Raw genomic sequence first — 72,089 nt, 5'->3', positions numbered from 1 at the left:
ATTGAACAACCTCCGAAAGGGGAGCCAAACCACACCCTAAGATGAACCATTTTGGCTCCGTGCCATTCTTCAGCAGAGTATGCGTGTACCGTCTGGGAGAGATTAAGCCCATACTATGAAACCATGACCCAGCCTTAAACAACATGCAGTTTGATCACTGGATGCTTGAAACCCACCAACACAAGTAATTTGCACCTCCTTGCTGGCATTTCCTCTTCGGATTTCCGAAGGAAAGTTGCCAGTCGAGCTAAGATGTCCAAATATTGATAAAGGACGAGTGTCGCCTCCTCCAGGGACGGCAATTAAGCTTCGGCACAAAAGGCTGAAGTCAAGAAAAGCTTCCTTGGTCCACTACTTCACAACATCCAGGGAAGTGGCAAGACTCCAACACTGGATGCAACGACTGGAAGCAAACGCCCACCGATTGTCATGGTTATACTATAACAACGGCGGAAAACCTCCCAACAGGAGCTACATCGACATGGGTTAAATGGAAAGCTATCAGCCGCTTGAGAACCAGGACTGGCCGATCACCGACGTACCCGCCTTAATCAAATGGAGCTACAAAAGTGGTTCAGCTGCATGTAGTTGTGGAGAGGCAGAGTTGTATCACATCCTGTAGTGCCTGAGATTTCTACCTGCCTAGATTCAAAGATAGCATTGACGCAGTAAACAGGACGGTATTGGGCAGATACCAGCTAATGATGGCTTTGTTGTGGCAGTACCATACAGTATGAACGGTACAAGACCAGAAGCGGGCAAATGCTGGCTCGATTGCGCCAAAACGGTTCCGTGTTCACGGTACAGACACCACAGAGTCAGAATTGGTGCAGTGCTTGCCCTATTAAGTGGCAAACTGTAATGGTAACACCGTTCAGAGCCTACATTGGACCAGTGCTGGTCTTTTTAAGGCAACAATAACAGCAAGACGGCGCCGGCAGCCTGAACCGGGCCATTGCAGGTCCTCTTACGATAAACCATGATATGCTGCTTCATCGTCTTGAGAATAGAATTGGTATCCATGGTGTGGCTCTGGACTGGTTAAAATCATACCTAACTGGAAGATCACAAGCAGTCTGCATTAATAAGGACATCTCTAATGCAGTTGCGTTGAATTATGGACTACCTCAAGGTTCATGTCTTGGACCTGGACTATTCCCAATCTATACTTCACCACTTGAGGACATCATTCGTCGGTATAATCTGAGCTACCGGTATCACTTATACGCAGACGACACTCAGATTTACGTATCAGTGAAACCTGTACAGGCAGACGTTAACTCCGCGCTTCGAAGAGTCGAAGAATGCATCGATGATATTGGAACATGGATGAATCAAAACTTTCTTAAGTTAAATAATGCAAAAACTGAATTCATGGTTCTGGGATCCACTCAGCCAATCAAGAAGGTGAATATTGATCATGTCAGAGTTGGTGATGCACACATTGAGCCTTCCACTAATGTTCGTAATTTGGGTGTGATGTTTGACTCTGCCATGAAAATGGACTGCCAGGTGACGGCTCTATCTAAGGCTGCATTCATGTCAATTAGGAATATTGGCAGAATACGGGACCATCTCACAAGGGAAGCTGCTGAAACTATTGTTGATGCATTTATTACATCTAGGATAGACTCATGCAACTCGCTTTTGTACGGAATCAACAATGCACACCTCTCTCGCCTTCAACGGATACAGAACATTGCAGCGAGGATGATCACCTACACTAGGAAATCAGACCACATCACACCTGTGTTAGCCAACTTGCACTGGCTCCCTATCCAACAACGAGTCAAAAATAAACTGTGCCTCATCATCTTTAAGACCTTACAAGGTGACGCTCCAGCATACTTAAGCGATCTTGTCCAGCTCTATGCCCCCGGGCATCGGGGCTTACGATCCTCACAACAAAAACTCCTTAAGGAAAACATGGCTAATTATCGATGGGGGAGAGAAGCTTTCAAACTGCTGCACCAAGCCTTTGAATTTCCTACCTGGAACTGTTAGACTTTCAAATTCACTTGGCACATTCAAGAACAGTTTAAAATCCTACCTGCATAGGGAAGCATTTGGTTGACTTTGGTGTTCTACCTGTTTGCTTGACAATGCCGTCTTGTTAGCGTGACGATGCATCTTGACGGGTGGATCAGGGTCGAGTCAACCGTGTGCTTCTTTTTTCTTTTTGTTTTCTGGTTGTTGTGCAGTGCAGCCCCATGAGCGCCGCAAGCGGCGGATACCGGCGCTATATATATTTCATTATTATTATAAAGTAGTATTTTTCATTATTATTATGATGAAAAGACGATAAAAGGCCTGAATCGGGCCAGTGTTGGTCCCTATATTGGAAACCGTAATGGCAAGATGTTACACAACCTGAATGGGACCGGTGCCGGCCGTTTCAAGTCAAACCATAATGGAAAAAAGGTACATAGCCTGAATCGGGCCAGTGTTGGTCCTTTTACGGCAAACAATATGGCCGCCGTATTAAGTATCTGGACAAACTGACCATTTGACACGATCCCAAATACATGTAGTACTAACTCAAATGGTTGAGTTGTGTTCCATGACCCTGAAAATATATGTTTAGACACCAAGATTTAGATCCTTAGTTCAGAGATTTAGGTTTTGAATGGCGGGCATGTTTCAAAAACAAGATGGCCACAATACTGTATTTGGACAAACTAACCACTTTGACACTATCCCAAATGATACAGTTGTATTCTGCGACCCTGAAAATGTATGTTTAGACACCAAAACTTTAATTCTAAGATATGGGTAAAAAATAGGTTTTCAATGGCCACCATTTTTAAAATCCAAGATGGCCGCCATAATGTCGTTGGATAAGTTGGTTCCTATCAAAAATTGAAAGCTAAGGCATTGAGGAGCATGTATGAAAAATTTGGCGCTTTTGTCCACATCCATTCACTAAGCTGCCTGACTAGAAATCATGGGTGTGAGATGCTATCGTCGAAAAGCGAGACATCTTGAACATATAATTTTCACACACTGAAAACCCTCGTGTCCTTAATTCCGTGTGATTCCTATGTGACCCAGAGACAGATCTACATGTTCACCCTAACTATTGGTACATGGACACCCAGCTGCGGTCCCGCCAGAATCGCTACTGATATAAAATCATTCGCTTTCTACCTTAGCAGCGATTCATATATTAGTATTAATACACAAAATCTAAAATGACGTCACGACAATGTCATCGGTTGATTTTTTACGGTTTTTATATATTTACAATTTTAGTCTGCTTACACAATACAATAATGAGCAATACAATAATGAGCACTGCCAAGTATTGGTACGATGACATCATCATGGGACATGTGATGTCATCGTAAACGTGCATGCTTTAAGCCAATATATCTCATGAACGGTAGTCTGATTTGGTTAAAACTTGGTATGGGAGTAGGCCGGGATGTGTTCTAGATAAAAATTGAGGTGATATCATCATGACGTCATCATGACGTCATCACATGATTTTATATATATTTCTGAAGTTTTGAAGACTTTTGCCATATCTCACTTTTGCCATATCTCACATATATAGGTTTACATGCACAACATTTTGCACAAAACAGAAAAACATGACTTCAATTAAGAAACATAATACTGAAAAGCCCTATGTTCTGTTGCAAACAGATATAGACCTCTAGTGGGCTTTTCTGCAAAGTTGCAAAAAAGCCTTCCTTTTTGTGCTGGTTTTTCTTTCTTTATTTTCTTCTTTTTGTCGCCTAAATCCCATAGACATTGTACACGTGTCTCTAGTTTCTCTTATATCAGCCGTGCGAAGCACGCTGATATACTGTGATCGTCCGATCTCTTTCTTTCTTTCTTCGGGCAAATGGTCACGTGACCAATGAAAAAATGGTCATAGGCCTAACTCCTAAACTAGTTGGCTGATTTCACACAAACTTGGCCAAATTAAACCATGACACATGCCCTACCTAGTCATGTTCGTAAAATCCGGCCACTGGTCATCCGATGGTCAGTAGAGGTCATTTAATGAATATTTACAAAATGCTTCTCCCACAGTCTTGACCCGATTAATGTAAAACTTGGTCAGTTGTATCTTTGGACCAAGCCTCACAAAATGTGTTCACAGAATTTGGCCAGTGGTCACCTATTGGTCAGTAGGGGTCATTTTAGGAAAGAAATTTAAAAGCTGTTTTTCGTTTTAAATCTTTGCAGCTCTGTTCAGTGTATTTTTTTATCTCTAATTCAAAAATTTCATATTCCTGACTCATTTGGTTGTCGAGTTATATCAAGTTTATTATTTTTTAAACGCATGTAAAAACAATATAAAAACATAGGAATTCTGGGAAGGTTTCAAACCACCATGCACGATACTGTGAATGTTGTGTGGCATGCAAAAACGATGTCACCCGCGCGGCGCGGCGGCATACGTTAACAGGCAATTGCACGCACAGTGCCGTACTCTCCATACACACAACTGCTGAAGTGGCGTCTCGATACTGCATTTTTTTCAGTTTGTTATATAGCGGCAGTGCCACCTGCGTAAAGGTAGCCGCATATTTGGCCAGATACTCCGCCATGGATTAAAAAGTACGGAGGCCAATACACAACACTATTGTTGTTAATAATTTTTGATGGTTTATGCGGATTAATCTACAGGCATTAACTACTGTTTCATGTACTGTCTTGGCGGCTATTTTATGTAATGTCAAATGTTCACAGTTATTTCTCTTACATTCGTTTGCCGATCTCAGCCACATGTAACAATGGTCACCTTGTGGGCAGTGCGAGTCAGTATTCAGACAAACTGTTAAAACGGCAATTTAGGCTGATATCCGTGCTTCGAAAAGCACATTAGCTCTAGTTTCTTCTTCTCCTTGTTCCACACCCAAAATCCCATAGACTTTGTGCATGATTTTCGTGTCCGTCATCTTAAATGTGCATATTTTAATTTAAAGTCCAATATCTAAAGAACGGTAAGTCCGATTGGGTTGAAACTTGGTACGTAGGTAGACCGGGATGTGTTATAGGCAAAAATTGAGGTGACGTTATCATGCATCATCATGACGTTATTGTGTGATTTTATATATACTTTTGAAAGTTTGAGACTAATTAGAACCATGTCCATTAAAACCAAATTCAAACTTCTTTGTGTATTACATTTATTACCGGTAGGTATTATACACAGAATTTTCCAAAACGTGTTACGTCATAATAATCATCAAAAATGCAATTTTCAAAACACATAAAAGGAAAGGTCCGATCATCATGAAACTTGGTGGATAAGTAGATAATGGTACTAGTATGCAAAATCTCAAATGATGTCATAATGACATCATCAGCTGATGTCTTATGAATTTGTGATTTGAAAAGATTTTTTTCTTATTACAAAATTTGACACTGTTTTTGTTCTGATCTGGGGGGGGGGGCCCTTGAGCCCCCCCAAAAAAATTTAGTCTAGCCCGCCCCCCCCCCAAAAAGAATTCCATTAAAAAAAAAAGCACTAGCAAAATGTAAGCATTTGACGTACATGGGAACGGTCTCCCCCTAAAATGAGAAGGGTGCATTTGAAGACTTTTAGTTAATATAGTGTGCCTGATTGTAGGATGTTATCAGTGCTCCCCATTGAAAATATGGCGTGAGCCCCCCCCCCCCCCTTAGGCCTTAGTGTCCGGAGAAAATAACCTGTCTACATTTCAGCACGCCTCCCTGCAAAAACTTCAGGATCCACCTTGCTAGCCCCCCACATATTGGCTCTAGAACCGCGCCTGAGTTGTAAAGTTTTCAAAGCCACATAGACTCTGTATACGAAGCAGTGTTTCTTCGCACTTCCCTGTGCCCCATATACAAGGCCTATGTATGTTTCGAACGTTATGTACATGTAATTACACATGTAAGTTTGAGTGTATTTATGTACGTGTATGTGTTGTGTTGGTGAAAGTGACGTGACTGATGTAGTTTTTTTTACAAGGCTAGGTTTGCAGTTTTCAGTGCACGCGTAGTGCCAAGTTTGCCAGTATGTCAAATACATAAATGATCTGCCTGTGTTACACGTAAATGTCGCATACAGTTGGGTCGAGTCACGATCTGGTGGCTTGTCTGTGTTGAAGGCTGATGAAGTTGAATTCTAGGCCAGTCCGTTGAGAGCATACAGCCAATTCGCATGTGAACTATTGGGTCACTGTTGGATTTATTACTCTTACAGCGCAGTCTTATTTCAAGTTAACTACAATTATCTAAGCTGTAGCACAAAGTGTTTATGTTTCATGAAATATTAAATTGAAATACGAATGAAACTTAATTCACACAATCATATTTATTCAATAAGTACGTGCTCAGATATTTTTATTTCAAGGCTTACCATTCTGCACTGCATTCAATTTGGTTATCAACGAAGTGAATTTGTTAAGGTAACACGGAACGTCACGTACATATATGTATGTATTGAAAGTTCAATACTAAATTTCAAATTTAGCAAACTTTGATATATTAATTTACACAATTTACATGTATATTTATAGAAACTCAAAAGCATCAAGTCATGCAAAATTATAATGCGGAAAAGCCTTATGTTCTGTTTCAAACAGACGAAGATCTCTAGTTTCTTCTCCTCCTTTTTGTCGCCACAAATCCTACAGACTTTGTACACGTCTTTTCTGTCCACAACTTTTGGCATTCATCTTTGTCACACATCCTTCAAAGTTACATAGGCATAGAAAGCAAAGTTGTGTGCCGAAGACTGACGTCATGTTTACGTCATTATGGGTCATATGACGTTATCCCAGTCCTATATCTACAAAACTGTAAGTCCGATTGGGTTGAAACTCGGTATGTAGGCAGACCAGGGTATTTTATAGGTAAAAATTGAGGTGACATCATGATGACATCATCGTGTGATTTTATAGGATTTTTTTAAGTTTTGGACCTTTAAGCCATATCTCACGAACGCAGCAAGCTAACTTCAAAATCCTTTTGTATTTGGTTTGTTAGGTAATAGCACAAATTTGTAATATTTTGGAAATTATCATGGCATAAAAAATGCGATTTTTGAAAACACATATAAGGGAAAGTCCGATTGTCATAAAACCTCATGGATAGCTAGATAATGGTACTAGTTGGAAAAATCGGAAATGACGCCACCATGACGTCATGTGTAGATTTTTAATGATTTTTTTTTAATATTAACATTTTCATTACGCTTCCAAAATTTAACACTTCCTTTCATCAGATTGACTTCAAACTTGGTACAAAACAAGGCCACAATGCAAAAATGTGCATTGACAAGTGTTCTCAAGATGACGACGTCATCGTAGGGCATGTGATGTCATCATACCGGTAGGTGCATTTTTCAAAGTCTCATATTGAGAAAACTATCAGTTGGAATGGGCCAAAATTACGTATGAACGAGGTCATGATAAAACATATTCATCTAATTTTACAATGTATATCATAAATTTGAACAAAAAGTTCAAATTTTTTACGCTTTTTAAGCCATGACAGTTTGCAGATAATATTCATTGTGAGAAATGGGTCATGACGTCATCAATACAGAATATTTCTGAAATGTATTTACAGACAATGCAAAAAAGCCGTGTATTCCGTTTTCGGCAGACATACACTTCTAGTTTTCTTTCGTCTTTTTTTTGCTCTATGCCAAATCCCATGGACTTTGTACATGTACATGTATGTCTTTTCTAGCCACGAATTTTGCCATTAATCTTTGTTGTACATCATTCAAAGTCAGCACAGGCATAGTTCTCATGGCATAGTTGTGACCCGAAGAGTCACTTGACAGTTATATATCTATAGAACTGTATGTTCGATTGGGTTGAAACTTAGTATGTAGGTAGACCGGGACAAGTCAACCATCCTCAAATACTCACAGGAACAAGATCATCACATACACTGGGACCAGACACAACACAGTAACCCAAGACATCGGATTCCACATCAACGACACGTATGGGCACAACTCATCTAGCATCATGCAACCTACACATTCAAGTGCACCAGCAACCAGCATCCTGCATCCAACACACCCCAGCGCATCCAGCATCTTTTATATAACTGAAAATACAGATCCTTGTCATTTGATTGGTGGAACTCACATCACATGCCAAATCCCATGGACTTTGTACATGTCTTTTCTGGCCACGACTTTTGGCATTAATCTTTGTTGTACATCATTCAAAGTCAGCACAGGCATAGTTCTCATGGCATACATGTAGTTGTGTCCCGAACAGTCACTTAACTTACACTAGTGGATTGCGCTACTACATCATCTGGCTGCTCTACAACTGGCTCTCAAAATTATGTAGTTTTTACCAGCTGTGGTGTTTTCTTTATCATTTTTCTTCATCTCCTCAACTACTGATCAAGCACTTCATATGCAAATGAACCACCTGATACAGTGTATGAGCTTCAGCACCTTCAAAGATAATGAAGCTTCTTATGCTGATCATCCAATTGTATCTTTCACTCCAGTCAACAATGCATACTGCTTCATCAGTATCTCCACAGCAGAGATATATACACCAACATTTCTACAATCTCTTAATGGTGGACCAGATTTATACAGTGCATGTCCTTTACCTGATCAAATCTGTCGTGAAATCGGATCCCTCAATCTACTACGGAGACCGTGTGCCACCCACTCTGTACCCCTTATAACTCCTGATGTCGGATCTAAGTCGCACATACGTCGTACCGGTCGTACTCATCGTGGATGCAAAGCCAAAAGACACAGGCGTAGGAAAAACATCTTTGCAATACCAGTTATTATTGGCCATCGTAATCGTGCCTAGGATGGACAAAATCACCCGGAATTCTTCTGCTATGACCCAGCAAAATCTTCCGCTTGTTCAAGACGAAATTTAGCTCAACCAAATTAACAATCATGTAAGCTTAACCAGGTCACTAATTTCTGCATGATCAATGCTCGCTCAATACAAAACTAGACGGCAGAACTAAACGATTCTTTTTCTGAAAACAAGCTTGATGTTATTGGTGTCTGAGAAACCTGGCTATCTCCTGATGACTCGGCAGTAATCACTGACTTGATGCAAACATGTACTAAGACCAAACAAAAGAGGTGGTGGCATCGGCTTGCTGTATCGCAAGAGCTTACATCTAAACTTTCATAAAACTACTCAGATCTTCACTTGCTACAAGTAGAAATCATCAACAATGCTGTCGCCAACCATCTGGTGATTTTATACCCCCCCCCCCCCCGTTCAAGATGCCCTTTCACCACATTCCTTGACAAATTTACATCTCTTGTTGACAGCTACATTTTCGAACCTTCTTCGCTGATAATAACAGGTGATTTCAACATTCATGTTGATGATTTATCCACTTCAGAATCCAAACAGTTCTGCAATCTATTGGTTACCCTTGGCCTCGTTCAACACATTGACACTCCCACTCATGAACGTGGTCATACACTGGACCTCTTCATCTTCCACTCAAATGATGACAGTATGTTCTCCAGCCTCAAGGTAATATGTGGCATTTCTTATCATTCAGCAGTTCTCTGCAGCCTTCTCATTCAGAAACCTAGACCTCTGACAAAGACTTTATCAACAAGGAATCTTCGTTCCATTGACCCAAAACTATTTTGTGTGGAGATCGACAATTGTCTTCTTGCTGACAATTACTGTGTAGACAATGCTAGTGAGGCAGTCAACAGTTACCACTCCTCGCTGGTCTAGGTCCTTGATAAATTTGCACCAGAAAAAAACTTGAACCCTAAAGATCCGTTGTAGAACAGGCTGGTTCAATGATGAAGTGTCTGAAGCAAAGCGTGTGAGACGTCAGTTTGAGCATAAATGGCGAGCTTCTAAACTCACCATTGATCGCCAGATGTACTGTCAACAGCGTCAACGAGTCATTTCACTCATCCAAAAAGCTAAACAACTCCACTACTCGAATGTAGTTTCAGGGTGCTCAGGAGATCAAAAGCAACTGTTTCACGTTGCTAACAAACTTCTGAACAGAAACCAGGAATCCCCACTTCCTCAACATGATTCTGTTGAATCACTCACCAACCGTTTCAGTAATTTCTTTGTGTCTAAGTTTGATTCAATTCACTCAGATCTACCTCCAGCTATCTCTGATGACACATGTACTCATGCCAATCCAGCATCCACTCTGACCGTTTTCCCCAATGCGTCTCCCGATGAGATTTGCTCTGAAATCTCGAAGCCACCTTCAAAATCGTGTGACCTAGACACCATATCAACTTGGCTCCTGAAATAATGCGCTGATTCAGTTGTGTCTGCAATCACTCATATCATCAACAACAGCCTGCAGTCCGCTGTTGTTCCCCCAGCCCTTAAACCTGCCCATGTACGACCTTTGTTGAAAAAGCCATCATTGGACCCAAACGATCTTCGCAACTACCGCCCGGTATTCAACTTGCCATTCCTCTCAAAACTACTTGAGTGGGTTGCATTCTCCAAGCTGTCCATGTTCCTCCAACTAAATAACCTCCTTCACAATTATCAGTCTGCCTATCATCCACACCAGTGTCGAAACACTACTCATTCACCTGCCCAATCATATTCTCCATCAAATGGACGTCGGGAAAGTTACAGCGCTTGTTCTTTTCGATCTATCCTCGGCCTTCGATACGATTGATCATGCCGTCCTGATCAATCGCTTACGCTCTCTAGGAGTATGTGGTTCATCTCTGGAATGGTGCAAATCATACCTATCTAATCGACATCAAACCATTTGCATCAAGGGAGTGAAGTCTGTCCCTACTGTCCTTGACTGTGGTGTTCCTCAAGGCTCTGTCGGAGGGCCTTTACTATTCACCATCTACATCCAACCACTTGGCAAAATCATCCAAAACTACAACCTACAGTACCACTGCTACGATGATGACATTCAACTGTATCAGTCATTTCAACCGTCCCAATGTAATGCTCTGTCCACTCTAAACAATCTTGAGGCATGCATCAATGAGATCAAGTCATGGACGGCGGCAAACTGTCTCAAGTTAAATGATGGGAAATCAGAATTCATAGTGAGTGGCTCTAAACAACAACTCGCGAAGATCAACATCCGCTGTATCCACATTGGTGATTCTGTCATCCTACCTTCCACAACATGTCGGAACCTCGGAGTTATTATTGACTGCAACATTTCACTCATCAACCACGTCGCATACGTATCAAAATCGGTCCGTTATCACCTCAGGAATCTCAGCTTCATCCGTAAATACCTCAATTGCACAGCCACAGAACAACTGGTACATATACTTTCATATCTTCCTGTCTGGACTTCTGCAACTCTCTCCAGTACAAGCTGCCACAATATCTAACTGACAAGCTTCAACGCCTTCAAAATGCCTCTGCCCATCTTGTCACACTGTCCAAACAATCAACCCACATAACCCCCATACTCAAGTCTCTTCACTGGCTCACAATCACCGATCGCATTGCGTTCAAAGTTCTCCTTCATGTTCTCCATTCACTACAAGGCGCTTCACCCGGTTACATCAATGACTTAATCACATTGTACCAGTCATTGTACCAACGGTCTTCCGCTCATGCTGCCCCGGAACTTTGGAACAATCTCCCACTTGAACTACGCCAAATGAAATCCCTGTCTACATTCAAATCTTACCTCAAAACCCATCTGTTTCTACGTTGTTTTGTAATAAATGTTTTTCTTTGTATGTATGCGCCATGAGCGTCATGCCTGGCGGATACTGGCGCTTTACCAAGTGTTCATTATTGAGTGGTCGGGCACAACCCGACCACTCTTTGGATCTGTTACGATTAATCTTTCTTTCTTTCTTACTTTCTTTCTTTCTTTTTTTTTCTGGACAATACTTCTCCGCGGGTTTTCTCTTAAACCGTATATGGTATGAACTTGTAACTTTCAATATATATCGACCCTCATCCGAAGTGGTGCATGTTACTCTGACGTCATGATTACGTCATCAGGTGTCAAATTACAAGTGATTTTAGGTGGAAAAGTGACCAATTACTTTCACTTATAACTCTTGAACTAAATAATCAATGATGTTTGTATTCTGTAATGAGATAGACCATTAATTGCTCAACATTTTTTGTCGTGTACGTTAACTCGCTTGACCTTTGCTTCCGGGTCTACTGGAAGGTCAAAGTTAGATGAATTCAAAATGAAGACGTTAGCCTGAAATAGAAACAAAGCAAAATTTCTTCTGAACGGTTTACAGTACAATCACAAAACCTTGTGTGAACTTGTACCATGTTACGAAGATGTTATACATTTTGTTACGTCAGCATGACGTCATCGGGTATCAAATTACAAGCGATTTAAGGGCAAATTTTGACAAAATAGTTTACGCTATATCTTTTGAACTAAATAGATTATCGTGTTCGTTTTTTCGTGAGGTTGTAGACTATGCCGTGAGTAACATTTCTTGTTCCCGGACACAAAACCGCTTGACCTTCACTTCCGGTGTTACCGGAAGTGCAATAAAAACCGAATATAATTCAAAAGCGGAATCATATTACTACACTCATATTAATTATGAAAGTGTTTAGTGAGGAATGCCAGACTCAAACGCAGTGTGATGACGTCATCTTTCGAAAGGGCGCCCCCTAGCGACACATAAAACAGTGTTTGCTTTCTTTAATTTGAAAACCATCCGTTCAAATTTTATCGAATCGCCCCTTGATATTCTTTGAATAACCACAGATAACTTAGCAAGGTTTCAAATTCATGACGTCATCAGACCGGAAGTTACTTCTATGAGAATTTGAAAACGACCCGCATTTTAAGTCTATTTATATTATTCGATCCATGTTGAATATCTTCGTAGCCCAAATAACGATATCCATTACAATGTCCACTTTTTGCATGCTTCCAAATACTGTGACGTTATCAAACTGGAAGTTAGATGTTATGAATACATACACTTACATTTTTCATACATTATTTAATTTCCGCACAATGAACATGTATCCACTCCGAACTAAATCAGTATTCACTTTCCGTTTTTGAATAATTACGTCATCAAGCCAGAAATAACTTAAATGTGTACATAGAATGTTTACTGAATTTTATCACAAAATAATTGATTGTACTGTAAAGGATTTAATTTTTGATCCTTCGTTCTTACATAAAAATATTCATAACTTAACTCGGCAGTGTTTAATGAAAAAAAATGCCTGCCCGACCACTCTACGTTTGTAACAACAAACGCGAACCTCTAGTTCTTTCTTCTTCTTTTTCGGACAATACTTCTCTGTGGGTTTTCTCCTAAATGGTAAATGTTATGAACTTGTAACTTTCCATATATATCAACCCTCATCCCTAGTGGTGCATATTACTCTGACGTCATGATGACGTCATCGGGTATCAAATTACAAGCGATTTCAGCTGAAAAAGTGATCAATTACTTTCACCTATAACTCTTGAACAAAATAATCAATGATGTTTGTATTCCATAATCGGATAGACCATGAATTGATAAACATTTTTTGTACGTGAACTCGCTTGACCTTTACTTCTTGGTCTACCGGAAGGTCAAAGTTAGGTGAATTTAAAATGAAGACTTTAGCCTGAAATCAAAACAAAGCAGAATTTCTTCCAAACGGTTTTCGGTATGACCCAGAAACCTAATGTGAACTTGCACCATGCTACGAAGATGTTATAAATTTTGTTACGTCATCATGACGTCATCAGGGATCAAATTACAAGCGATTTCAGGGTAAATTTTGACAAAATAGTTTGCGCTATATCTTTTGAACTAAATAGAGTATCGTGTTCGTTTTTTCGTGAGGTTGTAGACTATGCCGTGAGAAACATTTCTTGTTCCCGGACTAAAAACCGCTTGACCTTCACTTCCAGTATTACTGGAAGTGCAATAAAAACCGAATGTAATTCAAAAGCGGAAGCATTTCACTACACACATATAAATTATGATAGTGTTTAGTGAGGAATGCCAGACAAAAAAAAGGTGTGATGACGTCATCTTTCGAAAGGGCGCCCCTAGTGGCACATAACACAGTGTTTGCTTTTTCTAATTTGAAAACCATCTGTTCAAATTTTGCCAAATCGCCCCTTGATATTCTTGGTTTGACTACAAATAACTTGGCTAGCTTTTAAATTCATGACGTCATCAGACCGGAAGTTACTTCTATGAGAATTTGAAAACGACCATATTGTAAATTTACTTTATATCATATCACTTTATATCATTTATATCATTCGATTCATGTCGTATATCTTCGTATCCGAAGTAACGATATCCATTACAATGTTCACTTTTTGCTTCCAAATACTGTGACGTCATCTAACCGGAAGTTAGTTGTTATGAATAAATACACGTATATTTTCCATACTTTCATACATCATTTAACTTCACAATAAAAATTTATCCACTCCAAAATAAATCAGTATTCACTTCCCGTTTTTGAGTAATGACGTCATCAAGCCAGAAATAACTTGTGTACAATATTTACTGAAGTTTACCACAACAACATTGATTGTACCGGAAAGGATTTAATTTTGTGATCCTTTGTTCTTACATAAAAATATTCATAACTTAACACGGCAGTGTTTATTGACAAAAATGCCTGCCCGACCACTTTGCATTTGTAACAACAAACGCAAACCTCTAGTTATTATTATTATTATTGTTATGCCATGTGTTATTGCTCCTATTCATGCCAGGGCTCAAAAAGTCCCATTCGCCCACTGGGAATGGGAAATACTATTGAACCGTTAGGATCATTCTTGTTCCATGATGCAGTATTTGTGTGCAAATGCATGCTGGTGTGCGCGTTCAGCATTGCGCATATTGCTCCAAACAGCCAGCGCTGCAGAGTTCGGTTCAAACATTTGAGTGAAGGGGTGGTATGGAACAGAGAAATACATTTTCTACCAATTTGGAATTGAAATGAAAGTTCAAATATATCAAATGACAAGGATCTATATGTAAGTTATATAAAACAAATATTGAGTGGCTTTAAATTGTGAAATGGAAGGAATATTATCGCTCGGTAAAATCTGGACTTTTCCAGTTCACTTGACTTTGCCTTGTGAAATGGAAAAGTCCAGAATTTACCTTGCGATAATAATCCTCCCATTTCACTCTGAGCCACTCAATATTTGTATAACATCCAACACACCCCAGTGCATATCCTACATCCAGCAGTCACACCCAATTGCACACGCACATCCATAAAGCCTCCAGCATCCAGCAAAAGCTTCAAGTCATATATTTCTTTACAGTGTTTTTAGCTGTCGATAGTGAAGCTCAACAAATCATCATGACTCTCTGTTAGTTAGTTAGATAGATAGACAGTTACTTATTTAGTTTGTAACAAACGTTCACATTGTCTATTGCTGCTACATACTTTCTCAGTAGGCCCTACCTGATTAATGCAGTATCTGATATTTGTCCTCCTGTTGAAGTGTAAACTGTAGTAGCATCAACATCCAGAGCAGAACTTGCAGCATCTTTCACCCGTTCCATAGAGTCTTCACAACATATTACCTACATCAACATTTGAGTCAAGTCAAGGACTAATATTGGTAATGGAGGTCTAATATTGGTACTGGTATTTTTACATTTTCATAAGCAAAGGTATAAATACAGGTATAATACAAGTAATCCACAGATTGCCTTTTTCTGCAGTCGATCCCTGTCGTTTTGTGTTCTTAAAAAAGTACTTTTGAGCATTTTAAAATGACCTCAAATGACCCCTACATGACCTTGGACCTCCATTTTGGGAAGAGTTGTGATGAATCTCCCACCCAAGGATCACTCCATCTAAATGATGTTAAAATCCATCAAATTCTGTGGACAATGAAATATTAATCACATCAGAACAATGAACTCCAAATCAAAATTGATAAAAACATGTAAAACTTATAAATTTTTTCCTAACATCTGAACCGAAACTTTAACATACGGGTCTACGGTCATGTGGACATGTGGGGACTTGTGGGGTAGAAGCATTGTTGTCCTTTTTTTATCTTTTTCTAAAGATTTCACTTGTGTTGTACCGTTCCCTATGTACCAGTGCCCCACAAGTTGTCCTGGTCAGTACTGGTCTGCAGCCATACGGACATACAGCAGTTAGGACTGGTAAGTGTCTCCAAAAACTTTGTTTAGGCAACACAATAAATGTGGGAATAAAGAAACTCAGGTATTAGGCAGTGGACTCCCATGTGTGTGTATTTCATCCTCAAGAGACCAATGGTGGACACATCAAACTTATGCATCCTTTATTTGACACAAGCAGACCAGAATTTCTTTTCTATCTTGGCAAGAGAAACTGTGGAAACCACATTCCAACATTCCACTACACCAAACCCACCATTTGTTTATTAGCTAAGACAGGAAGTCTGGACTTAAATGTGCATCTATTAAGTGCTGCCCTAACGTCTAATTGAATTGTTCAAATAATTCTTTTGATGTGTATATCCCCCCAATGACTCTTACTCTTAAATAGCTTGTAGTTTGATATCTGATGACATCATGCTGATGTCACAAAATTTTTCATGTTCATACTAGGTTTTATTAACACCTGTCAACCGTTTGGAAGAAAACTTATTTAAGGCTCATTTCTATATTTTTTGTTATTTAGAGAACATTACAAAAACAATGTGGACCTGTTGTTACAAACAGAGTTTATCCATACGAATTAGGCTTGAGCGGTTGAATCTTCCTGGAGCCAGTTACGGTTCCCAAAAAAGAGCCAGTTCCAAGTCAGAATGGGCTCCCGGAAAATTCAATGAAAAACATAAGCTCTAGAAATCAAAGAATAACTGTGACACCTTGTGAGGCCATGCTTTGTGGATTTCGACGTACAATACCGTACACTGTACATGTTATTCTACTACGTATTTGTTTTCAAACAGTGTCTTTTTCCTGTGAAACTGCAAGATTTATTACTTTATTTTCTGTTCCTTTCCCATGATTTTATTTACCGTGGCGAAACCGTCATGCTGTCGAGAATAAACGATTCACTGAACAGCACAAGCACACGGACACGCTACTGGTACCTTGCTTTCAATGAACACGGAACTGGTCGAGTGCTGGAATCGGCTCCGACGGAGCCGGCCGGCCCTGTGTACAAATTTACCCCGGCTGATTCGAACGAGTCATGGGTGGTTCGCTTTATTATCTAGCAGGTATAGCAGCCTATTTTTTACCATGTGCGCCGATATCAGAGAGAAGTTTTAGAAATGAAGCATAAAAATAATTCATTTTCATGCAACGGTAGATTCAAGACTCGTATGGAGCCCGGGATTTTTTACGTAACCTGGCCCACAGCTCGCAAATCCAAATCTCAAAACTGTGTTGTACCCATTGGTGCACCAGTACACGAGTACGGGTCCGTGCGTAGAGCCGATTCCTGCGGCACTCATCGGAGCCGGGGCCATCAGAACCGATTCTATTGGGTTCAATGCACTGCATGCATGCATGCACGCCTCGTGGCCCGACCGCAAACATAGTAGGGTGATTTGTCTCCGATCTCCACGAAAGTGTTTGGAGTCTGTGGTTTTTCTTCGCCGTTGTTTTGACTAGCAAGATTGAATGATGTCCTAGTGTTGAATTCCTACACATGAAGCCAATTCTCGGCTCTGGGTTTTGTGCACAGAATGGGTTATTTAATCGGGAACCGATTCTTTTGGAGCTGAAACCGAGGATAACGGGTACCTGGTTTTCAAAAAAATTGGACTCGCGGTTCCGGTTCTCGTATTAGAACCGGGTAGAACCAGGGAACCTCATAATACTAGTACAGTTCCAGGTCGGAAGGTCAAAGTTAGATGAATTCAAAATGAAGACGTTAGCCTGAAATCAAAACAAAGCAAAATTTCTTCCGAGCGGTTTACGGTATGATCACAAAACCTTGTGTGAACTTGTACCATGTTACGAAGATGTTATAAATTTTGTTACGTCATCATGACGTTATCAGGTATCAAATTACAAGCGATTTAAGGGCAAATTTTGACAAAATAGTTTGTGTTATATCTTTTGAAATAAATAGAGTATCATGTTCGTTTTTTTCATGAGGTTGTAGACTATGCCGTGGGAAACATTTCGTGTTCCCAGACACAAAACCGCTTGACCTTTACTTCCTGTGTTTCCGGAAGTGCAATAAAAACTGAATATAACTCAAAAGCGGAAGCATTTTACTAAAGACGTATATTATGAGGGTGTTTAGTGAGGAATGCCAGATACAAAAAACAGTGTGATGACGTCATCATCCGAAAGGGCACCCCCTAGCAGCACATAAAATGGTGTTTCTTTTCTTTAATTTTAAAACCATAGGTTCAAATTTTACCAAATCGCCCCTTGATATTCTTTGATCCACCACAGATAACTTGGCAAGGTTTCAAATTCATGACGTCATCAGAACGGAAGTTACCTTTATGAGATTTTGCCAACGATCATATTTTAAATTTAATTCTATCATTTGATCCATGTCGTGTATCTGAGCCCAAAATTACAATGTTTAGCTTTTGCTTTTAAATACTGTGATGTCATCAAACCCGAAGTTCTGTTTTATGAATACATGCACATATTTTGAAGTTCAGTGTTATGAATACATGCACATATATTTTCCAAATTTTCATACGTTATTTAACTTCACAATGAACAACCACTCCGAAATATATTAGTATTCACTTCCTGTTTTTGACTAATGAAGTTATCAAGCCAGAAATAACTTGTATGTGTACATAAAATGTTTACTGAAATTTATCACACTGTTGAAGATGCATTTTTTTAACAAAATAATTGACTGTCCTTGAAAGGATTTAATTTCGTGATCCTTTGTTCTTATATAAAAATATTCATAACTTAACTGGACAGTGTTTCATAAAATAGTTGTCTACCCGACCACTCTGCATTCGTAAAACCAACGCGAATCTCTAGTTAACAATGATTTAGTCAAGTTTTAGTAAATAAAATCAAGTCAGAATTGGGAGAGCTCAGAGGTTTAAAAGTAGAATTAGTACTAAAAATAAGGTACCATAAAATCAAACCCAACGATATAATCGACACTATTGAAGTTATTCATTGTAGCAAGCAGAGGGTTGTTTTAAATCAAAGTCAAATAAAACAAATTTTATTTGAATTTGAAAGAAGCCATCGATGAGCTATTTAAACAGGATGAAAGGTATACGAATCAAGGATCAGGTTGGGTTTTAGACGAGATAATCGAGTTTTACATCAACAAGTTTAACCCCGCGAGAGGTACATGTAGTTCTGACATGTACATAAACTTACCAGAACATCTCAGATTAAAAAAGGTGATGATAAACGTACAAAATGAAGATAACGAGTGTTTAAGATGGAGTTTGAGAGCAGCCTTGGGGTTGTACAAGGATAAATAATCCTGAATATAAAATCCACACAGAAAAACCTGGGATTTACACAAAAGACGACAGACTGAAATTTAAAGGCATACACTGCTTCACAAGTTTAGTTGTCTCCAGTAAAATATATTGCAACTCTCACAGCTCTAACTGACTGAATTTTCTGGTCTGTGAACTCTCATTAGTTCAAACTCAAATGAGCTCTCATTAGCTCTGCCGCAGGCTGGCTATGCCCTATCTCCTTTGGCTTTTATGTCTCAATAACAACCACTATCTTCAAATCCGGCCACTGCCCTCTACTTGGAATTTCTCTTAGCAAGTCCTTTCTCTTACATTTGCCTCGCTTGTATACCCAAAATAAAATTAGTCCTATGCATAAATTAACATGATAAGTTTAGTCTGTCCACTCAGGCTTCTCCTTGCCTATTTGAAATTCACATTTAGTGTTCCGTAAGCCCCATTGGCCAATGAAAAACTACATGTAGGTGTGGCTTAATTATTTAAACATCACAGGCTCAACAAAACATGGTTTGGCTAGCTCACCTATCCCCGGAATGTTGGGTATGAGCGCCTCAATAAAAAATACATTGCGTTACCCTCTACATAAAACACATTACAAGTTCCAATGTACTAGATTCAGGCCACATAAAAATAAATCTTGTTTCTACCACCAATAAAGAGTAAATTCATTTGATTTAAATATAGTCACTCTGTGACAATGCGCATCCACCAAAGATTGTATTTCCTACGGGTAAACCAAAATGCGAAAACCGACAACCAGACGAAAAAGATATTGCACTATTAGAACTAACAAATTATAGAGAGAGTGATCTTTTAAAATGTCACCTGAGGTACTGGTATGGGGCAGATTAAGTGGGCTGGTCTAAGCAATTTAAGGAGCTTGTCTATATTATTGCTTTTATTTACTACTTGGCCTTAAAGAGGCATTCCGCATGCTATTTTTAAGTCCCCCCCCCCCCCCCAAAAAAAATTGATTCATTTTTTAAATTGCTATTTTTCTAGCAAATGTTACAAAAGCTATTCACCTTTTAATAAGACATCGATCAAAACGAAAATCAGCCAATACTCAGTGATTTAATTATTACTTTACAGTTTCTAATTATTTGCTCCTAGTGAATAATTAATGTTCTTGTGAGGTTGGCTGGTTTCCACACCACAAACTTTATCAATAATTTACAGACTGGGAGTGCGAGACAGTCTGCTCGCAAAGCCAATCTGCTTGTGCCCAAAACAAACCTTTCATTTTTAGAGGTATGCAGACATCCAGAAAAGGAAAAATAACAGCGTTGCTGTTGAAACCCCTCAGCCAGAGTCAAGTTATCATCCGACAACCATTAAGCTTTAACTCAACATGGTGACCTTGACCTTTGACTTTTGACCCCAGAGCCAATCCCAACATACCTGTACCAATTGGCAGCCCCCACTGAAGTTAGACACCAAAATTTCATTTCTAACTCAAGTTATCATCTGGAAACCATTCACGTACCTTTAGCTCACCATGGTGACCTTGTCCTTGTCTTTTAGTCCCCAAAACCAATCCCAACTTGCCTGTACCCAAGGGCAGTCCCCTACCTTAGTTAGACACCATAATTCTATTTCTAACTCAAGTTTTCATCCGGAAGCAGTTTACCTTTAACTCAGCATGGTGACCTTCACCTTTGACCTTTTGACCCCCAAACCAATCCCAGCTTGCCCGTACCCAAGGGCAACCCCCTACCTAAGCTAGACCCAAAAATTCTATTTCTAACTCAAGTTATCATCCGGAAACAATTTACCTTTAACTCAGCACGGTGACCTTGACCTTTGACTTTTGACCCCAGAACCAATCCTAACATACCTGTACCAATTGGCAGCCCCCACTGAAGTTAGACACCAAAATTTCATTTCTAACTCAAGTTATCATCCGGAAACCATTTACCTTTAACTCACCACGGTGACCTTGACCTTTTACCTTTTGACCTAAAAACCATCCCAACTTGCCTACTCCCAAGGGAAATCCCCTACCGAAGTTACAATCACAAACAACATTTCTTACTCAAGTTATCATCCGGAAAATAAGCTGCCAGGATGGGCATACCGGTATGTCCGGACGGACGCCATAGGCGATGACAATACCCCTCGAGCCTCTCAGCTGAGGGGTAAAAAAGGGATGTTTTCTCGTTTAAATAAACAAAAAAGTTGAAAATTTATCAACCCTAACTCTCTACTGAGTTTTATTAAGAACAGTACCAAGTCTGTCATAATCTGACACTGCTTCACATAATGATTAATGACCAATTCTGCTCAAGTCCACCACAAATCCACCAGTGATATTGATGGATTTTGATGGACTTTGTATTCATGGCTTGCTTATCAAAATCCCCCCAAATACGGGAATGGATATTGATGCAGTTGGGAAGAAAAAGGTTTAATAATAAAATTTAAAAAAGAATTTGGCGAAGAGAACGGTAAATGCAACTTCAACAAAAACATGAGTTTTTTTTAGAGTATAATACAATAAATACATACCTTGCCATTTTGATTGCAGCCATTTCTAAAGACTGTGACCCTCTTCATTCTCACGTTGCACAACTTGAATCTGAAAGACAAATTGTGAAATACCTGTAAAGGGGCTAGTTGAAATACCAAGCATGAAAAATGTAGTTGTTATTCTAGTAATATACAGGGTATTCCAATAAATAAGTGTTGCTGTTGAAAACCCTCAGCCAGAGTGAAATTATCATCCGGAAACCATTAACCTTTAACTCAACATGGTGATCTTGACTTTTGAACTTTTGACCCCAAAACCAATCCTAACTTGCCTGTACCAAAGGGCAACCCCCTACCAAAGTTAGACACCAAAATCTAATTTCTAACTCAAGTTATCATCCGGAAACCATTAACCTTTAACTCACCACGGTGACCTTGACCTTTGATCTCAAAACCAATCCCAACTTGCCTACTCCTGCGGGCAACCCTCTACCAACGTGACAATCCCAAACAATATTTCCAACTCAAGTTATCATCTGGAAACCAAGCTGCTCGGACATCCCTGCCAGATGGACTTCCGGGGTACCTCCATTGTTGTCCTATTGTCCCTATTTCTAAAGATTTTGTTGCGGGGTACCCTTTTTTCTAATATTTTATTTGTGAGGTACCTCAAACATAGGACAGGTACCCCACAAGTGGTCCCTGGTAAGGGAGCCGTAGGTGATGACCATATCCCTCGAGCCTCTCGGCTGAGGGGTAAAAATCAGAACAAAAACAATGCTTTTCCACTTTCAAGCAGAAAAGCAATAAAAATCTTAATGAAAACAAAGGCTGTTTCGGCCGGTTGCCGAAACAGCCAAAAAAAAATCTCAAGGAAAACAAAGGCTGTTTCGGCCAGTTGCCAAAACAGCCAAAAAAAATCCACGTTCCGTACTCAACAAGAAGAAATTGCACATTGATGAATTTTGCTTGCAACTGACTTCAGGCAGACCAATCACAGTTAGTCTGGTTCCCTGACCCCATCATCCTTCGGACTTCAAAATGGGAAAACAGTCAAAATCTTCGTGCGCTCACATTGGGCGCCTTACCAATCGAGGAGCACTGTGATTGGCCTATTGTTGCAGCAGAACCGCCAAACTGAACAAAAACTAGCCGAACTTGGCCTTTCGAACCGATCCCGAACCGAACCCAAATGTCGGTTCGGAAGAGTTCGGCAAGTTTTGTTGACAGCACTAGGAATGCTAATGCTTTGGTGGCATGGAGATGTGGTCTTTTCAAAAGACCACATCTCCATAATCTGTAAACCAAATTTGTTAATCTTGGTTTCTTTGGAAAGATAACATCATAAGGAATCCAAATTTACCATTAGATTTCATGTCGGGGTTATTTGAAGTATGATGACCTTTTGACATTACTTTTAACTTGAATTTGACCTTGTGGATCACGTGACCTTGAAACAAACTTTGATGAAAATTATACCCTAACATGTTTTCTACAAAAAATCCAAAAATTGGGGGAAACTCATGAGGGCGCTATATCCACAACTTGGTTCCAATTAATTCCACAGCCACCCTTATAGGGCGGAATTTACACATAGTCCTCCAGTCGGATTGGACGTCTGCGATCCCTTACAGGATATCTTCGCTGTTTTTTTCGGGGAACTTTGAGCCATTTTTCCTGCCTCATCCGTGGGGTTTTCCGTCTCCTGGTGGTGGTCTCCGCTCACCTCATTATTTTCTGACAGACTTGTTTCTTCAGATCCATTTTCCACCTCCACTGGGTTTTCTTGAGTGATGTTTTTCTGACTGATGTCTCCATTTTCTCGGCGTCCAGCTTGTTCCGTTTTGTCCGCCTCTGCCGTTGCCGATTCGTGCGGCTCCCCTTTCTGCTCCTCCATCTGTCTCTTCTGGCCTGCTTTTGACTTAATTCTCCAGTCTTCTAGTGTAGGTCCAGTGTACAGTTTTAACTTGTCATAGTGCACCACTTTAGGTTTCGTCCGTGGTCTCTCTTGAATACGAAAGGTTACATCAGATAGCTTCTCTGTGACCAGGTATGGACCCTTCCACTTGAATTGCAGCTTCGGGAGAGACCCTTTTTCTTTGCCGAATTGTGCAACCATACAAACTTGCTGCTTTCAATGCTCTTCCTCGCAACACGCCTGTCATAGTTACGTTTCTGCCGCTGATGGCTTGCCTTGATGTTCTTCCTCGCCACCTTGTGTGCTTGACGCATTTTTTGTCGAAGGTCCTGCACATAGTCCGTACTTAAAGGATCCTCTTCCGCAGTTGGTAACTCTGTCAGTGCATCTAGAGGCAGTGCAATCTCCCGTCCCATGAAGTAAGGGGACTCTGAAGTGCTGTCTTGCGCTGTACTGCGATATGCCATCATTGCATAGGGAAGTTGCTCATCCCAGTCTTGCTGATCGGGCCTCAGTATGACACTTACTAAATCCACCAAACTCTTGTTGAACCTTTCAATGAACCCGTCTGATTTGGGGTTCCATGGGCACGTGCGGGTCTGGTCAATCCCTAACAGCTTGCATATTTCTCTAAACACCGCTGACTGGAAGTTGGTCCCTTGGTCACTGTGGAGCTCTTTGGGGCATCCATACACCACCGTCCGGGCTATTGTCGATGTCTGTTGGTTGGGGAGCGCATAGGCCTCTATCCATTTGGTGAACGGATCACCAATAACAAGAACATAGGCGTTCCCTCGCTTACTTCTTGGGATGGGCCCCATCAAATCCATGGCGATCCTCTCCATGGGCTCTCCCACGATGTATTGCTTCAGTGGAGCCCTTGCCTTCTTGCCGGGAGATTTCCTCTGGGCACAGATCGTGCATTGCCTTACTTTTGACGGCACATCAGCGGACATGCCTGACCAGTAATAATGTCGGTGCACCTTTTGCAATGTCTTGTAGACCCCCTGGTGCCTTGCTGTGTTACTGTCGTGTAGTTCTTTAAGTACGTCATCTCTAAAACTGGTTGGTAACACTACTTGCCATCTGCCAAGCTTCCCGTCCTCTGACTCCCATCATCGAGACAGTACACCACTCCGCACTTTTAGTTGCTGCCATTGCGCCCAGTATGTTTTTACGGCGGTTTGCTCTGCTGAGATCGCTTCCCATGTTGGTCGTTCTCCAGTCTCGACTGCCTGCATTATCAATGTTATGGAAGGATCTGCCATCTGACCGTCCCTCATCTCCTGCAGCATCCACTAGGGATTCAGGGCAAGTGTTCTGGCAACCCTTTCTTCTACCCCTCTGATTATTTTCTTCACTGTCAGCTCCTCTGGTAATTCACTTCTTTCTTCCTCTTCACTGGATGTATCACTTGTTTCCTCTGCCTTCTGTTCCTCTGTCTTCTGTTCCTCGTCCTGGCCACATTGCTTGCACGGCTTGCGCGACATTGCATCTGCATTTTGGTGGACTCTGCTCGATGGTGAAGTCAAATTCGCTCAGGATCTCTAGCCATCTCGCTAATTGTCCCTCCGGGTTGCGGAAATTGGTCAACCATCGCAATGCCCTATGGTCGGTCCGGACAGTAAATTTGCGCCCGTACAAGTACTGCTTGAAGTGCCTTACGTATACCACTACGGCAAGTAATTCTCGTCTCGTCACGCAGTAGTTTCGTTCCGGCTTGGTAAGAGTGTAACTTGCATAAGCCATCACCTTTTCCAGGCTATCACCTTGTCGCTGGGAGAGAACAGCCCCAATGCCAATGTTGCTCGCATCCGTGTCTAAAATGAACTCTCCCTCCATCGTTGGGTATGCTAGGATTGGCGATGTCGTCAGCAGTTCTTTCAGTGTCTTTGTCAGAAGGCTTTGTCACATTCCTCCATCCAGTTGAATGCCCGGTTCTTCTCAGTAATCTTGTGGAGTGGCTTTGCCACATGGGCGAACCCTTTAATGTACCGCCGATAGTACGAAGCAAGCCCCAAGAAACTTCTAACATCCTTAACTGACTGCAAGGTAGGCCACTCTCTCACAACCCGAACTTTCTCTGGATCAGTGGACACTCCTTCCTTCGATATGACGTGACCCAGATAGGCCACCTCCTGGTGGAAAAGGCACCACTTCTTTGGCTTCAGCTTCAAACCAGCTTTGCGAAGCCTCTGAAACACTTCTTCCAGCCTGTTTACCTCCTCTTCCACCGTCTTGGCATGGACGACGATGTCGTCTAAGTACAGGAGCAGAATCTCCCACTGCAACCCAGCAAAGACCCTTTCCATTAGCCGTTCGAAAGTGGCTGGCGCGTTGCAAAGGCCGAACGGCATTACATTCCATTGGTAAAGCCCCGACCTCATCACAAACGCTGACTTAGCCTTAGCGTCTTCGTCGAGCATCACCTGCCAGTACCTGCTAGCAAAGTCAAGCGTTGAAAACCATTCTGCCCCTGCCAGGGAATCCAAGCTGTCATCCACCCTTGGAACAGGGTAGGCATCCTTCAGTGTGCAGTCGTTTAAGGCTCTATAGTCAACACAGAATCTGGTCGACCCATCCTTCTTCCGCACCAGAACTACTGGAGATGCCCAAGGGCTATTTGACGGCTCTATTGTGCCCCTCTCCAACAGTTGTTGCACCTGCTCTTCGGCCTCAGCTCTCTGCCAAATTGGGAGTCTTCTTGGTCGTTGCCGGATCGGTTTTGCAGCACCTATTTCAATCTTGTGCTTCACTTATTCTGTTCTACCCAGATCGTCGTCTCCCTTGGAGAATATATCTTGAAAATCCCACAGGAGTTTCTTAACCCTCCAATGGTGACCCTCGGGCACATTTTTAATACTCGGCTCGTATAGCTTAGCTAGATGCTCTGGTAACCGGATGTCTTTATCCTCTTGTGGCTACAATACAGCTACAGATCCGCCAACTTCATCCATGCCGATGTCCGCATCGTCAACTGACGTCAAAGTTCCCGTAGTACTCCCTTTGTAAATGGTAACTGTACTTGTGCCGGGGTTGAACACTCTCACCGGGAAGCGCCTTGCTCCCGCATTCACCAGTGTCCTCGCTGTCACCAGCCCCTTTTCTCCGACACTTGTTCTGCCGCTTGGCTCGATGATACCCCAGCCAGTCAGCTTTCTCTGCTGTTTCAACACCCCCAGTAATATGGACTCGTGTCCCGGTGGAATGTGGACTGTCTCTTCCACCAGCACACAACAGCAAAAAGAACACGAAGATGTTTCCTTGCATGGAATGGTGTGCTCGCCGATGCGAAGTTCCATCCGGTCCAGATCCAACTTGCTTCCCGTGGTGAGTAGGTAATTCATCCCGAGAATGCCTTGGTTGGCTATCGAGCCGACGATGACTTCTACCTTGGTACAATTGCCCCCAATTTGCACATCCATGTATGCGCTCCCTTGCACTGGTAGCGGCGTACCATCAACCTGACGGATGACCTCTGCCATTGGTAGCAAATGTGGTTTGCTTTCTGGCCTCATCTTGTCAAACTCTTCTGTGGAAATAATGGTTTCTGTTGACCCAGTGTCTATCATGCACTTGATGGGGTATCTGCCGATGTTCCCTTGGACGTAGACACTGTGGGCATGAACTCGATTGTTTACTGGTGGGGAATTCCCTCTTAACTCGTCTTCAAGGTGACGTTGGCTGGATTTGGGTCTGGGGTGACGACCTTCCCATGACCCGCTTGGTTGGCCCGCTGGCGTTTCCCGAAGCTCGGCTCTGCTTCTTCGAGGGTCAATTCCGTCTGAAATGTCCCAGGCCCCCACAGTTGTAGCATGTGTCATTCTCAAACAAGCTCCTTTCTCTCCCCTCTTTCTTATTTCCTACATTGCTTGTTCCACTCTCGTCTTTCTGTGGGGATGAGGTCTGAACCTGCATTGCCTTGGCCAGACCAGTCACCATCGTCTGCAATATATTCAGCTGTTCTGACATGGCCTGGGTCTGCCGGTTGAATTCCTCCCTGGACGCAGTCTCTACCTGGCGAGTAGCCCTCATGTTGCGCTCCTGCCGGCCACCATGGTTCCGCTGTCGCTGTCTCTCAGATTAAGGAAGGACTCTGTTTCAAGCGCAGCCCGTATTGCGTCATCTAAGCTCTTCGATGAGCCCTGAAAATTCCCACCCGCACTTCAGCATCTTGGATGGCATCCATGAAATGCCCCTTGGCCAGTCTTTCTCGGGAATCTCTGGGAATCTCTGGGTAAGCCAGTTCCGTCAGCCGGCGGATACCCTGGCCGAGTGCTTGAAGGCTTTCATTCACTCCCCTAGTTCTGCTCCTTAATTCCGACAAGAATCTCTCGGCCTGTTCTCCAGGTCCAAATCGCCGATGCAACCTTGTAGTCAGTTCTTTGTAACTCAGCTGCTCGCCCTGATTTCCATCTCCCAGCACCTGTTGGGCTTGTCCCTTCAAGCTAGCTGCTAAGAAGTACGCCTTCTCCTCAGTTGTCCACGCATTGATCGTGGCGCAAGACTCGAAGTGTGCCTTATAATCCCGCCAAAGGATGTCCCCCGAGAATCGATCCGGGACAAAACTCGGCTTCTGTTGTGCTCGGTGATGGGTGTTTTCCTCATTCGCACTTGCTTTCCCTTCTTGTTCCACCGTGGGCCTAGGTTTTCTACTCTGGATCGTCGATCCCGCCAACCCTTGCTCCACCTTTGTTGGGGAAGACCTTTCTGGAGGCTGTTGTTGGCTCGACGCATCCTTTGCAGCTGAAACCTGGTGCCACGTGCCTGCCCGCTCACTTGAAATCGGCCTGTACATGCTTTCCACCTGCCCTGGCCCTCAAGCTCCGGCCCAGGACAGGTCGCCAGAAAGGGGCCGTGAAGACTTGTGTTCCGCCAGCAGGTTGCATTACCGTTGCTGCAAACCCCGGCGAAGTCCTCATCCCTGCCGTCATTGTGCTGAAAACCAGTGGCACATATGCCCCAACGGCAGCAGTTCCTGGTGCAGACACAGCTCCAACTTCCAATCCACTCGTTGGGAGTTCCTTGTGTCTTGCTCCCTCCGGGTTCCAGTCCCTGATTCTTCCGATCGTTGCTGGTTGCCTGCGGCCTATTGTGGCTCTCGTCCTCTGCCCAAATGGATTGATTGGAGTAGATGCCTGCAGTGGACTCTGCATCCATGCAGCTGCACTTGACCCTCCGGCGTTGCCCATCCAACCATGCTGGGCTGCTTCCTACCTTTTCTCCACACTGCTTGCAGCTTGATCCCTCCACCCCTACGGAACAGTTCCCATCATTCCAGTGAACCTTCTTGACGCTACTTCAACGTGCGCCATGGTTGTAACTGGATAGGCCTGTTGCTGAGGCGGTGCTATGATGGGCTGATACCCAACGCTCTTATTAACTGGCACGTTGTACCCAGATGCCACTTGAGGTGAAGTATCGCTTCCCCGGTATCATAATTCCACTCCCGAGTCCACTTCTTGCACACGAAGACTCGTTGGAATGACGAGTCCTGGCTCGTCTCTTCGCTCCATCCTGAGTGATCCCGCTTTCCTTGTTATTCCCTAGTAGATCACTCCCCGTGCTTCCACTGTAGTCCTTCTTGGTGGATCCCACCGCTGCCACTAATGTGACGTTGTCGTGCCAGCTCTCCTTCGTCAAGCTGGTTTGATAGGTAGCGTGCCGCCTTGATGGTGTCCAGTCCCCGCAGCGGTGGGCCACAGCACAAGTTATCCTCAGTGGAATACCGCCGATGGAAGGTGGAAGGGGTTTGTGGAATGGGATTGCGGAAGGGGAGTAGGGAGGGGGAATCCCTGAGATTTGTAATCCTCTCAGGCCCTTTTATCTACCCTGGGACTTTGGCCCTGACATTCGGTGATTTTAAGTCTAATTAGCAATAATTTGAGCCAGTGGAATGAGTGGAATCAGAGGCAGAAGATCACAAACAATGGTCATGCCTTTAATCAATCCTCATCATCATCCTTATTTGTCTAGTATTACTTAAACCCCAATTACTTGTTCCAATCATTAAGTTATCACTTGAATCATCTTTGAATCATCTGCCTAAAATCCTGTCGTGCAGCTGCTTTTATACCCCTGAGTTCACCCGGTAGCCTATAGCCCCCAATACAAATTCACTCTGCCATACAATAGTGCCTAAGTCCAACTGACCAATTAGCGATCAGGATCTGCAAATATGCAAAGTGTGGGTGACTCGATGTAATACAGTCATTCTACAGACAGTGGTTGCATGGAATTTAGCATATACACTTCGTGCCCCGTCACAATACCCCCAATTTTTGGATATTTTGTAGAAAACATGGTGGGGTTTAATTTTCATCCAAGTTCGTCTCAAGGTCACGTGATCCACAAGGTCAAATTCAAGTTCAAAGTAAAGGTCAAAAGGTCATCATACTTCAAATAACCCTGACATGAACAGTAATGGTAAATTTGGATTCCTTATGATGTTATCTTTCAAAAGAAACCAAGATTAACAAATTTGGCCCACAGGTTATGGAGATATGGTCATTTGAAAATTGGCAGCCACGCCCATTTTGACCAAACTTGCCAAACAATGGCGGGCGGTAGCTTTTTCAGCCCAACTTACCCAATAAACTACATATGAACCAATTTGAAGGGGTGGGGTTTAAATTTTTTTAAATTTTGGGTGATTTGACACGGAATGACCCTCATCTTCATTATCTGCAGTGTTCTAGCCAGGAATTCAATTGGATATCTGGCCGATACGCTTTGAAAAATTCGTATGCACCTGCGATTCTCCCAATGAAAGCATGCTCTTCGCATGTAATTCATCCAGCTCAGCCAATGTCCTTGGTCTTGCGGCGCCGAGTGTTGATCACTTCCAGTGTGACAAAGTATGTTTGGACCACACCACTTGCGGTAAAGGGTGTGCTTTCCTCGGCACAATTTACCAGTATTTTCACTGTGTCAAAATTACAAATAATACTTTTTATGGAGTCTCAAACCTTTCCCTTGTTCGGAGTAAGTCCATAATCATCGCAATACTTTTTTTCGTAAAGAATTTACACCAAAAAATGATGAAATCCCCAAAGAGAGGGTGAAGAACCCCTTTACAAAATTAACGGATCCGTCCAGAATGACAATTTATGAAAGTCGCAAATCGGAGAGTTGATTTTTTTTTACATTAGCAATTTGTCAGCTTGTTGCTCAAAAATAATTATGATTTTATAAGAATAGTACAGTATAAGGACCTGTTTGTTCTTGGAACAAAATTAATCAGTAACTAGAGTTTCGCGTTTGTTGAGTTACAAACGCAGAGTGGTCGGGCGGACAGCATTTTCATTATACACTGCCCAGTTTAGTTAGGAATATATGTTTATGTAGAAAAAAGGATCACGAAATTCAATCCCTTCAAGTACAATCAATGTTTCAAAAAAGTATCTTTAACGGTGTGATAAACTTCAGTAAACATTCTATGTGCACAAAAAAGTTATTTCTGGTTTGATGAAGTCATCAGTCAAAAACGGTTAGTGAATACTGATAAAGTTCGGAGAGGATAATTTTTCATTGTTAAGTTAAAATAACGTATGAAATTATGGGAAATATAATTGTTTGTATTAATAACACCTAACTTCCGGTTTGATGATGTATTAATAACGCATAACTTCCGGTTTGATGACGTCACAGCATTATAGATCCAAAGGTGAACATTGTAATGGATATCATTATTTGGACTTTGAAGACATGACAGGGATTAAATTAAAAAAAATCAAATCAAATAATCTTTATTATATCCCACTGGGGTAATTTAAAATGCTCGCATACAATAACAACATCGACACATTATAAAACACAGTTACATATACAATTGCACGAACAATAAAAACGAACAATCAAAATGATAAAAATGTCCTTATATAATATCATATTAACGCTGGAACATAAGATTGTGATGTTTTATTGCACGAGGAATGAAGGAGGATGGATGTCGGTTTGTCGCAGCATAGGGCACCCGCATACGACCAGACCTTGGGATCAGCTGTTCAGCAAGCCTATCATGAAGTGGGTGATTTTTGTCATTAAATGATAGAATGAAATTGAAACTATGATCCTTTTCAAATTCTCCTTAAAGTAACTCCCGGTCTGATGACGTCGTGAATTTGAAACCTTGCCAAGTTATCTGTGGTTAATCAGAGAATATCAAGGGGCGATTTGGTAAAATTTGGACGGAAATTTGGTTTGAAATTAAAGAAAGCAAACAATATTGTATGTGCCGATAGGGGGCGCCCTTTCGGATGTTGACGTCATCACACTGTTTTTTTTTCGTCTTGCATTCCTCACTAAACACTTTCATAATATATATGTCTGTAGTAAAATGCTTCCGCTTTTGAGTTATATTCAGTTTTTATTGCACTTCCGGTAACACCGGAAGTAAAGGTCAAGCGGTTTTGCGTCCGGGAACAAGAAATGTTTCTCACGGCATAGTCTACAACCTCACGAAAAAACGAACACGATACTCTATTTAGTTCAAAAGATATAACGCAAACTATTTTGTCAAAATTTGCCCTTAAATGGTTTGTAATTTGATACCTGATGACGTCATGATGACGTAACAAAATTTATAACATCTTCGTAACATGGTAGAAGTTCACACTAGGTTTTGTGATCATACCGTGAACCGTTCGGAAGAAATGTTGCTTTGTTTTGATGTCAGGCTAACGTCTTCATTTGGAATTCACCTAACTTTGACCTTCCGGTAGACCCAGAAGTAAAGGTCAAGCGAGTTCACGTACACGACAAAAAATGTTTAACGATTAATGGTCTATCTGATGACAGAATACAAACATCATTGAAAGTTTAGTTCAAGAGTTATAGGTGAAAGTAATTGGTCACTTTTTCAGATAAAATCACTTGTAATTTGACACCCGATGACGTAATCATGACGTCAGAGTAATATGCACCACTTCGGATGAGGGTCGATATATATTGAAAGTTACAAGTTCATACCATATACCGTTTAAGAGAAAACCCGCGGAAACGTGCCGTACGGAAAAAAAAAGAAAGAAAGAAAGAAAGATTAATCGGAACAATTCTAGACAGTGGTCGGGTTGTGCCCGACCACTCAATTATCGCAACAAAGCTCAGGGCATACTCGGACAGGACGGAACTCATCGGGAAAACACGTCAGCACGCATGGGAAACTTTTATCACAGTTCGCCGGGTCGGGCCAGGGCCGTGATAGGCAGCATGTTGCAATTTACGATGTTCATTTCTAAATGTCATAAACTCAAATTATTTGGTATTTTGTTAACACAACAAAAATGAGATTCCTCCTTCAACTTGTGTTGCATAGCATGTGGAAATTGTGATGACTATTTCTGTCAGACGTGTGCATTACACACGTGTTTGTTCGAACTGGGGAACGGCAATGGGCGCGCACACGCACGAGACAGTCACAAGCAATCTTCATCAACGTGTATCTTCTACATGTTGCTCAGTACGGAACGCGGTGCTTTTTCATTTTTGGGGGGGCAAATATCGGGACAGAATCCACCCCGGCTGTTTGATTGCATTATACATGAGGTACCATACAGAGTTTAAGGGAAATCTGTGCAGCGGTTTTCTGGCAATAGACTACATTTTGATGTATGTTTTTGTACTTAGTAGTCAAATCGTAGCAGTCAATAAATTTGTTGGCGATGCTGTTTATGGGGCTCCACTACTCGAAGCAGCCATAGTTCTAGGGGAAGGTTTCATAATCTTCATGAAGGGGTCTTTTAAAGGGCATAAGTCAAAGGAGAAAGGCAATATAAGGCACTTTTATGCATCCTTCCAGCACGTCATTAAGCAAGATGGCCGCTCCCTGTGGCAGCTAACAAAAACAACATCCGGAGACTTTGGCAAAGTATGTTGAATTGGAAAGTAAATTTCACAATGTTAAACTCAGCATTAGCTATCATTTGAAAACAACATCCTCCATTTCTTCAGAAATCATTTCAAAGTCGAAATTTGAGCAACAGGAACTATTTTGAATAAAGCAAAATTTTCAGCCATTTTTTTCACGCGCTTTCAGATACATTCGTCATGTTTACGTAGCTATGCTCAACTTAGCTTGAATTACCTCAGCCCTATATCTTATCTTCAAGTTGTCAAATAGGGCTGGAGAGAATCCCCAACATGGACTAGCAGTTACAAAAATTAAATTTAAAAATGTGCCATTTTGTCCCCGTTACATACTAACTCGACCTGGGACTCACCCAAAACTTGCCCAGCATAACCACTACACAGGTCCTTGAAGAAAATAGTGATCCACGATGAAGATTCAGCCTACAATTGCAGTGAAAAACGGAGGCATTAGGCCAAAAAAAAAAAGTCTCCGGTTTCTGGTATGGAGCTTGCCCCAAAAGTGGTGCGGCGACGCGGCTTTTTTTTTTTTTTTACCCGTTTTTTTTTTTTTTTTGGCTTCAAATGTCGGCTGATGACTGTAAATGGTGCCCGACTAAACTTAGTGCAAATATATGGGAGCCCAGAGAGGCCACATAAAGCTTATTCTCGATCATAACCCCATCTAAAAACACGTTAAAATTGTGCAGCAGCAGGATACCAGTCAAACCAGTGAGTTTGGCGGTTTTGAGACATCATCTTGTATTGAAAAAAAAACTTTTTCATTTTGCCGACGCGCATGGCTACGGCGACGCGCGCGCATACCAGAAACCGGAGACTTTTTTTTTTTGGCCTTACCAACAGCTGATGATCATGGAGACCAAAGAGGGCCATTTTTTGGGGGGGGAGTGACATCGCAAAAAGGTAGCCACTTCCTACACCCTCCAACAAAACTCAACAAAAGCAATACATTTTATTTTGTTGACAACGATACTGGATATGATTCAAGATTATTTTGCATGACCTACCCCCGCTGCCGCATCTTTATTTAATGATCTCAAATCAGGATTACTCTCACTGGCCAAGAATTCACAAGTTGACTGGATCGCAGTGTAACACGGCGACCACAATCAGCCAGGTGCTTTGTTCCCGAATGACCCAGGTAGCCAACCTCGTTATATATGCGCTTGCGTATACATTCCTGGCTCTTCTGTAATCATGCAATGTGTATCTATATCTGTGGGAGAGCCCGATTTATATCTGTTCAAGTTTGTCCATACATGTACATGCCTTTGGCCCACTTCGGTTTGAGCAAGTGTTGTTTTCCATCGGACTTCAGCATCATCTAGTTCGTTTGGCTACCATAGGTAAGACCACATTCAACCTCTTAATTTTATTCTACACTCAGGACAAAGCTTTTTTAGCAAGTAATGATCAGTCACACACAAAAATGTTATTAAGTAATTCACTAATGCAAATTAGGCCACCAAAATGAGGAAAAGGGGATCAAGTAAATTCACACATGCATGAGAGAAATTTCCCTTTAAAAATGTCATCTTGGATTAGGACGATCAGTAATTACAGGTGGAAAATGCAGTCCTTTGTATTTGTATTAACTAGGAGTCCGAGTCAGTCATCGTATGTACAGGGAAACATCACAACGACCTTCAATTTCTAAACACGATTGTTCGTCCGTCCCTCCCACAAAAATTGGATTACAGTCTTACAAATTTTATTCATTTATTGTTTATTAGGTTAAATTGTCCAAGTCAAGTCAAGAGGAAAAGGCAGTTCTGACACCCAAAAGGTCAATCCTTAACTTCTCTAAGCCCGCCATTACACCTTGCAATAACCCGGAAAGGCCAGCATCAGTTCTGCCGCAGACAGAAGAACTGGTTGGACCATCAGGCTTGTCTAGCCTTGGTATTAATGAGTCGAAGTCAGATGCCAAGCCATTGGACATTCAAGAGCCTAAAAAGGCGCCAAGTAATGACTTTGGTGTTTTTGTTGAGGCCATTGAGAGCGAAAAAAAAAGCTGCTTGAGGCTGAAGTAAAGTCCGCCTTAACTGACCGTTGGACACCAACAAGCAAGGATGAATTCCCAGTATCCTTCAAGACTAACCAAGGAAAGCGCAGACCTAGAATGATAAATGACAGCCACCTAAAGAAGTTTGAGTGGCTGGCAATAAGTAGACATAAGAAATTCACAGGTGCATGGTGCTCAGCCAGTGTACTTTTCAGTGTGGCTAAGGCCGCAGGTGGTGGAGCTGGTAATCAGAGGATGGGAAATCTTGTTCTTAAGCCCCTTACTGATTTTTCAGATCTTACTGGACAGGAAGGTGCTTTGGAGAAAAACATGATTTGTTAAGCTTTCATAAGGCAAATGCGCTACGAGCAGCCAAATTTTTGCAAAGGGTTGTACGACCAGAGACAGAAGTTGCGACTATGGTAGATGGTGCCCGATTGCGCAATATCGAAGCTAATCGAGCAGCTCTATCCGCCATCATCGAAACCTTCTAATTTGCAGCAATGCAAAACATTTCTCTGCATGGTCGAGATGACGGAAACTTGGGGTTGGATGAAGGAAAATGCCAGTACCCTCTGCAGAATGACGGCAACTTTCAAATGCTGTTGAGGTTTCGGCATGAAAAGTGGCGACGCGTCACTGAAACGCCATCTTCTGGGCACTTCTAATAATGTGAAATACACCAGCAGAACAATTCAAAATGAACTTCTCACGGACATGGCCCACCTTATAAAGATGGACATTGTCAAAGACATCAAAAAATCTCAGGTGTGGACATTAATGGCCGATGAGACCACAGACCGCGCCAATCAAGAGCAAATGACGATTGTCGTCCGCTACCTGGGAAAGACGCAGGATGGAGAGGGGCTGATCATGAAAGAGGACCCTGTCAGTGTTATGGATGCTTTCCCAGAGATCCGCAGCACAGTTGGAATATCTAGAGCTGAGGGAGAAGTTTGGATGACAGGAAGTAATATTGCAGCAGTACTTGTGAAGAAGATGAGCGAGCTTGCCTTAGATACCAACACTTTAGTCGCCCAGAACTACGATTCCACTGCAGCAATGAGCAGAACAGCGAAAAAGAGTTCCATCAAATCTTCTCAGAAGTGGCTGAAGTTGCAGGGAAGCTTGACATTGAAATTCCTCTGCCCAGGTTGCCGTCTGTCTCACAATAACGGAACACAGCAGGGCTACTTCTCCGGAGAAATACTACCAAGTAAATGTGTTCAACACTGCCCTGGATGCCGTAACAACTGACCTGAAGGATCGCTTTGGCCAGCACCAGAGACAGGCCATGAAGCTGTGCTACCTCCTGCCTGAAAAGGTACTGAAGGCAAAGGCATCCATTGAAGAACTGTATCCAGCATGGGATAAATATCAGTCACTCTTCACCAACAGTGAGACTAAGGAGCAGCTTCAAGCAGAATTCCTACTTTGGCAACAAATGTGGCAAAATCGCACAGGTATTTGCAAAATAAATAAACAATAATAATTGATATGTAAAATAACATTATGGCTATTGAATATACAGCATCACATATTATTGAGTTTTATTTAATGAAATACCACATTTCTTCATAGTTTTGCCTAACTTTCAAAAGCGTGTACATGTACATGTAGCTTTAGGGAAGTGATTTGCAGCTCTTTTTTTAAGTCAATGAAAAACAGTGTCCCCCTTTCAAGTAACAGAGATATTTGTCACTGTAGATGAAGAGCTACCTCGATCTGCCATTGCTACTTTTAACCAGTGCCATCTCGTCGCCTTCCCAGTCCTGCACCAATTGCTTTCAATTCTAGCTGTGCTTCCTGTGTCCAATGCGAAGTTTGAGTGCATTTTCTCAAAGGTCGAGCGTACTCTCACAGCATTTCGAGCAACCATGGGGGAGGATCGCCTGGAGTCTCTTATCCTTCTCCAAGCCCACCGTGACCATCTTCCAGACATCGATCGTGTTGTTGAGTACACCAGTGGTGTTCACAAAATGGATTTCTGGCTCATCATTTAAAAGTATGATACACCATGCGCCTGTTCCACTGCAGACAGTGTTTGCTTTGTGTGGTTCAACATTTGACGAAAAAAGTGAAAGTGACGGTGAAAGTTTGAGCTAAATTCGTAATCTGAATGATGAGGAAATAGTAAAACAGAAAAGAACAAAATAAAACAAAGTAAAAAAAAGGGAAGCAAAAACCTGCCATTCTATCTGTGATTTGTGCACTTATTTTACCCAATTTTGTTTGCCCCCCCCCCCCCCCGCCAAATTGTGTTCTGGATCCACGGTTGTGGAGCACCCCTTTACAAAATTAATGGATCTGTCCACAGAATGAGAATTTTATGAAGTCGCAAATCAAAAAGTTGATTTTTTTAGATTGATTGATTTGTCAGCTTGTTGCTAAAAATAATTATGATTTCATAAGTTTAGTATAGTAAAAGGACATGTTTGTTCTTAGAACAAAAGTATTCAGCAATTATTGCCACGAAGCAAGTTTTTAGTGCTCAGGGCATGCTCAGACGGAACTTGTCAGGACAAGTCAGAACGTGTGGGAAAATTTTGATCATAGTTCGCCGCGTGGGCCAGGGATAGCCTGAGGGCCGCGATAGGTAACATGTAGCAATTTAATAGGTTCATTTTTTCAACATCATAAACTCAATCATTACAGTATTTTGTTTACACAACAAAAATGAGATTCCTCCTTCAACTTGTGTTGTATAGCATGTGAAAATTGCGATGACTATTTCTGTCAGACGTGCGCAGTACACATGTTTGTTCGAACAATGGAACGGCCTGTATGCTTTTCATTGTAGCCATATACATTGTACCATGGACATGTACATAATGAATGCACTTCCAAAGCCGAACCGAACTTTAGTTCGGAGAAAAAATATCGAACCGCAACCGAACCAAATTAAACCGAACTTTGACGATCAGTCGCAGCACTAATATGACAACCCAATGATAAAATATAGGGCTGAGGTAGCCCAGGTGGACTGCCTTACCTCCCTACGTTACGGAGGGAGTCCAGGGTATGAAGTGCTCAAAACAGAGCGAACACATTTATAATCAATATATGCAACATTTATACCTTGTCAAAGAAGCCAATTTTCACGTCTATTCTAATGTGTCCTTATCTATCCATCTGGTGGGTTCAGAAATCACGCTGGACAACGTAATCCGGAAAACAAACTCGGAAATAACGTTAAATTGTGTCATGATTCTTCGTGACAGAGTTCGTACACTGTGCGCTTGCAGCGCAATACGCACGCGCCATTTGAAAACTCTCAAGCGCTGTATTATGTGCAAACCACTTTGAGGAGTCTGGTAAAAGTAAAAGAGTGAAGTTCGGTAACTAGGCAACATTTATCTCACAAACATAATAGTAGGCCAGCCAAATGTGGAAAAGTTCTCAAGAAAATACTTGATAAATAATTAATGTGTTACTACCGTAATTTTCAGAATACAAGACGCGCGGAGTATATGCCGCAGCATGCAAAAATCTTTAAAATAAGATTTAAAGTCGGCGTATAAGCTGCACTTGCATATCACGGCACCGACCGCAGCCGTGTCAATTTTGTAAGACCTCCAAATTCTAGTCAAAATGCTCTGAACCAGTTCCATTTACACTACGAAAGCTATAAAAAGGGCCACAAAAGATATATTAAATCATTTTCAATTGATACTCTTATCAACAAATATGGAAATTGATGATGAGAAATAAACACCGGGAATGGCTGCCGGCTGGCCCGTCCAGTCCCTGGCCTAAAAGTTAGTGCATGGCCCGGCAGCCTGCGCCGGGGAAGGACAACATTTTCCCGCAGCACTTGAGAGAATATGCAACCCGTCCATATGTCGTATGACTGGAGCACTACAAATCTTGCTTTGTTGCAACAGATGCTGATTTGTTTTGTCCTAAGAATAAAAAAGGTCCGTTTTTACAACAAAACTTATCAGATTGTTGTGATTCTTAACGAGTAGTAAGGTCAAAAATTCTTCGATAAAACAGTCAACACAATGCTGACATATTTATAGACGAATCCATTAATTTCATTAGGGGTGATTTAGCCCCTTTTTTGAGTTTTACATCGTTTCTTGAATACATTTCAAGAAAAATATTATATTGTGATTTTGAACAACTAATTATTGAATAAAGAAATGTTTTTCACTCCCGCATGGTCGGCTGGCCTATATTTTTGGGGACGTGCTTTCGGTTTGTTAATGACTTTCTTAATTGATAATTAATTTCACCAACAGATCTTTTCTTATACCAGTTCATTAAATACACATTTGAATCTCATGTTATTCTTCAAGGCTTGGTATATACGCCGCCCTGTGTATAAGCCACAGTAGACATTTTCATGGGTAAATTGAATGTACTGTATAAGCCGCGGCTTATATTCCGAAAATTACAGTAGTCGTGACTAGTCCACTAGTCGTGACTATTTACGGCAACTAGTCGCGTCTATTGAAATTCACTAGTCCCCCAGGCCTAGTGGATACCGTTGTTAATTTTGACCCTTAATATACCTTATTTGCATAAATCGTTAATACCTGCCTTGTAATATATTTCCCCCATATTTGGGTATATTACATGTTTGGGGTTTTTTTAACATTTTTTGTTGGTAATTTACTTTCACATCTTGACTTCAATAACATTTTCTAAAGCATATAATTGACTGAATAATTATGAGGACAAAGTAGTGATCCAAAATGGCTACTATAGTACACCCAAAAGTTGCCCTCATTTACAATGTACCTTGTCTCCAGATATCTTCAAGTAGTCTTGCCAAACTTCATCGATGAGCTTCGAATTCACCAAGTTGCTTACTGGCAAAGTTAACCTATTAAACCTTATGGAAAATCATGTGAACGATGATAACGTTGTGAAAGTTAGCTCGGCAAACAAAAATGGGGAAAAAAGAGGTGTCTGTTTAAATTGGCCTAATTAGTGTCAGGTTGCCTGATGTTGGAGACTTGACAAAAATAAAGGAAATTCCTAAATTATTGGAAAGAATTTTTACATTGACATAATTATTGCAAGCAATTTTTGTTTTGGGGGTTTTTTTTGGGGGGGGGGATTTCTCAGAACTTCAATTCAAGTCTCCCAAGTAAGGTGCCTAATTTAAGCCCAGTTTGCAGACAGCCCGCTCATTTTTTTCCCCGTTTTTGTTTGCTGAGCTAATTATCACAATGTTATCGTTGTTCACATGCATGCGGCACATAGTTTCACACAGTAGTTCTGGCATAAATGGCAGACCGTGCAGCACAGATCAGCAACTACCACGGACCTCAGTGATAAATCCCAACTTCTCAAGTCAAATTCAAGCTGTTTTCATCATCTTTCATTTTCTGTTCATTTGTTTTGTGGCAGGCCCTAATCCGGTAACTAATGAGGAGAAAATTCCAACCCACATTAACAAATAAGGCAGTGCACATGACCCGATGCCGTTGCATCGGGTCATGCTGAATGATCAGGTTTTTGGGGTTTTTTTTTTTTTATATTTATACCTAGGTTAATCTCAGTCCATAAAACAGACCCTAAACCCCCAACCCAAAGGCTGTCAATTATTTTAGGTGTTTACTGCGCCCCAATTACAATAAGCTGTAAGTCAGTTGTAAAAAAAAAAAAAAACAGTTTATTTATAAATTGACCGTAAATCACGATAACATATTAGTACATGTACACCTTATTGCACCCATTCCCTAGATTAATTCACTTATTAGAGCATAGGCCTTAATCTGCCTAACATTAACATTAAGAAATGTTTTTACACCCACATAATGATAAGAATTATGTGCTAGTACTAGGGGCTCCCTACTAAATCAATAAACCCATAACGCATTACGTTATCATATGACATGGCTTGCTGGGATATTGGCTAGCAGAGGGCTGCTTTCAAAATCTCTCACGGTCAATGATTGCAATTTTATGGGCAATGTATGCCCTGCAATTTTTGTATCTAGTAAATTAGCTAATAAAATCACAGATTAGTTTAGTCCTACTCTTTCAGTATTATTATTTTTTTTTAATCTTTTGATATCTCTTTTTACTAATAACCTTCTTTTTTTTTTTACTGATCGTATAACTACATATTTTCATAATTGTATGCTTGGCTCGCTCTTCTTAATTTTTTTGTGTCTAACGCTGTTTGCTAATTTTTGGTCGTTTTATATTAAGTCTATTCTACTTTTTATGTAAATTGAACAAATGTATTGTTTTCCCTAATTCAGCCTTTGGCTGCAATGGAAAATGTTTTTAATAAACCATGAATAATAATAAGTTGCCAGCCAAACCATGACTTTCCTCATTTTTATGTGAGTGAGTGCTCATTCAAGTGTGACTATCCAGATTGCAAGTGAGTGCTTGTCGCATCAGCAAGCGCACGCAGCGCTATTCAAAGTGAAAGGTGAGTATGTCATTACATAAGTGCGTCGTTACAGCTGCCCGGACGATACGCCACCACGGCTACGCTAAACACGGTAATCCTTGCTTTTAGGACCCCGTTCCTATATAGGAAGGTAAAGATTCACCAAAACAGTTGAGTAAACATGGTAAATGACACTCAAAATTGACATTCTGATATTTCTTGACACATCTGAACAATTGGCAGTGACACCTTCTTGAATATCAGCAGGTTTAATTTTGTGGAAAGAGTGCAGGGCTTTGATTTATGAGGGATTTTTCAGACAATGGTGACAACTAGAAAACAGACTCAAAAACCAAGATGGCAAACGTAAAAGCTCGATGCAATGAAAGCTCAATGCTGATTGGCTGATAAAAAATAAACATCTTATTTTTTTTTTTACCAGCCAATCAGGATCGAGCTTTCATCATGTTCATTATGTAGGGCTTTCGCTCGTGTTGTGAGAACTACAACAAAGCAGGTCGTTTCGTACCCAAGTCATTTCGTACCCAAGCCGTTTCGTACCCAGTCCATTATGATGCACAAAGGAGATTAAGCCAGTCATGCAAACCCGCTCCTGTGACGTCGCCGACGCGCGGCATCATCATAGAGATGTATCAAGTTCCCAGGGATTAAGATTGCGTCCTACATAACTGGCCGTCTGTTTCACTGTCAATCATTCTGCCTCAGAATTTGTATTAAAACTGATGAAGTCTCGACCAATGCGGATTTATTGCGGTGGCATTCACGCACAGTAGCTACCGAATGTGGGCCTTCTAGCGGCGAAAAATCCCTGGGAAAACACATTTGGTTCCCGTTTTTATGAACGTAATCATCTTCCGATTCGCCCTTAAAGATTGTTTTCCCTTTTTGAATTTTTAAAACTCATATTGAAAGAATATAACACTGGAATAACACAATAAACCATTTTAAAATCTATCGTATCTACATAGTTTTTATTTCATTTCAAAGGAAAAGCCTTATCCCCTTGAAAACCCGGGTAACTGGAGAATATATACATTAATAGATACATATTTTGTCCCATTTATTTGTTTTCTTCAATGAAGTTTGAAGTAAGTATTCATTTTTAGGGGGTGGGGGAATAAAATTCAAACTCATCATATTAAGTAGAGCCTGTTAGTCCCAGAACATTGACCGGCAATTAGCGCGGCAAATCCCCACGGCAAAGTGCATTGACGTAAGAACCTCCCGGACTTGTTTTTTTTTATTTTTTATTTTTTTTTAGGGTTTTAAATTTGCTTGTCATTTTGATTCCGTTACAGTTATGGCGTTCCAATTTTCAGATACGATACAAACTGATGATTCCATTTCATGAAGTAAGAATTCAATTTTTTGAAAGGTTTTGTATTTAGCTCTAAACCTTTTGTGTGAGGGAAGGGATTTGCATTACCCCTAACCCCCAACTATACCCATACAATCTTGGTAACCCATTGATCCAATTTCAATACTGTCCGCTCCAGTCATGCACCGCGGTGCCCCTCATTGATACAGCGGTATCTTTGATAAAAGATAGGGTGGTCATTGGTTAAAACATCTTGAACCGCGTGTCTGATTGGTTGTTAGAATTATACTCAGGATCCTTCTGAAGTCTATAAAAAGCATCATCGAACAGAATCTACTCATTCTGTTTCAAGACAAGATTCCACTCCAGTCAAGATTCAAACATTTTCAAGCTCAAGATGCCTATCAAGTATCTTTGCCTCTTCTGTATTAAGAAGTCTGTTCGTGCGAACCAGCGTGCTTTCCAGTGTGAGCACTGCCAGGGATGGCAGCATGTTGGCTGCAACTCTGGTATTAGTCACCAGCAGTACCTGGAGATCCGTGACGATCCATCCAGGCTGGAAGTTTGGATCTGTGCACCCTGTACAAGTCAAGACCAAGAACAGGAGGAAGACCCGATGGACATCGAGGAGAACAGAGATGTCCCTACCGATGACGGTGGTTTCAACGTCGAGACCGACTTTGTTGTACCACTTGAAGTAGCCGAGAACCCCCTCCCTGATGCTGCCCTACCTGCTGTAATCCCTGGCCTAGGTGATGAGGACATCACTACCTACAAGACGGTGGAGTCCGGCACGAAACGGGGTAAAGTCATCTTGGTTGATAGTCACGGCTACACCTACACGAAGAAGTGGAAGAAGGCCGGTTCCACTTCTTCCAAAGTCACATGGCTGTGTAGTGTCCGGGGCAAGTTGCACAGGTGTGCCGTGTCTGTTCACCAAGATGGCAACCTTTTTCATGCTGGACTTCACACCAAGCATACGCACCCAGCGCATCCCAGGGCAGACGTCGCAGTTCAAGTGAAGGTGTTGGTGATAACCAAGGCCAAGACTGACATCTTCAAATCACCAGGGGCCATTGTCGAGGATGTCATTACCACACATCTTCAACCTGACGCACCCGCTGCAAGTTGTCCTAATCCAACCAACCTGTCCCGGGCTGCAAACCGTCACCACCAGAGCCCTCCCGAGCCACGAGACATTGACTTTATAATTGACCAAGGCTTCATCCCCGAACACTTCCTCCAGAAAGACATTCACCTTGGTAGTGCTCACCATGTGGTGTTTTTTACACCGGATCAACTCCATGTGCTGGATGGCGCCAAGACCTGGTACTTGGATGGAACTTTCAAGTTGGTGAAACGTCCTTTCACCCAACTGTTCTCAGTTCATGCATCCGTCAAGGGAGACACCGGTGGGATGAAGCAGGTTCCGCTGGCCTTTGTCTTGATGACTCGGCGGACAAAGAAAGACCATTAGAAGGTGCTCAAAGCCCTGCGGAGGAAGCTGCCGTCCCGTGCTGCAAATCTTCAAGAGCTGGTGGTGGACTTCGAAGTTGGACTGTGGGGTGCCATCCGACGACGGAGTTCGGGATTTCATCGGCCAGCTGTTGTCACTCCCGTTCTTGCAGCCTGGTGACTGATCAACCCGCCGAACTCAACATGGAGCCCACGTGACTGGTCAGTGTTCATGCGGAGTAAATTTTTTATTTTTTTATTACTGCCAAAACAATGCCAAACTGAACACATTGAAAAACATTGAAAATTTCAAAACTAGTGAATTGCATTTTATTACTCACAACAGTTTTTTAACTGAAATCAAAGCTTGATAATTATAGAAGAGTGAAAACATTAACACCATTGTAGATTGAAACATTGAAAATTTTAAAAACAATTGAATTGCATTTTATGACTTACAATAATTTTTTAATTAAAGTCAAAACTTGATAATTATAGAAGACGGAAGACGTTTACGTAAATTCAACATGAAATTTGATAACAAAAAGTACAATTTCAAAAAAAAAAAGCAACCAAAGAAAATCACGCTACAATATAGAAGACAAACACCGTGAATCATAACCCAAGGTCAAAAAAAACAGACAAACAGACAGTTAAAGAAATCAGACAAAACAAACCGCAACGCCGTCAACACAAATCCCGTGAACCACCAAGAGTGATTGACAGTAGCATTGTTGTTCAATAGAAAAGGATTTGGAACCCTTTGTCACGTGTGCAATGAATTCTGGGTACGAAACGACCTGGGTATGTTTAGGTCACGTGTGAGTGTGCCGTGCGCAAAATTAACCGATCATCATGGACGACAGCATTGGTAATGCACGAATTTAACGGACAAGTCAACGAAATCATCAATAATGTTCATATTTTAGTTTTTTGGTCGGTGTCAAGTCGATTAGTAGCTTCGTGAATGACTGCCGAATGGTATGAGGTAGGTAGTAGGAATCTGGGGTGGGATAAAAGAGGTGAAATTTGGACAATTTTGGAGAGGCCGTTTTTTGGGGGTCTCTTGCTACCACATAAAATCAACAGGTTCTTCCTCCAGCGCTACATGTGAATGAATATGAGCATGTCAGCTGGAGTTACTCAAGCTACCTTTTACCCTAGTTTAGGACACCTCTATTTTTTACAAGTTCTGTTCAAAACTTACTTTCGCAGATGACTGTCCAGTACCAAAGTGACTTTTGCAGGCTAAAGCAATTTTTCAGCTGGAGTTACTCAAGCTAGGTAAAAGGGGGAGTATTCGACCACTTAAGGAAAACTGGCACTGCTTTGTGTAAATGAGAATGTGGGATCTTAACCATAATTACTCATGACATGATCATGTACTTACCATGTTTGCAGCATAGCATCGACCTTAGTCAGACCCAAGGTTTTTGCTTAGTAACGACTGGTGGAATTCTGCCTCCGGTCGAATATACCCCCACTTACTGGCAAACAGATGGGATAGGGGGAGAATTTGACCGGATAAGGAAAACCAGCACTGCCTAGACGGTGGGCCCCTGTTTTGTTTTGATCAAATTGGAGTCAAAAATGTATTTTATTGCTCAAAAATCACCTTCACAATCAAAAGCAGACTTTTCTCAATTTAAATGAATCCCGATTTGCAATTTTAAACACATTCTTGGGGTAGAAATCACAATTTGGCACAATTGCAGAATACCCCGCCACTCGATCTATCCACCTCGTAGCCGGCTACGAGGTCACGGCTGATTGACCTCAATAAACATTCTCAGCGCTACTTGTATGTCTATGCGTCATGCTCCATTGCACTCCCACTTCGTGACCGCGTAGCCGCCAACAGGGTAGTTGGTTTGGACTTAGAATTTTTTTCAGCAACTCCCATTCATTTTGTGTTGCTTCGTTCTCAAGCATATTCAAGGGCACTCCCACTCCGTAGCCTCGTAGCCGCCAACAGGGTGGTTGGTTTGGACTTAGAATTTTTTCAGCAACTCCCATTCATTTTGTGTTGCTTCGTTCTCAAATAATGGACCCCCACTCAGTATCCGCGTAGCTGGCAATGGACTTGAATTGTTTCTTTTGCAGTGATTCCAACCTCGTAGCCAGTGATTTTAGGGGTGTATTTCCGAGTGGCGGGGTATTCTGCAATTACTCCCACAATTTTCCTGCGCGGTTTGTGCCTTGCGATTTTTATTTTCGGGTCGAGTGTTGTCGTCGCGCTGTCACCGTCATTTTACCCCCGAATTTCCCTCAAAAATTCAAAACCCTGCCCTCTACCTATATGACATACCTGTTTATCAAGAATGTCGCCAACTAGTTTGGTAGGTCCAATAATTTTAAAGTGGGTTTTGTTCCCTTAGGAACCGGGCCCTACACTTCACAATCGCCATCAACCCTGTCCCTAGTCACACCCATCATGCCCATGGTTTGTGAATAGCCTGGCATTGGTCGAATTCTCCCCCGGTCCAATAGAATAGGCTATAGCCTAGGGGCCTACCCTTAGAGCCGCGCCTACTCATGTTACTGCACGCCACCACCGGCGTGAAGTGAGACTGGATGCTGATACCTAGCGGCGAAGTCCAGTCAATATTCTGAGATTCTGAAATGTTTTTTAAAGACCTCAAAAGATTTCCACTTCTAGTTTTTACTCACCAACCAACAACAAACACACTCCAGGCGGTCCTGGTCCTCATTCGCATTCCGCGGCCATCTTAAAATAGCGCCACCGTGTGACTTACTAAAAAAAAAAAAAAAACCAGTCAAGGGGGACAGTCCGTGACGAGGCCAGTTTCGCTCGTCACGCGGTTTGGTTCGCCGAATTTTACAAAACTTCACAGACATGTAGATTATGGTGTACCATATCGAAACAAACTTTGTTCCCCGATCCACAGTTTGTTTGGGAATGAGAAAATCTGGGATAAAAAAAACGCCGAAAATTCTACATGAGAAAAATTAATAAGAAACAGCGCCCCCTATTGACAAAGTCAGAAACCTTTTCTCACGCAATGGCCGTCCGACACCCACTGCGCAATAGTCGTAGCCTTGTTGCCATTTTGTGATTGGTCAATTAACGACGTTGAAGTACATGTACGCAAGTACGTATGGTACCATGTACACGTACGGGCGCCGCATGTACATGTTCATCGTACAAGGCCAGATTCTGCAGGTTTTTTGTGACACATTTCGTTCACATAATGAAACAGAAAGGGGAAAAAGAAAAATCATTTCACAAAACTCTACTGTGTATATATCTCGATATTTAAATGAACATTGCAAGCTATCTGCAATGATTCGTTGGACATTAATTTTGTGCATAAACTTTGGGAATGGAAGAATTACTTCTCTCTTTAAAAAGAAACTTATATTATTCATCTATATATTCATGCTTTCTTTAAAAAAAATATTTTATGAATGTAAATTTATTAATTTGATGTACATATTGTGCGTATTAAATTGACCCCTGCTTTTCTCTTCAATCATTGTTTTAATTTAAAAAAAAAATACCTCCCTAATATCTATAAAGGACTGATAATATAATGCGACCGGAAGAATTACTTAACACTCCAATTGAGTGCGGACGGATCCCAGGTGCGTAAGCAGCATTACTTTTTTGTGACCGCGCTTGCAGCTACTTGCACTGGAGATACGAAGACACCATCAAATGAACGTCGTCCATTGTCCAATCACAAAATGGCAACAAGGCTACGACTATTGCGCAGTCTCCGAGTACTGCGGGCGGTCTGAAGCGAGTAAGTTCTTGCGCTCGAACGGCGGGTACATACGGAAGCTTGAATTGCCTTCCGCGATACCGCGTTACCGTGATAATTTATCACAGAAATCCGGAATTCAAAGATGAATCCTTCCTCGATACTGCATTATTGTGATAATTTATCGCAGAAATCCGGTGTGGCAGGTAATCCTGTCCCCCCTGGTAAATGTGTCCCCCCGGACAGATTTACCGGGTCGTGACCACTGATCTCTATATAAAGACTGGATAGCGGATATGCATACAACATTCACACAGTAGACTTTGCATATTGACCAATTCGCCCCCGGTCTCACGAAGATGGCCGCGTATAATACGAACGTTCTACGCGTAAATACGCGCGCGTTGTATCAACAGTTGACGCGCATTTTGGTCACGTGCACATATTATGATGTTCTAAAAGGAACACATTTCCGTAGTGATTATTATTTCAAAAACGCCGAAAAAGTGTTTTGCGGCATTATAAAAGTAACCACTACGTTAGAAAAATTGTAGTAAACCTTGGTCAGTTGGTCAGTGGTGGTGGCCAAAATATAAGTCAAGTGAGCCGCGACGTTACAAAAGAAATCAAGCTGTCTATAAAGACGGCAACTTGTCCTTTGTAGATCACCAGCCGGTCTCACCAATATGGCGTCAAATTCGTACATTGTGCGGCTCTTTATAGACCGCTTGCAGACGCGTTCGATAATCGACGCGCGAAGGCGCGCGACGCCATGTTGTGGGACAGGCGTATATCAATTCACGCACATTTTGTCCCATAACATGGCGTCGCTCACCTTAGCGCGTCAATTATCGAACGCGTCTGCAAGCGGTCTATTAGCTATCCAGTCTTTATATAGAGATCAGTGGTCGTGACCCGGTAAATCTGTCCGGGGGGACACTTTTACCTAGGTAAACCTCTCCCCCTCTAGGTAAATCTGTCCCCCTGCACGACGTTAAATGTGTCCCCCCTGGTAAATGTGTCCCCGTGCAACGTCACAAGTCTAGCACCCAGACTGTATATTAGTAAAGTTATTAACTGTTTTTGCGCGGCGCCTTGCTAAATTCGGGAATGGTGCTTACGTCAAAGCACAACTCCTGTTTTGATGACGACTTCGGGAGCGAGCGATTTGCATGGTGGGCGTGCGCGCGAGTGTACCGCACCTACGGAGAGCGCTAGCGATAGGTTGAGTATTACTACGCGTGCCTTTTCTGCTTTCTTGCAGAAACATAGATCGGTTGATTAACATCTAAACGTTAATTTCATTATAATCATTGATGAAGGGTGAAAAAAATCTAAAAATGTATACCCTGTGCGCTGAATTCATTATAATAACATCAATATAACAATAATGCGTGCAAAACCAGGGGGGACAGAATTAACTGGAGGGGACAGAATTAACGGGACATGGGGGACACTTTAACCTAGGTAATTCTGTCCCCCCGAACACTTTTACCGGGGGACAGAATTACCGTCCATACCGGAATTCAAAGATACGTATTCCTCGATACAGCGTTACCGTGATAATTTATCACAGAAATCCTGAATTCAAAGATAATTCCTTCCTAAAGGCTCCATATTATACACAGACATGCACCGTACCTATCCGTCGTTGTTTGCAAGAAAAATATACCCGGTGCCGTGCCCAAACTCGGCCAATGAGTTCTTCTTCCTTTTAGATGGCACTTCTTTCATTATTATATTCTAGATTTTTGTTATTTCTCATCGGAATGCAAAAATATCACCGTTACAGTTTTGTCCAACATGAAATGATCACGTTATAAATTTAAGATCGAATTTTAACATTGTTAAGTATTTTAGCTAAATATCGATTTGATAGTTAAACCACAGATCAGAATAATATTTTGTGAATTTATCTCGGGATGATACGGAAGTGTATTTTGGACATGACCCCCCCCCCCCCCCCCAAAGTTCCGGCTCTCTATTTCGCACAGGCGGATTAGTATTTCGCCCGGGCGGATTAGCATTTCGCCCGGGCGGATTAGCATTTCGCCCGGGCGGATTACTATTCCGCCCGGGCGGATTACTAATTCGCCCGGGCGAATTACTATTTCGCCCGGGCGGATTACTATTTCGCCCGGGCGAATTAGTAGTCTGCCCGGGCGAATTAGTAATCCGCCCGGGCGGAATAGTAATCCGCCCAGGCAAAATAGTCATCCGCCCGGGCGAAATAGTCATCCGCCCGGGCGAAATAGTCATCCGCCCGGGCGAAATAGTAATCCGCCCGGTGTCACGGTCTCACTTCTCCGGCGTGCTAGCTTCTCCGAAAGGGAAATTTGGCTTCAACACGCATGCACAAAATTGCGCAGTAGTGTACATTTTCGTCAACTGTATTAGCGTGCTGAGTGCTTCAGGGTTCTACTGGTGCACGTAATATCTTAGGATATTTGTATGCATGGTTACAGGGTACCAGTCCAATCCAGAATTTTCGTGACGTGCACAACTCCCAATAACCAAAAAGACTTGAAATGCACATTTATTTTAGGCCGTGGCTGCAAAAATAAAGACAAAATGGACCACGAACGAGCAAGGAACACGGACCAAGAAGTTCGTTCTTAATTATTCCTCCATGAACACACACACATACATGACGCTGGGAACACAAATCAGAATGCTACGGACCATGGAATGACTTGACCCCACAGGAAGTGTTACATATAATACATTTGTAGCGGGCATGAGAGTCAAATGCTATACGCCGACACAATTAATTTTTACCGGTTATACGCGTATATTTTGCTTGAACCAGTTAGTTTTATTCAATTCCGGCTAAAAAGGGATAAGATTTCAAACGTTGTATATCTAATACAAATATCCTCAATAAAGAATATTTATATTACAAAAGAAAAGAAAACCCAGGGTTCTAATAATTACGAAACAATCAATACAATTAATACAATGGATTTAAAAGGGGAGACTAAAGGGCCTATCTTGATCCGTTGTTGTACACTTGACGGGACTTGCTTGACTTGACGGAACTTGACGGGACTTGCAGAACTTGACGGGACTTGCTTGACTTGATGAAGGGAAACTGGAAGAATTGGAGACTTGACTTGATGACGCTCTCAATACTTTGAACAGTGAGAGCAAGACAACTGGACGAAAAAGGGGTCCAAAAGGATATGTCTATACCCCTTCTCTAGCTGTCAGTTGATGAATGCAAACTGTCCAGTTAAGCACTCGTGTCCTTTGTTCCTAGAGCAGGACATAGGATGAATACATGAAATGGCAGGTTCAGTTTGAGGGTTACGTAAGACAGTTTAAACAGTGAAGCTGGGTGCTTCCAACTACCTGTCTCTGTTAATTGCAGTTCAGTGGTCAAGTGAATATAAATATCAACTTCATAAAATACTAAGTAAATGGAATCTACAAATAAGCAAAAGTGAAAGTCCCTTTAAACAATAGGCTGTGTGTACCGTTGTCATAGTCACCAGTGCTGGTCAATGCCCTCTACCACTGGTGTGCGTACGTAGGTTGGTCTTACCCAGAAGTGAGTAAGGTACCCCAAGGACATTATACCAAGACCAATGCCTCAGGCATGACAAGGTTACACCTGTTGCATCATAACACTTAAAACAATTCAAGGAATACAAATGACTCATAATAAGAAAGTAAAACTTGACCAGGATGAAAAATACCAAGATCCTGAATAATCAAATTAATCTTAAAACAAAAAGGAATATATAAGATTGAAAACTTGGATATAGGAAAAATAAAGAAAAAGGCTAGCTACTGAAACAAACTTAACTAGGATAAAACTTACAAGGCTATACTAGATATATCAAGTAAAATGAATACACTTGTCAAATGATCAAAGAGAACTGTTACAAATTCACAGAATTTGTACTAAGGAAATTAATTATTCCTGTTTTCACTTTAGTCAAAAGTAACTGGGAATGATAATAAGATAGCTGATTGTCTTTTGGAATATGCCAAAAAGTTAACTGAATAATCATTGGATGTCTGTAATAATAAATCATGATTTTTGTACATGTAGTCCTACAAACTCTTCTTTCTTAATTAAAGTTCCACTTTATTTAGACTAGAGTCGCCACAAGTCTTTTGTACAAAAATGGCAAATTTCAGATCAATCAAAGAAAATCGAAGATAACTCAAACAATTTAGGGAATCGATCAATTTGGAATTTGTTCTACTTTCAGAGAACATGGTTACTTCTCAAATCAAGTTATGTGAAAATAAATGCATCAAACATCCAGAAGAAAATAGTGCTTGCTTCAAGAAATGACAGCAACGAAGCAATAAAAATGTCAACTGCAGTAAGAACTTCTCAAGTGGAAAGTGGCCAAAGTTGGAATGTCCAAGAACTTAATATTCATCTATCAAGCGTAACAACACTCAACTCAACATACAGTGATGGCATGAAAGGAACATAATAGTAATAATAACAACATGTGACGACTCGGTCTAAACTTTGAGTAAAGAATAAACACTTTAACCTAGGAGTAAAAGTAAGATAAAAGTATTATCGAACTCACCTAGAGCAGGACAGAGGATGAATACATGAATATGGCAGGTTCAGTTGGAGGGTTACAGAAGACAGTTTAAACAGTGAAGCTGGGTGCTTCCAACTACCTGTCTCTGTTAATTGCAGTTCAGTGGTCAAGTGAAGGGAAAGTTCACTGGCCACCGAATTTATACAGTTCCTCCTCAAGGACTTTTGTGGTTGGTTGCAAGTTCTGCTACCAACCGCCCACACGCGCTGCCAAGCAACCCACACACTTCTAAGAAAGTGAATGACCTAAGTCTGGGGGAGTTAGGAATTTGAAAAAAATGGGGGGCACAAAATTCATCCTATTACACATTCTTGGGTATCCCTCACTGTGTTGTTAATGGGCTTGGTAGACTTCAGAATACAGCTCCAGAAAAAGTAAGCACAGCGGACACATGGGCATGAATCGTGCTTATGTCACGTGCACTGTAACGTGCTCAGTTATCCGCCGAATCCACCCGGAGAAGCTAGCACGCCGAAGAAGTGAGACCGTGACACCGGGCGAAATAGTGGGCCAGAAATTCTTCGGTCATGTCCTACTCTTCCGTACGAATGTCATGTGATGTCAGTTCTACCAATCAAATGACAAGGATCTGTGTGTCGGTTATATAACATCTAGCGCGTATTGTTCCAAAGAGAGCGCTCCAATAGGTGGGTTCAAACATTTCGTGAAGTGGTGGTTTGGAAGGGAGAAATACAGTTCCCACCAATTTTGTATTGAAATTGAATTTAATTTTAATTGTGTTCCGATTTTAATAATGAAAAATATTAAAACCAAGCAGAATCTGTGGGTAACGTTTTATAAAATAAATAATGAATGCTTAATAGACTCTATTTTCCCTCGGATTCGTCTCGGGAAAGAATGTCCATGCACCTCGGGAGGCTAGTTTTACTAAACCAAAGCAAAGATCATAGCGCCCTAGCGTGCGCGCACTTCGCCGAATAAAAAAAAACCGAACTACTATGAAACGGACATTTCCAACGACGCACCGCCGTTGGAAAGGCCATCTTTCGTTGATCTTTTCAAAATGACAGCATGCAAGAAAGAATTATTTTACAGGAAGTTTAATCCCCGTACCTTACTATCTTCCAACGAAGTAGGCCTATAGTCGTGTTCCCTAGCGTGGCGCACTTCGAAGCTTACCCGACTTTCCTCGTGTAGTGTTGCCAAACCTCTTTGTTGACAAACCTCAAAGTCATGCAATGAAATACTAGTACTTTGACCTTATCAATGCTTGCTATTTTACCTCTGTGAACAATTTCAGTTTCATAAAATTTAATCCGAAATTCAAAAACGGTGGTGTCCGGAAATTGGGCACAAATCGGCGGAGTGTTCCCTAACGTGGCGCACTTGAATAAATCTTGGAAAATTCCAAATTAACACTTACGAATTCCTGTAAACTTAATAAATTCTGATAAATAATTAATATCTTTACTTACATACCCAGCCAAAAGTTTGTCAGAAAATTATTTTCTTATTTTTCAGGGCATTTTCAAAGGGTTCACTTTGCATTTGAAAATAAAATCGAAAAATCACGCCAAAATAGCTTTTCCTTCTAATTTTGTTACGGGTAAATAAACTCGCGATTTATGAACAGGACCGTTTAGAACTTGATGAAATTTCACTTTCTGTGAAATTTCAGTTTAAAATTTTGCTCTAGGTGGGCGCTACAGGCGAAAAATCAAAGTGCGCCACGTTAGAGGCCGCGCCACGTTAGGGGTACATCAACAATATATCTTTCTCAACAATAATTACGTCAGTTACTTTTTGGACTGTAGCCAGCTTTCAATGCCTTTCTGGCGTTCCATATGTAACCAGGTCGGATTGCAGTACTTACTTTTCCCCGACTGGTTCCTTACTCCAGCATTATTTCATAACTTTTGTAATTGCGTGTTTGTGTCGATTCACATGTGAGCAGCCATTGCAATCATGCTTTTTGCCTAGGGCCCTCTCGCGGCCAACTAAACTTTTTTTTACAGCGCGCGCCGCCTAGAATTTTGCTCAACTATGCGATGGGCGTAGCGAGCATGCGAGTTTTGCATTCCACCGCGCTTTGTTTAAGAGGAATAGTTGACATTCCGGGCGTTTCGGTATATTTTTCTTGTAGGGCTAGGTCCAAAATATTGTTGATTCCGTTCCAACTCTGCTTTGGGTTGACATCTATCTGCCTGGTTCTGCTCCTGCTTTGCGACCAGCATTTACAGCGAGCATTGCACACTCCACTTTTTCTGCAAGTTTGGGTGCGGCTCCCCGATAGCAGCAATATAATTTTATATCCGGCGTTGCCGGCATTGCATTTTACAATATTTTTGCTGCTTCTACATCGATTTTAACATCGGACACGGATTAGGCATGAGCGTAGACCATCCCAAGTGGTGAGTAAATCCCTTGTCTGATATTTAACTCTTTTATGACTGAAGCTGTTTATGCCTGAATCTTGTTATGCAACAGTCATTTTGATGCAACATTCTGTTCACTGACTGATGTACTTATAAAAAAGTTTTCTTTGATTTACAAATAAGGAAACCAGTTTTTCCCAAATTTCTTTGAATTAAATATCGTTAATACTGTATTTGGATCTGGAAGTTATTCCCATAATTCATTAGTCATTTATTGTTTGTATGCATTTCAGATACCATCCTTGGAGTGACAGTTCACCACCCTATTGTCCCTTTTTGACTGTCGTTTTTATAGACCCAACAAAGTTCTGTTTTTATATACTCACCAAAGTTCCTAATATAATCCTTTTTGTATATACTGTACTTGATCATTTGTATATAAAATTATTGTCTCAAATTTGTATTATAAATAAAACATTTCATATTATTGAGACTACAGAAAACATTCGCTCTACCCAAATCATTTTTTTTTAGTGAAACCCCTCGGTTAAAAGGAGAGTGCCACATTTTTAACTAATAAATTCCGCTCTCCCCGGTTACACATACATGTATGTGTCATCACGTGCATACTATGCGCGCGCTATGATATGCAGATCAAGTCTACGTCTAGAGCTAGTATACAAATATTGAATGCTTCGAGTGGTGTAGTAAAACTAGCCTCCCGAGGTGATCCATGGACCATTCTATTTTCCCGAGGCGAAGCCGAGGGAAAATAGAATGGTCCATGGATCACCGAGGGAGGCTAGTTTTACTTCACCACTCGAAGCATTCAATATTTGTATACTAGCTCTAGACGTAGACTTGATCTGCATATCATAGCGCGAGCATTCAATATTTGTTTTATAACACTTCACCCACAGATTCTGCTTGATTTTAATATTTTAAATTATTTAAATCTGAACACAGCTGAAATAAACTTCAATTTCAATACAAAATTGGTGGAAAATGTATTTCTCTCTTAAAAACTACCCCTTTACGAAATGTTTGAACCCAAGTCTGCGGCGCGCTCTCTTTGGAATAATACGCGCTACGCGCAACGCGCACACCAGCATGCATTTGCACACAAATATAACATGGTTTATTTCGGGTGGACAGTCGATATTCGCTCCCCGAGGTATTGGAAGTTGACAAACTAGTTCCCGAATTTTGTTTTATTATTATGCACCTAAAACAAAATTTGGGGAAACTTGTACAGCTCACCAAAAGATTCAACTTCAATGGACCGTTCCGGCTTTGGCTATAAGCCCCGCCCACCTTAGCAACGGCATGGCAACGCCATTAGCTCGGTCAAGTTCAGGTCAAAGTTAAGTAAACATACACACGATACGCATGTACGTCCGTACACACATCAACAATGACGACGACGAGAGTGGATATTTTGCCAAAGGCGGTAGATTTAAATTCTTTTGGAAAGGAACAAATTAGTAAACGGAGTAGAGTGAGGGGCTACAATTTCTTTAAGAATGGATATGTCCATAAAATTGCGCTGGAGCTATTGAAGGAGGGTGAGGTGGCAGTTCAAGGGAAATGCTTCAGAAGCATGCGGAAAAGCGATACACCGCATTCCTTGAACGTGTGCTTTGGACGAGATCAGGGTCTCATAGCAGAAAGTAGATGCAGCTGTGTAGCTGGGTACGTAATAAAATATGTTAAGTGGATCATGTTCATCAGTGTTCTTTTTTTTTTTACTTATGTGTAACGTTGGTCTATTTCTTTTGTTTCAGTGTAAGCTCTTATTTATGCCAATAGGCCTAATTGTTCAAGTCTTAAAAATGATCTTTTCATATATGGCATAGGCCTATTACAAGCCAAAAATAATCAGAAGGGTCTTCTATCATTCTATGTCTCATAAATATTTTTGTGTGAGTAGCAATGTAACACAAAGATAGGCAGGATTTTTGTTGCCACTTTCAGATTGTTTAAGGTTCATGGGAATTTTTACTACAAGTTGATATCACACTTTAGAGTTAAAAGAGTTTCAAAATATTGTACACACTGCACAGGCTTTTAGTTGTCTAAAAGCAATAGTGATTCTACTGCAAATGCTGTCTATTGGTAGTATTCATCTCGAGGCCAGCAAAATATTGAGGCCTAAAATGTCTGAGACTGAGACCAGCAAAATCTGAGAAAGACCAGTCTCGAGACCAACATGTACAACACTATTGTTTATGGACTTCGAACAGAGTGAAGGATTTAATTTAAAAAGTGCTTAGTAATTGTCATGGAGACACTCAGATCCACTGTACAAAACAGACACAAGAGCCAAATTTAACTGTTCTGATATATATTATTTATATTTCCTTTTCATATCTTAGTTTGGATTAATAATAATAATAAGTTTGTACAATCAATATAATCTATATTAATCAACATAAATACCAAGCTGTCCCTTCTCGTTTTGGATTGGGAATTAAATTTTTGCATGTAATATCATATTGCAAAAAAAAAAAAATAGAGTTGTCTCATACATTTATTGAGACGACATAAACTGCAAAAAAAAAATTCTTTAAATTTATGACAATAAATACAAATCTGTACCTTCTCGCTTTTGATAATTACTTTAATATAAATAAATATTGCTCCCAAAATAGAGGGTTTGTTCTCATACAGTTACATTGTAAACTGCCATTGTAAAGTGCCAAAAGAAACGAAATTCTGTAAATTTACAGCAAAGTTTTCAAAGGTGTTTCCCTATCTTGGCTACAAATTGTGGTTTGATTTCAGTTTTCCTCAGATGTAAAAGACAGTTTAACTGTTTTTACATTCTTAAAACAAACTTAATTCACACTGACTGCAATAATGTTAAAAAGCACTTCTCTTTAATTTATAGGGAAAAGTTCAGAATATTTAAAGATTGACATTTCAAATTTCTATTTTACTATGAAAGACAATAATTTGCATTTCTAATATACCGGTACATTTTTTTTCTATGAATTCTATTATTTGACAGGTTGTCAGGTACTTGTGCCCACATCATAGCACTGATTTACACCCTGAGGCACTACCAGGACCTGGGGCTGAAGGAAATTCCGGGGCAATTGTCATGTACAAGCCTGCCACAGCAATGGCACAAACCCTGTGGGTGTAAAATTCGACCCCAATCTGTGGCAGGCTTGGTCATGGCAAAGCCAAAGAAAACAAGAAAGAGGCAGCCTGTTGCAGCAAAAGTGACTAAGCAAAGGTAGTGTACTAATGAACGTTTGTGTGAACCTACTTAAAAGGCAATATTTGAAAAAAAGGTGTCTAAATCAAAGTTAAAAAATCAAGTATCCAACTCGTTTAATTAAACTAATGCTGGTTCCAACTTGTTTAATTAAAATAATGCTGGTTCAGTTTAAAAACAGTGTCAAGGACACTACAAACAGTTTATCCAACTAAGCAATTCCAACAGCCCAGACATTTTCTTTTGGCAATCTATTCGTCCAACAGCATTTTCAGATTGAAAATTCAATACAAATGTAAATTGTATCATAATTTAGCTGGTTTAATTTTTTCCCTTTTCTACAGCCCTGGATCCAAACTTCCTGGAGCATTGCACATAATATATCTTAAAACTGTTTTTGTTTTCTTCAGGTTAATTTTGCGATGACTTGAATTGATCGAACATTTTTATTATCTCTTTCCCCCCACTTTTTCCAGTGTGTTGCTGCCTACTTGTGGTGAAATCAAGCAACTGAAGGCCCTAGCAAACACACCACTAAACTACCTCCTTCACGAGGATGCTGAACTGTCTGATACGCCCCTAGGACAAGTTCAGAGGAGATCAAGTCTGAATTATCAGGTATTCTTTTGAAAAACAACGTAAGGGTCACATGACCTTGAAATTGCAGCTGACACACTTTCAGACCAGTATAATGCAACGTGCAAAAAAATGGAATCATAGCTTACTGTACTGTTGAGATATGGTGGCAACAAAATTGCCTCATTAAATATTCATGACGTCACAACAAGAGAATTATGACATTTATCGTCACTGTACCTTACAAATAAATATAACTTTAGAATGTATAACTACATATGCAGCATTTCAGGCCAAACAACTAGACAGATCTCAAGATATAGGTCTAGGCCTATATATTTCAAGTCACTATTACATAACATATGATATCATGATGACGTCATGATATCATGATTTTTCATCTATGACACTTCCCTGTCTCTACAACTACAAAGTTTGAGACCAATTAGTCTAACAGTTTTATAGTTATAGGACTGTAAAAAACGGACATTTAAATGGATGTCACACGACTTCAGATAATGGTTAATAGTGTAATTATAAAATTGATCGGATAGAAAAAAGTTGCCAAAGTGGATTGTACAAAAAACGTGTGTTAAACCTATGGGGAAAAAGTGGAAGAAGAAAAGAAGGGGGGGGGGGGATTCTTAACGAAAACAATAGCTGTTCCCAATTGAAATTGGAAACAGCTAATTAGGCAACATACAACATTTGCAAACAAAATTGCTCTTTTTCAACTGAAGTTGGGTCAGAGAACCAGACTTCGCTGTAAATTATTAATATGAAATACTAGCCCCCAAATCAATCCTTTTCCGAATAGTAATATACAGCTAAAGCAAATGTTGCATATTCCCTTTAACAAGTGATTAAGCAGTTATATTTAATGGAGATAGTTGAATAAATTGATGCCAACCTTGGACACATGTAAATTACTCTTCCTTCACTAAAACATCCTGAAAGGTTGTCAAATAGCAGCACACCAACCATATCTCATTAATATTCCCAAATATACTTACTGGAATTGTCCTGGCAACTAACTTGAAACTCTTGATTCTTTGGATTGCTCTCTCAATATGTACCCGGTGACTGGCAATTTTTCTGGTAAGCATGACATCGGTTGGTTTCATTTGTGAAGACATGGAAGCTAATGGAGGCATGTTCAATTCCAGACCAATTTTTCTTACCTCCTCATCAATTCGAAAACCTTTATCGACCATGACTCCATCACCGACCTGGACTTTCCCATCTTTAATCAAATCTTGAAGGAGTTGGAAAACATGACCTTTCTGGAATAATTCATTATAAGATATAGACCCAGTGAAAAGACTAGTTGTAAACATGAAAGAGCCAGAGGGATCTGTGACAACCAAAGCTTTCAGGGTAGGGCTAGATTTGTACTCGGAGTAACACTGTGACTGAGTTTTGAGAGAAGTCGGCCTTTCACATTTAAGCTCTGTGCAATCCATGATGACAAGTGTTGTGGGAAATTCTTCTCTAAACCTCTTGGGCATGCGCTCAATCAGGACATCTCTGTGTGGCCACAATGACAGACAGCCCAGCCTTAAGTACATATACCTGATCCAAGTATTAAAAATAATGCTAGCAATCTGAATACTAACATGGAACCTGAAAGCAAGATCCTTCAAATGGAATCCATTCCGCAATCTACACAAAACTAAGAACAGCTGGTCTTTCAAAGGCAATTTCATGCATGCTGATTTTCTTTCTTTGTACTCTAGGGGATTCCTTTTGACATCAGGAATGAGGAACTCAAACAACACAGTGAAAGTTGTGTGTTGGAACCCTGTGTAGTATTTAAGAAGATCCTTAACATTAGATTTCAAAACAGTCTCAACACTGAAAGGTTCACAGTTGAAACACTTGCCTGATGGCTTACTTGATGATGGCCTGTTCACGGTTTTCTCCCCCTCATGCAGCTCCAACACCTTGGCAGCAAGATCCTTCTTCAAAACTGCATTTTCTCTTTCCAAGTCACGAATTGTTGAAGCTGCTGACAGTAGTTCAAGACCAGATTGTACTGCAAATAAAGAAAGAAAAACACAAATTTTTATTTTTATTTTTTTATTTATTTTTTTTACAGATAAATGACTTGGCGGAAACATCAAGCACAGTAACAACGCCAACTGAGGCACTCTGTGGAAACACAAGGTTCCCCCTTCAAACCACACTTATCCTCAACTCCGATTATGCTGATAATAATACTGCTACAGCTATAACCCAAGAGGAAGCAGAGGCACTGGAACAAGCAACTTTTCAACAGGCAAACTGCAACCTATGGTATAAATGCAGAGAACAGAGACTAACTGCTTCCCAGTTTGGTCGGGTAATCACAAGAAAAAAGGATGTGAACACTAAGTTTTTAACTAGCTTGTGCTCTCCACAGGTCATACACAGTGAAGCAGTATCATACGGCAAAAAACATGAGAGTACTGCAAAGGAGGCGTATGTGAACAAGACCAACCTTCACATACATGATTGTGGCCTTGTAGTAAACCCAGCCTTTAGTTTCCTGGGCGCTACACCTGATGGTAAGGTGTGCGATGCGGGTCAAACAGGAATTCTGGAGGTAAAATGCCCATACAGTGCAAGAGACATGACTGTTGCAGAGGCAGTAGATGGAATCCCCAACTTCTACATGGCAAAGTTTGGCAATGGCTTGCAACTAAAGAAGACCCATCAGTACTTTCATCAAGTTCAGGGTCAACTGATGTTGACTGGAGCCCCATTCTGTGACTTTGTTGTTTTTACAAGCAAAGACATCCATGTTGAAAGAATAGTGCCAGATACAGCAGTGTGGGAAGCCATGCTCAGTAAACTGGGTTTATTCTACAAGGAGCATGTAACACCATTTCTAGCTAATACTTGAAAATGAGAGAAACTTACACATGTCATGTTTAACTTCGGCAGGCTTTTTGTCAGGTACACTCGATAATTCCTTTTGATTCCTTTCATCAGATGACTGCCCACTGTAAAAAAAACACCATAAAACAATAATAGAAATAACACGTCCTTAAAAGTTGAATTTAGCAGTGCGAAAATCGAAGCATTTACTTAGAAAACGCTAAGAATTGTTTAGAGCAGTCTCATAGGTTTTGTGCACAGGGTGTCAAGTGTTGTCTGTGTATGGAACTCTTTCCATCAGAATATTTCAATGTTGAAGAAGATTACAGACCAAATTTTGAGAAGTTTTTGAGCATGTGTGCATTAAATGAAGACATGTGCATGCTGACTGCTCACTGCGCTGCCATTTGATTGGATGCAACATAGATTTATTAAGATGTCATGAAATGTAATTTAATGATGAATTTTTTCCATTAAAACCCTCCTTCTATTTAGGCAGTCATAGTCAGTCAAAATTTCCTTCCACTTCCCCTGCGATGCCTTTACACAGGCAAGTCATAAACAGTCAGATTATTCCAAGCAGGCACTCTGACTGATCAAATCCAGTCAACAGACAAAAGCAGGAAGGTGGTGGCACATCTGTATCAAGCAGTCACAGCCAGTCAACCTTGCTTATGGAGGCTGGAAGTTCTTAACTTCCATAAGTTCTTAACTTCCATCAGTCACTTGACTGATAATGATATTGACTGCACAAACAATGGGGCACAGGATGTGTGTTTGCATAGGAGGGTTAATTGCATGAGAATTCGTTCTTCCCAGTAATTTGTTTAAAATATTTTAAACTGTGCCACACAGCCTTCAGAAGATGTTCATAATGGAAATGGCAGCTTTGCACAATTGCCACATTAACCTACCTGTTTTCTAGGTTAAGAATACGTTTGAGTGGAGGCCTCCTGGCTTTAAAGATGGCACTCCCATCTGCCGGTATGGGGTCAGGATAGATTGAGCTTGGTTCTTTGAAATGCTGTGGAAAGATGTGGTACCGGTACTAACGTTTATAATTTGGTTTTGGTTTTATTTAAAACCCTGAACCTGTAAAAGTCTAAAGCTCATTGTAAATTTGAACTGGGCCAGCTCATTGGGTATTTTAAAATGAAAATAACAGAAAGAGTTCCATACTCGGACAACACTTAACAACAGTGTTTTCTAAGTACCAAGTACCGGTGAATCAATGCTTTAAGTTTTTCACAGCTAAATTTGACTTTTTAGGACATGTCATTGCTTTTCATGGCTGATAGGTCACTATAGGGAAAAATGAGCGTTGTCCGTGTATGGAACTCTTTCCTTTTTTATTTATATTCCAACAATAACTCAATAATGTCAACTCATTGTTTATATTATAGAATCTCAATGCTGTAGACCACATACAGGGTTTTTGCAATATTGCCAAGCTTGGTAATTTTAAAGATTTATTAAATTTATAATTTATAAAATGAAATTTGTTATTATGAGTTGCTTTTATTGTGGTACTTATTATCTAGACCCACTCCACTCTAAATTCTATGCTTAGTGCTAGAACTACTTTTTTCCGAATTTTAGGTTTGGTCTAAAAAGTGTGTGTTCTGTGACTGTCAAAAGTGTCATCATGTCTGTCGCTATGACACAGACCAAAACTAAAATTCGAAGACCTAGCGACCCAGACTAGTTCTAGTTGGACTATCCTGCATTGTAATTTCTTAACACCCCGGCCCCCTGAAAAGAAATTTGCTGAGAGTACTGACTGACATGACTGACTGATGACCAAACTCCTACCTTGGAACATACGTATTTGTCCTTGTTGATTTTGTACACATTCAGATCTGAATGGGGACGTCCACAGGCTTTAATCCATCGTAAACATTTTTCACGGTTTGATTTTGGTTTGGGGAAAAGGGAAAAAGATTACTTTATGAAGTGGATCCGGATGCCTGGTGTCTGACTTACATGTACAGTAGCAACATATTTTGACCATGTTTTTAAATGCACAGAAAGCCCCATTTTACGTTGAAAAACGATGCCGCGCACCGTCGACCCCTAGTTGGTTTGTGTACGTTTTTACCTAAGATCCTAGAGCGCGCGTAGCGCGGTATAGAGTAGCCTTTCGCCCAGGCCATCGTTGCTTAGAGCGGCGGAGTTGCGAAGACCCGAAGCGACTTGAGCAAAGATTAAGTCAGCATGCACGAGTGGCAACGTCACGAGGCCTTTTGCAACTTGATTTTGTTGAATTATTCATATTTTTATGCTAATAAGAAGCGTGCTGAAGGTTAACCAATCACAACGCGGATTTTGCCTAGTCGCTTCCATTTTTAAAGAAGGGTGAGTAAGGAAAACGTAAGAGCAAATTACTGTAAGTTCAGATGAAAAATAAGTTCATACCCTCAAATAATTTCTTGAAATACCTTTATAAGTAAAGTTAAAATAAAACAATGCAAGAACAATTACGCGGTCATGATCTCGTGGAAAACTAGATTCGTATTTTTTGTTTTTAAATTTTGTGCAAGCATCCGGGCGCGTCGACGCGCGCGTCCGGGTAGTAGCCACGCACGCACGAAAAGGCTGGTGATTGGTTGGAATTTTGCTACCCTTTTTCGCGTTTTCGCTGCTTTGAATGTGGGCAAGTTAAGCACGATGGCCTTGGTGAAAGGCTAGGTATAGAGCCGCTACGCGGCGCTATAGACCGCTTGCAGACGCGTTCGATAATTGACGCGCTAAGGTGAGCGACGCCATGTTATGGGACAAAATGTGCGTGAATTGATATACGCCTGTCCCACAACATGGCGTCGCGCGCCTTCGCGCGTCGATTATCGAACGCGTCTGCAAGCGGTCTATACCATCTTTGGCTTTTACACTGCATGTGACCGAGTTTGACCGAGGTCATGGTGGATAACGACAGTTAGCAACGGTTGTCAAGTTTCCGTGGTCACCTGACCAAAAGGCGTTATCTAATTGGCTAACGCGCACTGTTTGATTGACAGGCCGGAACGGTCCATTACTAGTTCGGTTCGTTTGCAATATAATACAGTTAAATACAGTTGTTTGCAATGTGTACAACTTTCTTCGCCTCGAGAAAATAGAATGGTCCATGGATCACCTCGGGAGGCTAGTTTTACTACACCACTCGAATCATTCAATATTTGTATACTATACTACATGGGGAATGGGAAATACTATTCAACAGTTAGGATCATGACGCTGTATTTGTGTGCAAATGCATGCTGGTGAGCGCGTTCAGCGTTGCGCGTAGCGCGTATTGTTCCAAAGAGCCAGCGCACGTATGTTTCAGCCCCATAGACCGTGCGTGCATTTAGTTCGTCTTCTCACGCATGCGCAATGGTTTCCTCCGCTTCGTCGGCTTGCAAAGAGCGGTAGCAGACGACGCACTGAACGATTGTCTGGTTTTCATGTCTTAAAATGTATCCTTCTCAAACGTACTTAAAAGATGATTCAAACCAAAAATTATCAGTAGACCAAGTGAACAAAGATATAAATTGTCTCTACAGTGTGGTAACGGCGCTAAAAACCTTTTAAAATATAAAAAAAACAATAATTATGGACAAAAAACGTACAAAATGAAAAGGAAAAAAATCTTTCGCTTTTGACTTTGGTTTACACATTTTGACAATTTTCCGGGTTTACCTTAGATCAGCCGTAGTACCATCGGCAAGGATGATAGATTATTATCATTTTACAGGTGATTTGATGTAAGAAGGAAACCTGTAGCTTATAAAAATCGTCATTTTTCGAGTAAACCCATTTTGAAAGCTTCGTGCACAAATACACTGGTCCCAGTGCCCTCTGTGATCGTACTTGCATTTCAGGGGCGGGAACCAGTCAGTTGTAAATCGTTTCAGTTAAATGTATATATTTATTTGCCAACGCGTCGAAAGATTACAAACGGAGCGCCGCGCGCGGCGCGTGGCTAGCCGTTTACGGGCCAGATTCCCGCTGGGTCTGTGTACAGCTACGTGCACACTAACGTTACATTCAACGTAAAAACGTATAACGTGAGACCTTACTTTTCTCATTGAAACGGTTTCCGACTTAAATGATATTTAAACATCGCACTTTCCATGGCATCTTTTACCATTTTTCAGTGAAGACAAGTTTACAATTACTCGGCAAAACTGAAAAATTATCCCCTAAACTGTCGCCTGTTTTGAATTCGTGACCCAATATTTTCGTACTACACGACACGGAAAAACAAAAAAAATGCATCAAATACTCTCTGTTTTTTTGCGCTAAGGTTTGCAAAAGTGACTTTGATTGCCTTAAATTCCTGTCCACGTGGAAAGAAAAATTTATCAAAGTTCTTCAAGCGTGATGTTGACCGATACTTCAGTTGGTCAAACTGCGACCGCAGGCATCCATGTTTGCTGATTATCAGTATTTCATATTTTGAGTGCGCATGCACGCAAACTAAATGAGCGGCTGAAACATACGTGAGCGCTACAGCGTTGGGTTCAAACATTTTCGTGAAGGGGTGGTTTGGAAGAGAGAAATACATTTTCCTCCAGTTTTGTATTGAAAAAAAAACCGTTCAAATATTTCAAATGACAAGGATCTATATGTCAGTTATATAAAACAAATATTGAGTGGCTTTAAATTGTGAAATGAGAGGAATATTATCGCTCGGTAAAATCTGGACTTTTCCAGTTCACTCGGCTTCGCCTCGTGAAATGAAAAAGTCCAGATTTTACCTTGCGATAATATTCCTCCCATTCCACGCGCACGCTGAGCCACTCAATATTTGTATACTAGAGCTAGCTAGCTGCGCTGCAGTACTACGAGAACAGTCCAGCTAGGCACCGGCAGTGGATGGAGTTGAGACGAATGAAGTGTTGTAATTGTATACATGATATAACAGTGCGGCACCATGTTTTTCTCACACGATATTCTTCAAAGGCGTGGCGGCAAATTTGGGATAGTTTGGTAAGTATCTTTCATAGCCATAATATTAGTACTAGTAGTAAAGACACTCTCGCTTAAGACATACGTAAGAAGACGTGGTGGCAAAGTTGGGATAGGCTTAGCCTAGCCCCACTAGCATGACTAGTGTGGCCGCGGTATGCTGCCCTGTAGCCCCACTAGTGTGGCCGCGGTATGCTGCGCTGAACCTCTCCTACATTTTCTATGTGTCCTTCTCTATTGATCCAGGGGTTCAGGAATTCCATATGTGATGCTGACCGACATTAATCAGGAAAATAAACTCTAAAGCAAAGTTAAACTTGTACGTGTTTGTAGTCTCTTTTCATCAGTTTTATTCCCGAGTCATACGTCATGTACGTGGGCACGAAAGCACACTAGCGCCCTCATTTGTTTAGTTTTGGTTGGAACAGTGACGTCACTCCAGCCAACAGACGTCACGAAAACGCTCAACCAATGACCAAAGCCGAAACATGTTTCTGGTAACTGGCGCGAAAACACGCTCGGTCATTGGATTAGCGACCGCGCCTTCAAGTAAGTGCGCGCGCGTATGAGTGTGGTTACTAAGCAAATCGCGCGTGAGCACTGTATATTCACGCTGCATAGTCTGGCTCCCAGACCAGACGTGATATGAGCGCCGAGAATAATTGTCAGGTCTAAGGAACCAGACTACATGCTGCACGGATGTACGTCATGATGAAAAGAGTCTACAAACACGTACAAGTTTAACGTTGCTTTAGAGTTTATTTTCCTGATTAAGGTCGGTCAGCATCGCATATGGAATTCCTGAACCCAGCTGCCCAATAGATAAGGACACATAGAATACTACGACGTAAAAATTGGCTTCTCCACCAAGGTAAAAATATTGAAAATATTTGTCATAAATTTGTTCGCCCGGTTTGAGCACTTCATACCCTGGACTCCCTCCGTAACGTAGGGAGGAAAGGGAGTCCACCTGGGCTAGGATAGGCTAGACCCGTGAACGTGGCTTGTTAACTACAACGTCACGTTCACGGGTCTAGGATAGGCCTACTGTGATTTGCAGACTTTGGCAAAACCAGAGCTAGGCCTACCGGTATCCCACGAGTCACCATATTAATCTGCGCAGGTAACGCTTGCAACACACGCGCGTTGTCCAACGCAAATTGAATGTGAGTGCGTCGAAATAGATCCTCGTCTTTTTAGGTGGACTGAGAGATGGATACATAAAAAAAATATGGGCTAGGCCTAGCCCAGGTTGGACTCCAGGGTATGAATCTCTCCTGCCATAGCGAAAAAGATTACAGGGTAGACGTCCCGAGTTTCGGCTGCATAAGAGTTGATTATTATTTTGCGACATATGCAGTATTGATTTACCCGGTACTCCCGTCAACACACAGCACATGGGCATAGGCCTAGCGCATGTTGTGATACCAAAACTTAATCAATCCCGAACCTGCTTCAGTAATGTCACGTGACTTTGTAAGACGTTCATGTTGTCCGGAAATTCGGCACCCTGTGAGTAAGTTTGGCAGTGCGTGCAGTCACATGCTTCTGCCATGGGCAGCACCATGTTTCAATGCGTGGGGAAAAAGTTGCGTTACGCGCACGTTTAGTTCCGGATGTTTATATTTCTACGCCCGTAAAAGTTGTATTTTTGCCCTATATTAGTTATGTCCCTAGCCCAGGTTGGACGAAGTCTTCATTGCACTACGACTAACGTCCAGGATGAGAATTCTCTACATCAGACCACCCAAAATTTGGACCAGATTTTTGTTACATTTTACCTCGTTACAGAAGCTTATTTCACGCCTACATTTTCTATGTGTTTGTAATCTCTTTTCATCAGTTTTATTCCCAAGTCGTACGTCATGTACGTGCGCACGAAAGCGCGCATGCACACTAGCGCCCTCATTTGTTTAGTTTTGGTTGGAACAGTGACGTCACTCCAGCCAACCGATGTCACGAAAACGCTCAACCAATGACCAAAGCCGAAACGTGTTTCTGGTAACTGGCACGAAAACACGCTCGGTCATTGGATTGGCGACCGCGCCTTCAAGTAAGTGTGCGTGCGTATGAGGGTGGTTACTAAGCAAATCGCGCGTGCGCACTGCATATTCATGCTGCATAGTCTGGCCCCCGGACCAGACGTGATATGAGCGTCGAAAATTATCGTCCGGTCTAGGGAACCAGACTACACGCTGCACAGACGTACATCATGTACGACTAGAATAGACTCGGCGGTGAGAAACTGATGAAAAGAGTCTACAAACACGTACAAGTTTAACGGTGCTTTAGAGTTTATTTTCCAGATTAAGGTCGGTCAGCATCGCATATGGAATTTCTGAACCCAGCGGCCCAATAGATAAGGCTACATAAAATACTACGACGTAAAAATTGGCTTCTCCAACAAGGTAAAAATATTGAAAATACTGGCCATAAATTCTTTCGCCTGGTTTTGAGCACTTTATACCCTGGACTCCCTCCGTTACGTAGGGAGGAAAGGGAGTCCACCTGGGCTAGTTATGTCCCCAACAAAATGCAAAATGGTTTATATCAAGCTAATATTAATTTTGTGAGTTGTTTATCATGTGCCGAAATTCGGGTCACTTTCTGATCCCTGCTCGTAAGTTCGGCATCCCACACAAGACTACACACCTGCACTTGGACAATCTTCCACTTTCAGCGGTGCAAATGATCACCAACGTCAGAAATAACTTCCATTTTAACCACTTCGACATGAAAAACCGGCTGCAATCATCATTTTCATCTTAAACCCCATCTTCCAATGAATCTTAAAAAACTTTAAAAAAATAGTTCGCCTTTTGCGGAGAGATTTTTAATCCCAGTTTTCTTGCAAGAATGCGTCGTAAGTTTCCATTATTTTTGGTTGAAAACCAAAGGCCCAAGTTTGTCTTGTCACCCGATAGCAAAATGGGTGGTCATGTGACCGCGTTGGCGGGCCAGTTCACTATTTGAATAAAGGGTGCCGAAATTCTTCGCGTGCAGAAATTCTGGACATTTACCCTAACACATTTTTTGAATATTTTTACCTGACAGAGAAAGCTGAAATTTCGATTACAATATTCCTTGTGTCTAGGCTAGGCCTAGCCCAGGTAATGATGTGGAAACCTGAACCGAAACCAAAACCGACCCGACCCGAAACCGACTTCGGGTCGGGTCCGGTCGGTTTGTCCATCTTTTCAGTCGGGTCGGGTTGGTTTCAGTTTTGCATTTTTGTTTTCGGGTCGGGTCGAGTCGGTTTAGCCATCTTTTGAAAAAACCCCGAAATAAACCGAAATAAACCGAAACAGTTGACAAATTCGGGTGATGCAATATTATTGATAGTCACTGTGACCGCAGCCCATTGTGTGGTGTGGCCTTTGAGCGCACTATCAAGTTCCCACGGTATTAATTTCCCCAGTCGGATCGGGACTGAGAGTGAAATAGATATAGATTGTAACAGTTTTCATGATCCCGCTAGATGACCATGCATTTGTTAAAGCGAAGTTACTCTCAATCAACCCACTGAGTATGACAGAGAAAGAGAGAGAGGATGGTTTTGCAAAAGAATTCATGCCACGTGGGTAAGGACAGGCACAAAAAAAGTTATGTCTTTGTTTCCAAGCCAGGTATTTGTTTTTTTTTCGTTTTTTTTTGGGTCAGGTCGGTTTGGGTCGGTTTTACCTTATTTTTTTTGTCGGGTAGGGTCGGGTCAGTTTGAGGGAGTTAAGATCGGTTTATGTCTCTAATGTTTTGGGTCGGTTTGGCCTGGTCAACCCGACCCGATGCACATCATTAAGTCCAGGTGGACTCCCTTTCATCCCTACGTTACGGAGGGAGTCCAGGTTATGAAGTTCTCAAAACAGGGCAAAAAAAATTATTACCAATATGTTCAATATATTTACCTTGTCAGAGAAGCCAATTTTTATGTCCTAGTATTCTATGTGTCCTTATCTATTGATCTGGGGGGTTCAGGAATTCCATATGTGATGCTGACCGACGTTAATCAGGAAAATAAACTCTAAAGCAACATTAAACTTGTACGTTGATGTAGACTCTTTTCATCAGTTTCTCACTGCCAAGTCTAGTCGTACACGTGTTGTTTGTCATTGTTTACGTGCATCATTGATCTCCATTAGTAAGACTGGAAAAAACACCGCGCCCTCCATCTTGTGCACACGGGCATAGTCATCGGTGAGGGTTTGAAAGTTTGAAATGCGTTCGTCACACACAGCACGCGCACCCATGCGTAGAGAATTCTCATCCTGGACGTTAGTCGTAATGCAATGACGGCAAGGCAAGGGCTATGCCTAGCCCACGTTGGACGACATCTTCATTGCATTACCACTGACGTCATCATCATCATTCGGCATAGATTTGCATCCGTGGCCGCCGTCTTCTGATTGTAATGGGGGCGTATCCCTTGGGTCGCCGCCATCACCTGTTCTCTTTCAATCACCGCTATTCTCAGCTCTTCCACACTTCTGCCTTTCCACTTCGTCACATTGTCCACCCAGCCCAGCTTTGGGTGACCTCTGCCACACCTCGTACCCGTAGCCAAACCGTCTATAACTGCGCAGGGCAGACCTCCTTGTCTGATTACATGAGCGCACCACATAGCCTTCCGCTGTAACACTGACGTCCAGGGTATAATTTCTACCATAGCGAAAAATATTATAACACTTTTTTATATATGTGACCCGCTCTGCAAAAATGAGTCTGATGTCGCATAGCTTGAATTCCAGCTTTTACCACTTTTAAATGGAAACAGTGAAAATTTGCTCAAAATTTGGATTTTTTGTTTTTGTTTTATTTTGGTTGTTTGATAGTTTTAGTTCAGATATCTTACACAGAAATTTAAATATTGTAAGAAAAAGACTAACAAATTTATGATTTTTGGTACTTTTCCTGGTTAGTTACAGTGTATTTGTAATTTTTAAACCCTTTTTTCTTCATTGAGACATTTCTTGCTTTGCAAAAACTTGACAGAATTAAAAAAGGCACAACAGTGCAACCAAATGTCCTAGAGAGGCCCATGATATACCAAATGAAAGCTTGTTTCATTCCCATTTTATTAATGTAGTTAACTCAAAATTTCAGTTT

At 41.3% G+C, this 72,089-nt stretch overlaps 2 protein-coding genes, 2 long non-coding RNA genes and 1 pseudogene across 4 annotated transcripts; 2 read left to right on the top strand and 3 right to left on the bottom strand.

Moving 5' to 3' along the window:
- The first annotated feature begins 1,374 nt into the window (after nt 1-1,374).
- Nucleotides 1,375-2,004, top strand: LOC119739982. The gene has a single exon (XM_038215161.1). It carries the CDS (start codon nt 1,375-1,377, stop codon nt 2,002-2,004), a length of 630 nt encoding a protein of 209 aa, XP_038071089.1.
- A 13,062-nt stretch (nt 2,005-15,066) lies between these two features.
- On the bottom strand, nt 15,067-30,846 carry LOC119734758. Its single transcript, XR_005272114.1, has 3 exons — nt 30,477-30,846; nt 21,847-21,916; nt 15,067-15,481 (listed from the first exon to the last, which is right to left on the bottom strand). It is a non-coding gene; the product is annotated as an uncharacterized LOC119734758 (long non-coding RNA).
- Nucleotides 30,847-51,245: 20,399 nt separating this feature from the next.
- LOC119734753 lies at nt 51,246-53,306 on the bottom strand. The gene is made up of 2 exons (XR_005272113.1): nt 53,031-53,306; nt 51,246-51,729 (listed from the first exon to the last, which is right to left on the bottom strand). It is a non-coding gene; the product is annotated as an uncharacterized LOC119734753 (long non-coding RNA).
- Nucleotides 53,307-56,621: 3,315 nt separating this feature from the next.
- Nucleotides 56,622-63,576, top strand: LOC119734742. Its single transcript, XM_038208289.1, has 4 exons — nt 56,622-57,076; nt 58,395-58,625; nt 59,084-59,225; nt 61,282-63,576. Exons 1-4 carry the CDS (start codon nt 56,799-56,801, stop codon nt 62,065-62,067), a joined length of 1,437 nt encoding a protein of 478 aa, XP_038064217.1. The 5' UTR covers nt 56,622-56,798; the 3' UTR covers nt 62,068-63,576.
- LOC119734734 lies at nt 59,895-64,285 on the bottom strand (annotated as a pseudogene).
- Nucleotides 64,286-72,089: the final 7,804 nt, after the last annotated feature.

This window comes from Patiria miniata, unplaced genomic scaffold (assembly GCF_015706575.1).
Source record: "Patiria miniata isolate m_02_andy unplaced genomic scaffold, ASM1570657v1 HiC_scaffold_10, whole genome shotgun sequence".
Taxonomy (NCBI): domain Eukaryota; kingdom Metazoa; phylum Echinodermata; class Asteroidea; order Valvatida; family Asterinidae; genus Patiria; species Patiria miniata.
This window is presented reverse-complemented; position numbering and strand designations above follow the sequence as displayed.

Bases quoted from the DNA above. Each gene is read 5' to 3' on its own strand.
- LOC119739982 (XM_038215161.1), top strand. From the start codon at position 1,375: ATGGTTCTGGGATCCACTCAGCCAATCAAGAAGGTGAATATTGATCAT.
- LOC119734742 (XM_038208289.1), top strand. From the start codon at position 56,799: ATGACGACGACGAGAGTGGATATTTTGCCAAAGGCGGTAGATTTAAAT. The intron at 57,077-58,394 runs GTACGTAATAAA...ATTATTTGACAG, and splicing joins AGATGCAGCTGTGTAGCTGG to GTTGTCAGGTACTTGTGCCC. The intron at 59,226-61,281 runs GTATTCTTTTGA...TTTTTTTTACAG, and splicing joins GATCAAGTCTGAATTATCAG to ATAAATGACTTGGCGGAAAC.